The sequence below is a fragment of the Gossypium arboreum genome, chromosome 12 (genome assembly GCF_025698485.1).
Source record: "Gossypium arboreum isolate Shixiya-1 chromosome 12, ASM2569848v2, whole genome shotgun sequence".
In the NCBI taxonomy this organism is placed as follows: Eukaryota; Viridiplantae; Streptophyta; class Magnoliopsida; order Malvales; family Malvaceae; genus Gossypium; species Gossypium arboreum.
Genome location: NC_069081.1, coordinates 10,149,915 through 10,222,003, shown reverse-complemented (window position 1 = coordinate 10,222,003; position 72,089 = coordinate 10,149,915). Strand labels below are relative to the sequence as shown.

Here is a 72,089-nt window from a genome sequence, read left to right as displayed (position 1 = left end):
GCACATAAGTGCCACATATGTAGCCAAGCTACCATGTAACCCGCCCATAAGTGAACTCGGACTCAACTCAACGAGCTCGGGCGTTCAGATCCATAAGTGAACTCGGACTCAACTCAACGAGTTCGGATGCCTAGTTACATCTCACGAACTCGGACTCAACTCAACGAGTTCGGACGCCGCATCCATAAGTGAACTCGGACTCAACTCAACGAGTTCGGATGCTCAACCATCCTAGTGACATGTCACTTGTATCCTAATCTATTCCTAAGGTTCAAACGGGCTTTTTCCTCGATCTCACATCTTTGCCGTCTTCCACGGAATATCGAAATCGATACTTGGTGATAGTTCATACTCATCAAGTAATTCACATAATTACATATTATCAAACAATTATCACAAGTATAATATTTCATAATAATTATCATATCATTTAAAAACATTAAAACATTTAAAATAATAACTATGTTACCAACATTTACATATGAACTTACCTCGTATGCGAAAATGGCTATTTTACCATTTCGTCCACAACTTGGTATTTTCCCATTTTAGCCCAATTTCAGTTTTCCTTGCTCTATCATTTAAAATATAGTCTAATTAGGACTCACATTATTCAAATTGACCCAAAATCATATTTTGGAAAAATTACAATTTTGCCCTAAACTTTTGCATATTTACACTTTTGCCCCAAAGCTCGTAAATTAAAATTCAGCCTATTTTCTTATGTTTTATGACATGCTGATCATTTTCCTTCTATGGCAACATCAAATTCTCACTCTAACATGTACTTATGACTATTAGGTATTTTTACCGATTAAGCCCTTTTGCTCGTTTTCACTTAAAACCGAGTAGCACAAGTTGTCTAACATAATTTAAAACTTCATATTCTATCATAAAACACCAAAATACACAAATTTCACCTATTGGTATTTTTCCAAATATAAACCCTAGGTTAAATTATTGCTAGCATAAGCTAAATCGAGCTACGGACTCCAAAACGTAAAAATCATTAAAAACGAGGCTAGAACGGACTTACAATCGAGCTTGGAAGCTTGAAAACCCTAGCCATGGTTTCTCCTTGCTATATTCGGCCATGGGGTTGAAGATGAGCAAAATTGGCTTTAATTTTGTATTTTAATTCATTTTACCCTAAATGACCAAAATGCCCTTACTACTAAACTTTCCAAAATTCCATCCATGTCCAATTTTGTCCATAGACTTAGAAATTGGTAAAATTACTCTTTAAGGACCTCTAATTAATAATCTAATTCAATTTTATTCAAAATACTTCTAGAACACAAGTTTTGCAATTTATTCAATTTAGTCCCAAATTTCAAATTAAGCACTTTATGCATAAAATTTCTTCACGAAATTTTCACACAATCATGCAATCATATCATAGACCTTAAAATAATCATAAAATAATTATTTCTATCTCAGATTTTGTGGTCACGAAACCACTATTCCAACTAGGCCCAAAATCGGGATATTACAACTCTCCCCCTTCGAGGATTTTCGTCCCCAAAATCTTACCGTAAAAGTGGTCTTCACTTTTAATCTCATATTTGGTGTCAAGAACTTGCACTTAGACTGTAGCTCCAATACATCTCTTCAATTTCTCATATGATCTAAAAGCTTACAGTCTCAACTCTTAACTGTTCTTAAATTTTCAACCCTTCTCAATTTCCCATGATATCATGACATAAAACCCGGATCTCAACTTGATTTAATGGAGACCGGAATTCCAAGAAATCCAACAATCAAAGAGACCTGAAATTCCATGAATCTGATGAGTAGGAATTCATTCAATACAGATGTGATTTATAGATCTCGCCAAACATTTAACAATAGGATACATCACATTTTTCTCTTTCCGCCATAGAAATAATTCTGATATGGCCTCAAGAATAATCCTTCTCATTTCCATCCCAATATCAACATTGACAAGGATAATTTTGATAGATCCCAATGCTCGGCTTTAACCCCTTTAACAACTCCGATTTTATGTAACATCGGATGCTCTAAACTATCACATTACCTCACTGTCTTGAAACACATCACAATTCATACAACAATACATTACTGAAAGTCAGGAAGTCATTGCTCAATGTAGACTAGTCTAGTTCAGACGCTTCGGTTACCAATATTCTCATCTATCCGAACTCTGTCAACATGTAATAAACTTTTCAGCTTTCACAAGATGGAAACCTTATCATTCAGTAGTGACTTAAACTAATATTCAACTCTTTCTATTAAATATAGACTTCTCGTTCAAACTATTTACTCTTTGATCTGTACAAAATGAAATTCTATTATCAAACTTGGGAAAAATAATCCGACATAATTGTCACATGAAATCTTTCAAATAAATAATTTACCATACCGACTAAAACTCGCTTTTATCACCTATGCCTTTCTTGATGTCAAATCTTTACGAAATTAGAAAAATCCCAATACTAAAATCACCACATTACCAAGATCAAATTAGAAGTATAGTCATATTTGACATGATTATCACGAGTGAAGAACGTACTTGAACATGAGTCGTAATTGACAAATTATGGAACAAAGATAACAAGAAAACCGAATAAAGAAATCCAAGATAGAGAAACCGGAATAAAGAAATCCGAATAAAGAGATCCGGGATAAAGAAACCCAAGATACGATACTATGCCGAGAATCGAAAACCAAATTCATAGAGAAAATACAGAATACCACGATAATTCTTCAAAGAAAGAAAGTCCAAAAGAAAACATCATTTAATCCCACTGAAATCAAATATAACAAGATCAATATATCTTCCCATACATATATATCGATGAAGCATCAAGTAGAAGAAAGCAGAATCATAATATCATATGAATTCTCTCATCAATTCTTATCGACGAAATGAAATAGAATACCCGATGAAATAGAGCAATATAAATTATAAACCAATCAGACTACCAATGCTTTCATCCAACACCTAATTAGAAGACATTCCCATATAACAAGAATTTCTTCGAAGATCAATAGCCATAGAAATATTTCGAGAACGGGTGAACACATAGAACATCTCAAAGAGATTGCTAAATCTGTCCGGTCATAACTGTCACACTCGGATAATTCACATTTGAAATATCATTTCCCAACTAGTTCTGCCGTCACAAATTTTATATTAAACCATTCACTAAAAAGGCCAATTCGAATAAATTTCGATTTACACTTTTCTCGATCTTGCACTTGAGTAATTCGATTTACCAAGGAGAATTCCTTTTCTAACTAGGACGATGCATAACTCCAATAATTTTACGTCAATCCGATACTTTCGGCTCGACTTTACTTATCAGCTCATTTTCAATCTCGGATCATACTTATAATTATTCTATCATTGAACTCTTTGGGTTCTCAACCGAAAACTTATTCAATACAAATCTCATGAAATTCCATTATAAGTACCACTTTGGTAAGGGGAGGGTTGTAGGACCTCGACTCAACTTTCTTATACATACACATATGACACAACTTCCATCATCATAGTAACATCATCAAAATCATGTCATTCATTCATGTTGGCTTACACCAATTTTCCTATTGTCCCATTTAGACAATATACTTATGCATACATTCTATGTTTTCTACATGACTTTACTTATCCATTCAATTAATTAAATTAATTCATACTCATGACATTATATAAGGCCAAACAAACATAGATATTTGCATCACAATCACAACTTTCATTTCATGCATCATCATGTACATATCATTACAATCATATAATTCAGTCCAACAATTTAACATAGATAAGTTCATTTCATTATAATCCTTTACCTCATAAAATTATATACCATTAACATTCATCAACATTCGACATCCAATCAAGACAAGGACATTTTCATTCAGATCATAATATTATGACCTTTATTCATACCTCTACTACTTTCTATTTATTCCGTTCATCTTATCAAGTAAGCCACATACACTACATCATATGAGCATTAAGCAAATATGAATATTTATCACAACATGAACTTTCATCTCACATATTATCACATATGTATCATAAACCTTTATTCATACTTTTCTGAACCGAGACTTATCATAATCATAATTTTACTCAAATACCTTTACTTAACATTGAACATGGTTGGCGCAGCTCGGTTGGAGAGTACCTGTCTAAATAAGACGGTACTTATCTGCGTCGGAAGACATCACACTATCACAGATCAGTGGCATGTATAGCTAAACTTTTACACATGCTAGGTTAGTCCGAGAACCGACTAAACTTGCTCTGATACCACTAAATGTAACACCCCATACCCGATACCGTTGCCGGAGTCGAACACGAGGTGTTAACGGACTTAATTCATTAATTAAACAGCTCATACAATTCATTTTAAAATTTCTAGACAAGCTGGCTAACTGCATCACAGTCGCTTTAAAAATCATATCTCGAGTTACGAAACTCGAAATCCAATTTCGTAAATTTTTCCTGAAACTAGACTCATATATATATCTACTAATTTTTTTCTAGAATTTTTGGTTGGGCCAATTAGTACAGTTTATTAGTTAAAGTCTCCCTGTTTCAGGGTTCAACTACTCTGACCTCTGTGTATTACGAATCAGATATCTCCTGTACAGAGCTTCAATGACTATGCCGTTTATCTCTAATAAAACTAGACTCAATAAGGAATCTGTACATATAAAGCATGACTTCTAATTATCTTTGTAAAATTTATGGTGAATTTCCAAAGTCAGAACAGGGGATCCAGAAATCGCTCTGGCCCTGTTTCACAAAAATTTAAACATCTCATAAAATATAGCTCATATACCTGTTTTGCTTATTCCATATGAAAATAGACTCATCAAGCTTCGATTCCATAACTTATTCATTATTTAATTCCATTTCTACTATTTTTAGTGATTTTTCAAACTCACGTCACTGCTGTTGTCTGAATCTATTTTATGGTAAATTTTACCTATTTCATGGTTTCCATGGATTAGCTAGCAATTTGACATACATAATACCAAATATGATCATGATTAGCCATTCCAATGGCTAATCATTACCAAGCATTTCTATCTCCATACCACTCAATAACCATATCATAAGACCATATATACAAAATGATTATAATGCTATACATGCCATACTCAAAATATACAAGCCATTATGCCAAGATGGTATACGGATAGTGTGAGCGTGCCTCCGACCGTTTCCGATTTCCAAGCTGGCTTGTCAACACTACAAGGAATGAAAAGGAGGGAGTAAGCATTAATGCTTAGTAAGCTCACATGCAAATAGCAAGTAACATAACCATATAAGCAAACATAAAACATCATTTGCATAATCATCACCAAGACATTCATATCACCTTTTCATTTATCATCTTACCATATTGTTGTTATATCGAGTTTTCAACCCGAGGGTTAAGTACATACCTGTTCAAATTATCCATTTCACAACACTTACCAATACGTCCCTTTCATCTTGAGTATTCCTCCATTTGAGTAGAACTTTACCCGTTGAACACATCGGAATATAATTCGGATACATGGAAAGTTTGCACATAAGTGCCACATATGTAGCCAAGCTACCATGTAACCCGCCCATAAGTGAACTCGGACTCAACTCAACAAGCTCGGGCGTTCAGATCCATAAGTGAACTCGGGCTCAACTCAACGAGTTCGGATGCCTAGTTACATCTCACGAACTCGGACTCAACTCAACGAGTTCGGACGCTCGCATCCATAAGTGAACTCGGACTCAACTCAACGAGTTCGGATGCTCAACCATCCTAGTGACATGTCACTTGTATCCTAATCTATTCCTAAGGTTCAAACGGGCTTTTTTCCTCGATCTCACATCTTTGCCGTCTTCCACGGAATATCGAAATCGATACTTCAAAGTGATAGTTCATACTCATCAAGTAATTCACATAATTACATATTATCAAACAATTATCACAAGTATAATATTTCATAATAATTATCATATCATTTAAAAACATTAAAACATTTAAAATAATAACTATGTTACCAACATTTACATATGAACTTACCTCGATGCGAAAATGGCTATTTTACCATTTCGTCCACAACTTGGTATTTTCCCCATTTTAGCCCAATTTCAGTTTTCCTTACTCTATCATTTAAAATATAGTCTAATTAGGACTCACATTATTCAAATTGACCCAAAATCATATTTTGGAAAAATTACAATTTTGCCCTAAACTTTTGCATATTTACACTTTTGCCCCAAAGCTCGTAAATTAAAATTCAGCCTATTTTCTTATGTTTTATGACATGCTGATCATTTTCTCTTCTATGGCAACATCAAATTCTCACTCTAACATGTACTTATGACTATTAGGTATTTTTACCGATTAAGCCCTTTTGCTCGTTTTCACTTAAAACCGAGTAGCACAAGTTGTCTAACATAATTTAAAACTTCATATTCTATCATAAAACACCAAAATACACAAATTTCACCTATTGGTATTTTTCCAAATATAAACCCTAGGTTAAATTATTGCTAGCATAAGCTAAATCGAGCTACGGACTCCAAAACGTAAAAATCATTAAAAACGAGGCTAGAACGGACTTACAATCGAGCTTGAAAGCTTGAAAACCCTAGCCATGGTTTCTCCTTGCTATATTCGGCCATGGGGTTGAAGATGAGCAAAATTGGCTTTTAATTTTGTATTTTAATTCATTTTACCCTAAATGACCAAAATGCCCCTACTACTAAACTTTCCAAAATTCCATCCATGTCCAATTTTTGTCCATAGACTTAGAAATTGGTAAAATTACTCTTTAAGGACCTCTAATTAATAATCTAATTCAATTTTATTCAAAATACTTCTAGAACACAAGTTTTGCAATTTATTCAATTTAGTCCCAAATTTCAAATTAAGCACTTTATGCATAAAATTTCTTCACGAAATTTTCACACAATCATGCAATCATATCATAGACCTTAAAATAATCATAAAATAATTATTTCTATCTCGGATTTTGTGGTCACGAAACCACTATTCCGACTAGGCCCAAAATCAGGATATTACATTAATTATAAATCATTTGAGCCCTAATCACATATCTTCAATCGGTCCCTCCTCTAGCTTGTTGAAACCAAAAATAAATTGCATGTTGAATCAAATGAATAGAAATTGATAAAAATGATAAAGTTAAAGAAATAATTTACATTCGAAAATGAATGTGGTTTTTCACTAAGCATGGAAATGAACTGAGAATTAATTTATGGTTTTTCAAATTATAAATTAATTAATTAATTAATTTTGAAAATTAAATTAAATTATTTGGTAATTGTGAATTCATTGAATGTAGAAATTAAATATATTTTCTCATAGATTCTTTTACATTAAAGTTATCATGATTTTAATCAAATTAGAATTAGGTGAGAAAATTATTTATTAGGAAAATTAATTAATTAATTAAAATTAATTTAATAAACAATATCTATTTTGAGAAAATAGATAAACATATACTGGGTTAGATTAAATTACAAAGTGTTGGGTTAGAAGTCTAGGAATAACATATAATTGGACCCAATACAAAAGAGGTCTGAATCCCCATCATAATACATATTAGGGGAGGCACACCCAATTAGTCGCCCCTCTCTCCTAGTTTAACTAGCGGATTACTTTTTTTCTATTAAATAAACATTAAATGTATTCTATTAATTCAACAAGTGTTTCACTTCCTCTCCTTATATATATACGACATCGGTAGGACTAAAAATACAATAAGTTACACAACTTTTGAGATATTGTTATTTGCCTGAAAATAGTGGGAATTTATTTCTAAGTAACAATTACATTTTCTAAGAATAACAATTCTATTGGTTTATATAAGAGAAAGATTTACTTACTTTCCTACTGAAAGTAATAAAATTATTTCTGACTTTGTGTTTGATTCAGAATTGTTCGAGCTCGCACTCAAAGTATTTCATGGTACGAGAATAACAGAGAAGACCGTTTGGTTGAAAGTCGGGAACGTCTAGGATCTGTCTCGCTCAAAGCACAAGTATTATTTCAAAAAAAAAGTTTATTGCTATAAATATAACTAATCAACTTGGTTCTCAAATTTTTATTTTTTTGTTGTTTAAGAAAATCATTATATATTAAACCGGAGTTTTCCAATAATTGGTATTAGAGCCAAGTTGTGCTATGTTTATAGTATAAGCTGATACCAAAAACTTTCTCTCTTCTTCATGTGTAATCAATTTTTTGATAAAATGTGTCATTCTTGTAATTATCAGTATGTTTAGGGATATATATGTGAATGAATGTATGTTATTATTTTATTATTTATATTATAAAGTAAATTTCCCAAAGTTGTTATTCTTAGAAATTTGGATGTAATTATTATTAATTTTGGGTATGTAATTAGATCATGGACTATCTCTTCACACCAAATTTATTTATTTTATTATTTTAGAATAATTTATGTGAGCCTAAAATGTATATAAGACTTATGTAACCAATTTTCAATGAAACTCAGAGAACCAAAAGGTATCCAGACTGATTGAGATAACGCAAACCCGAACCAACCAATGGCAAAAGACCGATGGTGGTTTGACAATAGAGGTTTTCAGTGGTTCGATGGTGGTGGTTGATGGCAGTGGTCGGTGGCTGATGGCGATGACAATGCTGACGTAAACCAGTGTGACAGCGAAAGTCCATGGTGGAAAATTACAAGACCCAAAGTATGCTTTGAAAAGACTTTTCTAATTTTATTTTTTTTTAGGATGGAATCATGGAAACTTTGACTGATCAGGGTCATTTAAATTTCATGCTTTTATTTATGATAACATGATGAAATTTTTTTGACCACAAATGAATGTTCATGCATATATAGGATAAGCATGTCATTTAATTTAAGGAAAGAATGTCACATGTACTTGTCATGCATTTATTAGTTATTCATGATTGAAATCGAGCATTAAAAAATCTTACATGTTTTCAAAAGATTGAATGGGAAAAGGTACTTAAACAAGAATTATGGCCTCCATCAATGATCTCTTATGATGGCATGAAATGAACCTGCCCCAAGGTAGACTTTGTCTTGTGGATTTAATTGAAATATTTCCTAAAAGAAAGAAGATTTATCCTGTAATCGTATGATAGTTGGTCAACCACGTTGTAGGTATTATCATATGATATAACAATAAATTTTTCCTTTAAAGAGGACAACTAGTCAAAACAATTCACTCGGTGAGATTGTCCCAAAGTGACTCATTTATGATACATAATTGGATGTGTGTTGAGTTGATGGTTATACACTTAAGATCATTCAAGTTAAGTAACTTCCCAATGTGAGGCAGTTATTAGTATGTGTAAATGCCAAAGGAATTAGGTTCATGTATTAATTGGATAAGAATCCATGTTCTTACTAATTGGTTAAGATTTCCCTAAGGTGACTTAATTCAATGGGTGTAGGAATTATCACTGCAATAACTTACAAATGTTTTCAAGGTTTAATGTAAGACGCATGCATTATCTTAATGCATATTGTATGTTGCAAAACATTTTCTCAATATTTTTTAAATACAAAGATATTAATGACTGAATATTTTATTTTTTTAGTTCAAAAATGACACATACTTCCTTATTAAATATACTCACCAAGAACAAAATGAATGGAAATAACTATAATGAATGGAAAAGGAACCTCATGATTGTCTTGAGCTGTGAGAAACTCAAAATAGTCATTGATAATAAATGCCTTTTGACCACTCAAGTTGAGGCTACAAAATACTATGAGGCGTATGATGAGATAGCTCATTGCTATATGTTGGCAAGCGTGAACAACACATTTTATCAACAACTGGAGAGCTGTAAGACTGCCAAAGCAATTATAGACAAACTTCTAGACAAACTAGAGAACATGTTCGGAGGCCAAGCTATCTTGGCTCAACAATCTACTATAACTAGTTTGATGAATTCCCAACAAAAGTCCGACACTCCTGTCAAAGACCATATGATTGCTCTTATGGGATACTTTGTCGAGGCTACGGATAATGAGGTCAATTTTGACCAGAACACGCAAATAGAGATGGTGTTCAAAAGCTTATTTAAGGATTTTGCAGGCTTTAGGACTGCATATAATGTAACACCGTGTTGGGAAATGTATTCATATTATAGTAAATATGTAACTATTTTCTATTTATTTGAATGATGAATAAATAAATAAAGTTAATTTCACATTTCACTATTATGTCTTTTGTATTTTCTGTCTTTTATATTTTGTATGCATAGCAAAATTGTGACAAACAAATATTAGCTAGTTGATTGTCTAAAGTTAAAATTAAGATAAGTGGCATTGTAAAAAAGCATTTACTAGCGAGAAAGAAAACTTACTTCATTAGATAATCTAAATGAGTTTGTAATCCCATACAAGAATCAAAGTGAGCATTTGATTCAAATGATGCTGAGAAGGATTATTATGTTGTCTGCAATTCCAACTGGGGAGATAACTAGTCTTGGCTATCAAAGCAGTTGACTCCACGAGTAGAGACATAGATGTATTCATTGACAAAATGATACATTGGACTGGACCCAAGATAAATTAATTCTAAAATCATTTGTGAATTAATTCACTTGTGACTTTCATGGGGTAATTTACCTAAATCTTGAGTTAGTCACTGACCACGCGTATGCAAATCATGTGCTTTGATATAAGTGGAGGCTTATGCTCTAAAGATGATCGAGCCCATAGCCGGTATGTTGGGTACATGTCTTGTGTATGGCATTGTAACACCCTTTAGCTGTATCTGGAGCCGGAACAGGGTTCGAGGCATTACCTGACTTACATCGAATCATTTAGTCACATTTCACAACATAAACTTGCATACAGTTTAAAACTTTTATACATTCATCCCTATTGTCCCTTATAGGTTCTACGATATCTTAAAACATGCTTAAAAGAGGTTCAGGACTAAACCGATAACTCGAGAAAACTTTACAAAACTTAAAAAATTTTCTTCACTGCATGGGTCACACGCCCATGTGAACAGGCCGTGTACCTCACACGGTCTTAGACAAACCCGTGTGACTAAACCGTGGCCAAACAGGGTATACTTACTGACTTGATCACACGGTTAGACCATACGTCCATGTGTCCAGCTGGTGTTCCCTTCACGCACCCGTGTTCAGGCCATGTGCTAGGCCGTGCCAAAATTGGAGAGTATACTAACTTTAATTCGAAGGGCTACCCCAGGGGACACACGGCCGTGTTTCAAGGCCATGTGTCACACACGGACGAGCCACACGCCCATGTGCTCGACCGTATAAAGTGAAAATAGGCTTGGTTAAAGCCACATTTCTCACCTTCAACAAACATACCTAAACACCACACTTCATGCAATTTTAATACACACATAGGCAATCACAACATGCCAAATTCATATACAAATCAAGCCATTATATCACAATCCAAATCACTACTCAAAACTCAACCTTAAATATATTCAAAGCAACATATCATTATCAATAATTTTACCTATATTTCTTATGCATTTTTCTCATCCTTTCATTATCTATTTCATGCCATGAAATATACCAACTCAACCATACCAAAACATGCCAAAACACAAGGCTATATATACATCATACATCATTAACTAAACTTATGCATCAAGCCAACTTAAATGGTTATTACTCAACAACATTTATAAGCCAAATCACATGGCTAAAATCACAACAAAATATACCATGTTAACACCAGCATATACATGCCATAAACCAAGCCCCAAAGTATAAAAATACCATAAATCAATAACTGGATAGTGTGATATGATCTCCGTTGACTTCCAACTCGAGCAAACATCCGAAACATTACAAAACATAGAAAATAACACAAAGTAAGCTTCACAGCTTAATAAGTTCGTATATGAGCCTAAAATGATTATAACATTCATATAATAGTTTCGAATTAGATAAATCTTTAACACTTAAAGCATCAATTCATGAACTAATTTCAAATTATTCATGTCTTCATTCGTAAGTTCTCAATTTTATCTAACTCGATACTTAAGTAATTTCTCATACCTAACTGTACTGATACCCTCTATTTCTCACACATACACTTATCAAACCTTTCTAGTTTATAAGTACTTATGATTCAAATTCATCGATTTTCTGATGCCATAGTCCAACTATGGTCTTGCTCATATATTGCCAAGGCCTTCCGTGGTCTTTCTTTTATGTGCCATAAGTATATTTAGTTAAAGCAACTATAATTCATATATCACATAACGTTCAATACATACATCATTATAGTCAAATAAACATATTTTTACATGAAATATATCTATACACAATTCATTCTTATATAATATACATAATACAATATGAACTCACCAATTTACTTTCATTCAATTCTCACATAGGTTCTGTACGTACCTGCATTGCTTAGTTCATTTACACTTTCTTTCTCGACTTGACTTTTTCCGTTGAACCATTCAGAATCATTAAGGATACTCAGTAATCACATATAGCATGTACAATGCCATATCCTAGATATGGTCTTACATGTTATCACATATCAATGCCACTGTCCCATACAGGGTCTTACACGAAGTCGATTAACGATGCCGATGTCCCACACATGGTCTTACACGTAATCACAATACAATGTCACTGTCCCACAAAGGGTCTTACATGTAATCACATCTCGATAATCTAATGTCATGACATTTGTATCCTATACTATTCTTAAGGTTCGTAGGGGCTTCCGAACGTCGTAACTCTGTTGATTTTTGGCTCGTAATCATGACCATCCAGTAATCAATTCAATTCAATAATAAATAAGCATTTATAACACAATTAAAGTACATTTATTAGCATACAAACTTACCTCATTCGCGGTAACGACGAATTAGATCGACGAATCTGATACTTCGTTTTTCCCTCGATATAGACTCATATGAAGCTTAACTTGATCTAATCAATCAAATTCAACTATTACAATTCATATTCTATTCATTTTAACTCAATTTCATATTTTGGTAAAATTATTATTTTACCCCTAAAGTTTCACATTTTTACAATTTAGTCCTTATCACTTAAAATCACAATTAACTCGTAAATATTAAAATAATAATGAAATAAATTTTTCAATATCAACTTTGTTGTCTCAAAACCACTGTTCCGATTAACCCTAAAAATGGGCTGTTACATGCATGGCTTTACTAGCAATAGTGGAATTCATAGTTCAATTAAAGAGTTAACGATATCCTCTTATTGACTGATAAACCATAAATTATACATATTTTTACCCAATGTTTAATGCATTTTATGGATGATTTCTCATTAGAATTGGTGAATTCGATGCTCCTAATGCTTTAATTTCATGTTTTATATTTAGGAGAGCATAGGAGAGAGAAAAGAGCGAGAAACGGGCTAAAAACGGAGAAAATGGGCCAAAGTACGAAATCAACATGGCCTGGACCTCCTCACACTGGCAGACCACACGGCCGTGTCAATCTGGCAAAATTGGAGTACGACTCACACGAGCATAACACACGTTCGTGCCATTCTAACAGGCTCGAACACAGCCTGAAGAAATCGCACACAAGCGTATCACACGAACGTGTCCCTGCCGAGCCCAAGTTAAGTCCAATTCAGAAAATGCCACTTTTGAGGGCTCCTAGGCATTCCAAAGCCTATAAATACAGCCTAGAAGAGGAGAAAAAGAGAGACGGAGAATAGAGGGTAAGGAATTACTCCAAGGAAGCCGATTGATCCATCTTAGAATTCGGATTAATCATCAAGACTGAAGATCTCTCCTCAATTTCCCTTCAAGAGTTTTGGGTTTTCTTTATGTTTTGTATTCTTTATTCTTCTGAGATGTTTTCTTATTTGGTTATGAACTAAAACCCCTAAATACCTAAGGGGAATGAACCTAAGACGAATCTTGTTATTATTTTCTGAATCGTATGATAAATATTTAACTTGTTCTTAATTATAGGTTCTTAATTCTTGTTTTGATATCTCAGGATACCGATTCAAGATAAGCTCTTATTCAGAGGAGGAATAGACCCTGTCTAAGAGTACATTTGTCATAATTAAGCGGAGTTGATTGCGCGCCTTGAAATACGGTGACAAGATTTTGCTGGATTAGGGTGAAACCTAATAAGGGGATCCATAGATCGAGTTAATGCAACCCTAGAGTGTTAATTAGAGAAAAGTCTCGGTTATTCAATCTAGGGATTAGACGTTATTAGTCTTGAATAGGGATAATAACATAACTTAGGGATCTCTACGGAACAAGTCGAATGAATAAATTGTCCGGTTTGGAGCCAGAATAACAAGTAAAATCTAGGTGGATTTTTCCTTAGGTATTATCTTACGTCAATCGATTTTCCCCAAAAGCAATTCCCCAATTCTTTTCTTTGTGAGTTCGTAGCTTAGATAATTAGTTAATTAAAATAAACACCTTTATTCTCAGGCTAGATAATAAAAAGACAGTCATTACTAGTACTTTTAGTTCCTTTGGGTTCAACAATCCGGTCTTGCTAAAACTATACTACTGTTCGATAGGCACACTTGCCTACATCGCGATAATAGTTAGTTTAAGAACGAGTAATTATAAATATTTAAAACCTATCACGAAACCTCGCGATTATTGACATTGTGTGGATTGATAAATATGGAACGTGGCAACGGGTTGCTTGTTCTCGAACGAGTAATTTATCACAATCATTTGTTGACAGTAATCATATTAATCATTAAGAAGACACAATGGTGACAATGAGATAAAATAAAATTGTATTGAGTGAACAAATTTAACTCAAAGAAATCAAGGATATCATATGAGGGTAACACAAACATGACGAGGTAATTGGACAAAGCAGTTGGATGAATTGCTTTCGTAAAGAGTATACGATAAGGAGTTTTCAATTATGGTGCTTCTTGTGGACTGACTCCATGATTAAGTAATTGCGAATTATTAGAACGATGCTTCCAAGCATAATTGCAATCACTAGAGTCTAATTGGTCCCTCCGATAGCTCAACAAAAGCTCGATCAAACTGCATTTGAATCAGAATAGAATTCTATGACTTTGAGAATAATTTAATTTAGTCGACTTATTCGATGTGGAATTAAATTAGATGGTTGTAAGAATTGTTCAATTTGAGAATTTGATTAAAGAATTTTCTTGAAAAATAAATTTGGAAAATCTAAGTGATTTTTGGAAAAATTAATTTTGATTAAGTAAAATTAAATTAATCAAATCAATTAAAATTAATATGATATTTTTGGAAGTTAATTTTCAAGTTAAACAATTGACCCAATGGGGAATTGAACTTGAAAATTGGACCTGAGACCGTAAATTGAGTCCGGAAGCCCAAAACTGACACCAAGACCCAAAAACTGGTTGAACTGGGCTCGGTATGTGAAATTGGGTCGACGGTCCAACCGGTGGCTAGACCGGATCGATCGGGTCATCATTGACTCAGATAGAACCGACAGCAGCCGCACCAGCTCGGGGTGCCGTAATGATGTTGCACATATATCATTGGACACGATGGTGTTGGTGGCTACAAGGGCGGCGTCCCAGTGGTCGACGTCAGTTGATCATCGATGGTTGAGCAGTGGAAGACTTACACTCCTATTCGAATTCTACTGGAAAATTTGATTTCAGATTAATTATTTCAAAAACAATATTATTTTAATAGTTTAACATTAAATTAAATTTAATATTTATCTTAATAGTATTTTATTAATTTAATATTAAGGTGATTATCTTAATATTAAATTTAATTTAATATTTATCTTGTAGATAAACATTCTATTATTTTAATAAAAGTTAATATTAAAGTGATTAAGTTTAATCATAGTTGAACTTTCTAAATTCTCCCTATATAAAAAGAGTCTTGAGTTATTATTTTACACGCACTTGAATTCGAGAGAAAGTTATAGAGAGAAAATTCTGTGAAGAGATTATTTTAGAAAATTTCGAGAGATTTTTTTATGATTTACAATTTTACCCAAAAGTTTACAAAAATTGCAAAATTTGTGAAATTTTTTTGATTAGAAGCGAGCCCACGCTCGGTAGATGTGAGCTTGAGGATAGCAAAAAAGACTACTCGATCGAAGCGCTTATCCTAGACGAATCGAAAAGGTATAATTTCAATTAAGTTTTTATTATTTTAGATATCACAACCAAGATCTTGTTTTGAAAAAAAAAATTAAAAACTTTGTTATCTTTAAATTTATTTTCCACTGCGTTTTTCAAACCCATTTTTTCCAACACTTAGTGGTTAAGAGTAATTAAGGAGATACTGAAATTTTCTTGGGAACCCAACTTCGATTCCCATCCCTTGCAAAATGTCTAATTTTTGCTAAATTATCTCCCTCTCAGTTTAATGCCGCCGAGGTCTAGTAACCCTAGGTATAAATACAAGTTTTTATTTTATTTTTTAGCTTTTCAGTCATCTCTTCTACCCTAGCCATTTTCATCTCTTCTCTTCTCTTATTCCTTTCTCAATTATATTTTTTCCTTCACTGTGCCGCCCATCAACCCTTCTGCTCTTACCGACCATTCTTCCTTGGAACTACTGCTGTCGTTCCTCAATTATTATTTTTTGAATGTTTTCCTCATCACTATTGCTGTTGTTTTCCATTATTTTTCCATCCTTAGAACTGTCACTTTTATCAATCAAAAATAGCCTCCATTGTAGATTGTGCTAGAAATCTTGGACATGTTTCGTTGGCCTGATGTAGGTGAGTTCCTTCTTACTTCCATGTGTTGTAAATTTCATGTTTATATAATTCATGTAAGGTAAGCAATTCTTCTCTGTAATCGATGAAAGGTGTATATGTGGATAATAGTTATCCAAAGCCATTAGTCTGAGCTCAACCTGTCCGTGACATAAAATAAGTGTCATTCTTCATGCTTAAGTCACTACCATCTGCTTCTGCTATGTATGATATGATCTGATTCTGTGGTGATGAAGAAAAGGATATATGTTTGTGTAGCCTCTAGTAGAATAGCTATATTGCAAACCGGATTGGCAATTCAAGATAAAAACATGTTGTTCTGAATAAAAATGATATAAGGTGTTAAGGGGGTGATTGCATGAAAATGAGAATGTATGATATGCTTCTGATTTTGAATTCTAAATACGTGTCTGGCATGAAGATGGATTGTCTAAGTTAGGTTCAGTTGGCATACAGTATAGACTTCTGTGTTAAGCAAGTTGGCGTACTCAATTTGTTCGTGTTTTGTATACGCCATTGGGCGTACTATGTTCATCATGTGTAAGTTTCCCTGAAAGGTTCGGTTGTGTTGTAAAGTAATTATATGTATGATTTCTTCTTGGTACTCAGTAAGTTCACCTTTTTCCTTCTCAAGCTTGCTGACTGAAGGAAGACTTTATTAGAAAGATTACGCCAGAGTGTTGCTGCTATTGTGAGCTAACTATTTTGTTCTGTATCATACATGAATCTTGGGGGTGGCATATAAATGTATTTTGGAAATGATCTGTATAAAGAAATTATATTTTGACAAGACTCCGTTTCTACAAGATTCCTATTAAGTATCAATGTCTGGATTTGAATTATTACATTTTGTTTAATGAAGTTATTATATTTGAACTTATACACCAAATAACTTGAACGTTATTTCAAACTGTTAATGATTTTATTCAAACTATAGTAAAACCACAACTATCATATGTTTATATGTATAACTTCGTAATAATTTTATAAAGTTTCCGCCAAATTGTTTTAGTATAAGCTAGTCCGACTTTGAGTAGTGACACATCAAACCTGGATCTTATCATAGTGTCAGATTTGGTGTGTTACATAATGAAACAATAGTCTCATCAAGCTGATAAAGTTAAAGTATATTTGATGCTCATATATCTTAGATAACATAAAAAGGAATTTCCTATCTCATAGCATAGTATCTTTATGTTTCATGATATAAAGAAAATGAAATAGCTTAAGAGATTGGTTGTTGTTGAATAAGGGTAATGCTTGAGAAATATTTAAATGTTTTAAAAGTTTAAATGTTCTAAAAGATGAGGGAACTAGATTAAAGTATAAAAATGGTTAAGTGACTATTGGTTAAAGTGTATGGATTGAAATGTCTAAATAGACAGTTTGTTATATGGTAAAAGTGGCATGACTTAAAAAAAAAAAAAGAGGATAACAAAAGTATGGTTAATGGTTGTAGTAAAGGTTTATGGTTAATGGTTGTAGTAAAGGTTTGGTAATTTACTTGATTCAACTGGATTTAACTAGATATTATTAGCTTATTTTATGTAATAATTATATTTAAGTTGTTCATGTGACCACTGTTGAGCTCTTGTAGTTTAGTACATAGTTTATAGTTGAAGATTGATTGGTGGACCCAAGAAGAGTTGTATCACCCTTTCGAGTCACAACGTCCTTTTCGTATTCTGTTGTTTATGCTTTTGTTTTCTTGTTAAAATGGCATGGACATTACTAGATGGATTTGTAATTAGTTAAGTCTTTATGTTGCTATTAACATGGCTTGTAATCTAAGTGTCTACAATATAACACACCCAAAATTTCCAATGTTGTAATTCATACTATATCAGGAATTGGACAAGTTTAAAAAATTCCCAACCATGGGTACTGTAATTATTGTCTTTTATTTGTTTAACAAATATGACACTGGTAAAACATTGGAGTTGAATTGAAAAATGAATAAATGAAATTGAGTTACAAGCCTAATTGTAAAAGAGAACAAATTAGCATGTCAAATGTGAAGAACGTGAAATGAATTAAATGGAGACAAAAAAAGGGGTTGAAAAGGGCTAAAATAACAATTAACCTAAGGACCTTGAAGCTATGGACCATGATGAAATGATATTATTGGACGAGTATGATGGTGAACGTTGATCTCCACTTATCTCTACAAAATGTTATTTCCACCATTTGATGCACTAATAAAGAAGAGATTAGGTTTTAAAACAATACAAATTAAGACTTTCTCATTTGGGTAAGCAAAATATAAAATGAATAACAAAAGAAGATAGAAGATTTATGGTCATTTTTCATTCGGTGATTTGAAAAAGAAAAAAGAAAGAGTTTTTCTTGGCTTTCTCCTCCAAGCCGTGAGCTACCATGAGAATTGATGATATATTCTTCGAGAGTGTGTTATGTGAAGTATTAATGGAGAAATTGAGGTAAGTTCAAATATAAGCTTAGTGTTCCCAACTTCTAGAGTGAATTGTATTATAAATTAAATATGATGATAATTATAAAAAAATTATAATTTCAATTATGGTTGTAATTTAATGATATGGTATTAAGATTGTTTTTAGCTAAATTTGCAAGCAACTTAGTAAATATATTGATTTATTAGATATTAATGAGTTACCGAGATTGAAGTATTAATCATGTCAATAAAATAATAGTTATATGAATATCATATGAATGAAATATAATATGTATTGTTAGAAATTTTATTTGTGCTATCAAAATGTATTAAGTCAATGATATATTTACTTGATTATGATTATGGAATAGTTGTAAATGTCTAACAATGATTGGATTGTGTCGAAAGAATTAAATTATTTTGTTGCCAATTATAGACTATTATATCGGTCCTTGTAGACTCCGTGGAAATTAGCTAAGTATAGTTAGCATGTCATAAGGTACAACATGTTGTTGATGTAATGCCCTCGATTCGATCCGAATCTTGGGTGTTACTAATCTTATGACAGATTCATACTTTGACCAATACGTTAGCATTACATCTCTACTAAACATTTTCTTTCATAACAAATACATATGGAATAAGTTTGATGATTACGTTGGTTACAATGGACTTTACAATTTTTGTGTGGTTACAAGAGAATAATCATGACTTAGTTACATTGTTCTATTCATTTTGCTTCTAAATGGTCACACTGGGTTCATCAACTTATTTTGTACCCTTACAGGGACTTACAAGCTAATTCTTGGACTCATATCATTAATTCCTTTAATGTTGATCATGCCGCCAAACTTTTGCTCTGTATGCATAACAGCCCGTCTCGCCATTCATTCTGGCACAGCCCTAGCATCATCCCTCCTAGCATAGCCCCATCTCATTTTTCCTATGACATAAAAAAATGGAAGTAAGTTCATAAGAACTTAGTGAATAAACCGTCTTTTACCTGGGTCTTATTCGCAATTTCCATTATCATTTGCCTTGTTCCTATCTTTCTTCTGACCTTGGCGGATACAACTCTAAGGTTCCCTTCATTGTGTCATAGGTGTCACGTCTGACTCTGATATTATAACTTGATATCCATATAATAGATGCCAAATTAATGTTATTTCTTTATCTTTTCATGATTATTTAACCATTCCTGTTATAGAGGGCTTTACAGAAAAAATATTCTTGGTTCGCCACTCATGCTGGCATACTCGACCTTCTCTGTTCTTACCTTGATACTATATGGGGTTCGCCTTAACATTTCATATAGAAATTTTCTTTCAGAGTTCTCCATACTTATCATTCTTTCAGAAGACTTCACACGCCATCTTATCAGACTTTTCTATGGGTTCCTTTTTTTTTTCATTCAGAGTTCGCTACTGAGGTGTTTCTTTCAAATGGTTGTCGCAAAGCTCATTCTTTAGATGGTGCCACAAAGGCATTCATTTTTAGGGATAGCCACAAAGGCTTCCATATCCATAAATTGCCACAAAGGTGTCCTTTTCATCAAGTACTCACCACAAAGGTTTTCCTTTTAGAGTCTCACCACAAAGGCGTCCTTTAAGAGGTTCACAACAAAGGATTACCCTTCCAGAGTTTTGCCACAAAGGTTGTCCTTTAACAGGTTTGCCACAAAGGCTTTTCTTCTCCTGGTGATTTGGGTGATAGGGATTTGTCTAGACTCACACTTAGTGAATTTTGCCTTTCATCGTTTTGGGATATACAGAAAACCACATTAGGTAATAACTTTCCTTAAATTTTTCCATATAATGCCATAACCCACCATTTACGGTCTTTTTCCCATATGATGCCATAACCCACTAGTTACAGTTTTACACGATATAGTATTCTTTCAGTGCCATGGCCATGGACTTGTCCTTTTAGATATTCATGTTTTTAATCTTAACAGACCCCTTTGACAACTCCGGAGACAGACACAGACTCATTATACAATAACTTTCTCATTACAGACATATTCATGCTTCTAGACATACATGCACTTCCTATCAGACACGTTCTTATTTTTAGACATAAGCACATAATAGTCATTCAGATTCATAAGTCTTACTTTTCTTATCAGATTTGTCACATCATAATTTACTAGATTCAGTCTCATGCTTTGGCCACTTAGCATAGAAGTTTCTAGAAAGCATGCAATACATGTAAGAGTCAATTTAAAGACTCACTTTACTTCCATCTTTCTCTTCTCTAAAGCTTCAAATGCAGACTTGCACTTAGAATTGATTATATTAAAGAAACTTGCATTACCTAGTGGATAATTTTTTGAAGTTGTGACCTTCTAATTAATTGAATAACTAGGTAAAGTACCATAGAACATGTATTTAAGATTTGGTCTAAGGAATTTAATAGTGTAAATATTAAGTTGTCGATGTTCCTCTGAATTCCTTTAAATGGATTTATTTGTTGTAATTGGAACTAAGATATTGATATGGATTAAAGGTAATGTACATAACATCTCTTGTAAATGAATTAAAAGATAGGTATTACAAATGTAACACCCCTTACTCAGGTTAAATTGATAACTCGAGCAACGAATGTCACATTTGGTACTGAGACACTTAAATACCAAATATATATATTACGTTTAATTTTATTCTTTTAAATCTCAATTTAGACTTCTCAAATCATTTCCAAACATTTACTTATAAATTTAACCCTCAAAATGTATTAAAATTAACATTCAAAATGCCATATTTTCTTTTTCAATATTAAACACCGTGTAATTTCTAGTAATGTTATTTCTAAGTCCAAAATCATATACCAAAAGAGTCTTGAAACTTTGAGAGTCAATGTGATCCCATTAAAGAAGTACTCCTCGTATCTTATATCTACTTCTTTTATCTATGTGTTTAAAACAAACGTGTTAACGTATGTTAATAGCTTAGTAAGTACTCAACAAAATTTATCTTATCATTTATATATATATAATCTAAATAAGTTTAATAATATTTATTCACATAATTTCTTTCACTAATATGCTTAAACTATTAATTCATTTTCCAAACATAAAATCATTTAAATTATCTTTATAACTTTTTCTTCTTTTTTTTTTAAATTTAACACATATAGTCACTAATAGAGCTGATCATGGGCTGGTAGGCCTGGCCTGGCCCAAAGGCCCGCATTAAAAATGAGAGGGTTTGAGTAAAAATATAGGCTCGAAAAATGGGCTTGGGCAAAAAAACGAGGCCCGTTTAGAAAATGGGTCGGGCCTCAGGTAAGATTTTTTTAGCCTGGGCCCAGCCCGAATTATATATTAATATATTTTTATTTTATTTTTAATCATTTTAAATTTTTAATATAACCATTTTTTTATTATATTGTCAATTTGTGTATTGTTTTAAGAATTGTTTTTATGTTTTTAAATATATTTGATTTATTATATTTTTAAATTTTTTTATTTAATGAAATAAGCAAAAAAAAATTAATATGGGTCGGGCCGGGCCGGGCTCGGGCTTAGCAATTTTATTTCGGGCCTGGCTTGGACAAATTTTTAGGCCCATATTTCGGGCCGGGCTCTAGTAGACGAGCCTAAAATTTTGTCTGGGCCCGGCCCGGCCCATGATCACCTCTAGTCATTAATCAACTTTCACATTTGCATATCAAAATCTTCTTCTCATATCACAAACATAACATAAACACTTAATTCATATCCTTCATTAAACAATTAATTCATAAATCTCATTTAACACTTAATTCATATGTATTACTGAAACACATATATCACTATAACACTTTTACTTTCACATATCACTTTTGCAGTCCTTAATGAATTTCACAAGAGTTCAATAAATTCAATACATTGTAGAGATATAAGCCAAACACGAACTCCCAACTTATAACAGAACTCTAATAATATAAACTCTAAAAATATACAAGAACTCTAGTAAACACATCATTTATCCTCTCCTAATCCTCTCCGAACCCCCGCAACACCAGCTCGATTCCTATTTGAACCCCCAGTCCTCTCAACTCCAAAATCATTTCATTACCACATATCATATGTAACACTCCATACTTGACCCCATCGCCGGGTTCGAGTTACGGTATGTCACATTTGTTGCTGGAGCAACTACAATCAGTAACAATTCAAATTAACCATGTATGCGTGCTAATTATTATAATATTCATTCATAATATGATAACAATTTATTTTCGGTCTTATATGAGCTTACGAAAGCTCTTTTGCTAACCTGAAATCAAATTAGAACCAAATTTGTAATAGCTTGTTTTTAGTCGAATCAGAACAGTAGTTTTGGGACCATAAATCTGAGGTTGAATTAATTATTTTATTATTATTCTAATGTTTATAGTATGATTGTATGATTGTGTGAAAATTTCGTTAAGAAATTTTATCGTTTGAGTGTTTAATTTGATAAAAAGGACTAAATCGCTTAAAGTGTAAAACTTGTGTTCTATTAGCTAAAGGTGTCTAATAGCTATGGAACCTTAAATTAGAGGTCCTTATGTGGTAAATATCCCATTAATTAGATAGTGGATGATATTGGTTTGGCATTATGGAAATTTTAATTAAATTTTAAGGTTAATTAAGTAAATTAGGAATTAAGGTTAATTAAAATAGAACAAAAGTGATCATCATCTTCCATTATCTTTTTACAACCAAAAATAGCATGAGAAGAAGCCATATCTAGGGTTCTTCATTTGGCCATCCCCATTTCTTGCAATTAGGTATGGTTTTTGTCTCGTTTTTAATGATTTTTATGTTTTTAATGACTCATTTCATCATTTTTTTGCATTTAAGGTAAGTCCATATGTTAATAAGCATTAATATAATTGTGTTTTAAATGCTTTATTATTGAATTATTTGTGAATAAGACCTTACAGATATGTTTGAGAACGATTCGACTATGAGAAATCCCGGTTGAATCTTAGGAATAGATTAGGATACGAATGGCATGTCATTAGGGGTTATGTGATTTGGGTACTGGTCCGTATGTCCTACTGGTGGCTGAGTTATCCAGCATGTATTGCAGATTCTCGTCAGCTTGTGTGAGTAACACCGTGTAGTTACGTCATGACCGTCATCTTGTGTGAGTAGACCCGTTGATAGCTCGAGAGTGAGCATTAAATGTGATATGAGATTGAAATAGCTTTGGCTATGTATTGGCACTTTGGGTGCGAGATTCACGAGTATCCGATAGTATTCTGAATGGTTCAACGAGTATATCGAAGATATAAAATGGTGATAAATATAAACGTATTAGTACAGGTATGTATGAAAACTATGAAAGTTATGAAATCTTGATTAATTAAGTGATTGAATATGTGTTAGCCTTATAATTATATGATTTTGAAGTATACTATGTTATATTAATTGAATTGTAATTAAATGATAAGTTTTACTTATTAACTATACGAGCTTACTAAGATTTATAGCTTACTTTGTTTACTTTTCCATGTTTTATAGTGAAAATCGAAGCTAGCTCGGATTTGGGAGTCATTGGAGATCTCATCACACTATCAAGCTATCATTTATGTCTTGGTTATATGGCATGTATAGGACTTATGGTCATTTTGGTATATGTTAGTAATAGATTTAGCCAATTGAGTTGGCTTGTAAATGTTAAGTGTTTGGTTTGTATATAACCATAAAAGTTGGCTTAATTTGGTATATTTGGTGATGTTTATATATGTGTAAATGCCCGTGTCTCTGCCTGTGTGGACAAATTGAGATTGGTATGCTTGTGGTTTTAGGTACAATGATGCTTGATTGAAAATGACCATTTGGGTAATTTATGAGTGTGAATTTGGTATGAAAGTGTATGACTTACCTTAACACATGAGTGTCTTATGCTTGATGGTATGGATTTAGCATGAATTAGGATTGGTCATGTTTGGTTTGAATGCCTATTTATGCTTTGTGTTGTGACAATTGGTTTGGTGTAGGTGTATGACAATTGGGTGAACAAAATGGATTAATAAATGGCCTATTTTTGTCCACACGAGCGTGTGTCTCAACTGTGTGTGACACACGATTAGGTGATACGGCCTTGTGTCCCCTGGTGTTTAATTAGAAACCAAGTCAATATGCTCCACATGGCCTAGCACACAAGCGTGTGTCTTGGCGGTGTGGCATAAGTCAGTATACCCTACAGGTTTGACACGGCTTGGCACACGAGCTTGTGAGGCCATTTCGAAAGGCACACGGGCTGGACACATGGGCGTGTGGTTGACCGTGTGACCAGAGTTAGAGAGTTACACTATAACACCTTGAAATATTTATTTCTGTTTCTCTATAATTTTAACACAAATGTGTATCTGCTTTAGTGGAAAATTATTCTGGGAGTGTATGAGAGGTCTTGGGTTCAAGCCCTAGTTTTAGCAAATTTTTCTTCTTTTTGGAATCAAGCCTTATCTTTGATTAGCGGGCTTATATTTAATTGCCTGTAGTTTCATATCAGAATGAGCCTATTGGTTCGACTAGTAAGGGTGTTAGTATGTTCGAATCCCAACGCGAATGTGGGTATTAATTTTTGCTCAGAGTTGTGTTGAGAGTTTCAGTGGAGCTTAACTTCTGAGGTAGTGGTATGTAGTGGGGTTAGTGGGAGAAAATCAAGGGATTTTCAGTCACATCTTGATTTTCTTTTCTTTTTCAAATTTTTCTCTCAACTTTTGGACGTTTGTTCTTTTCTCCTCTTTCTGCTGAAATTTTGTCTCCCTTTTTCTTTTTAGTTTTGATTTTTGTTTCAAATTGTCTCCTTCTTGCGCACCCTCTGATTCCGTTGTTCGGTAAGTGGAGGTAATTTTTTTGTGTAATATTGTTTTCCAATTATCGTTTGAAGACTTATTCTCTGTTTTGGCAGTGGAAAATCGTGAAGTTCGGGGCTCTCCTCTCGCGGATTTGTGATTAAAATCAAACGGAGAGTTGGGGTAAGTGTTGGATGCTCGAGTGACATTGTTGTTGGTTTCATAGTTTTGAATTAATCGTGATTTAAGTCTGATCTCGAGTTTGGTATGTCAATTATAGGTTCTGGTTGTCTCGGGAGTGTACTCGCATCAAAACGATACCAGGTGTGTACCCAAAACGCAAAAAAAATGAGATTTGACGAAAGCCAAAAAACCTCACTGTCAACGCCACACGGCTGTGTGATCGACGAAGGCCAGGCCGTGCGCAAGACACGACCGTGTGATGCTGAAGTGTGGCCGTGTAGGCCACACAAGCTAGACCGAATTGGGCATGTGGGCCCACACGGGCGTGTGGTAACTGGGCCAGGCCGTGTGGTAAGTGGGCCAGGCCGTGTGATCCACACGGGCAAGGCCAATCTGGGCATGTGGGCCTATATTACTGAAATTTTCTTTAGGGTCACACGGGTCATCCTAATCGACCGTGGGCCTACCGTGCGGTCGGTAAAGGCTTACTAAACCCTAAAACGATGTGTTCTGTTAGACGGATGTACTGTTATGAGCATGCTATGTTTGTTTAGCTGTTTATGAAAACATGTTAAACATGATTTATTTGTTAATTCTATATGCATGTTCTGTTACTATAATTGGGGGCGGGATGATATATATTGGAGGAAGTGTTCTGAAAGGTAGATTATGCTTAATATCTAGCAGCGTAGCTGCATTATATCTGACATGTGCCACATCGGCACAACATGGTGTGTAGGGCTAGGTGGGTGTTTTAAACCCCACATGGTGTGTAGGGATGGTCGGAGATGGTGTGTAAAGGATTGGGTAGGACATTTGATTCTGATTCTGGTTACACAAATCTGTATCTGTAATGGGTTTAAGCTCGAATCTGTATCTATTTGATTCTGATTTTTTGTTGTGTGCATGCTTAATTCTGTGGAGTTACACACTAAGTTTACGTAAACTCACCCCTTTCTGTTTAATTTGTACATATAATCCATAGTGTTAAGCAGACCGGTACAGCAGAGGGCTCGACGGTGACCACACATTATCATTGGTTTTATTTGATTTATAGTTTTATTTAAGTTTGGCATTACGATTGAGAGTCTGTATTTTCTAGGACTATATGGACATTTTAACTGTTTGACTTTGGTTTTGGGTTTTTGGATTTAACCTGCTTATTTTTATGATGGTTTCACCTGAAGCATTGTTTTCTAAAAGTATGAATTGTTTTTCTTCACTCGACGTTTTTCTAAGCTTCCACTAAATTGACACATTTTAAGGTAAGTCGACTAATTGAACAGGTATTTTGAAATAAATGAAAGCAATTAAAGGTTTATAAGCTTAAGGTTTTTATCGAGTTAGCTCCGTTTTCAAAATCTCTTCCATGTGACATCGTCAGATTTAGCCATAACGTTTAAGTTATGTTTGGGGTGTTACATACACGAGGTCGGACACGGGTCGAGACACGGCCATGTGATCTCATTTCGAATGTCCACACGGTCTGTGACACGGGCGTGTCTTTGGTCGTGTGAGACACACGACCGAGCCACAGGGGCGTGTGTCCCCTGTATTTTGAAAAATTTTCTAAGATTTCTAAAAATTTCTAGAGTTATCAGTTTAGTCCTAAACCACTTCTAAAGCATGTTTTGGGCTTCGTAGGCTCGTATTAGGGACTTAATGAATGATTATGAATGTCTTACATTTGAAATTGATAATTGTATGAGACATGCATGTTCGATTGTATAATAAGTTTGGTAATGCTCTGTAACCCTATTCTAGCGACGAATACGGGTGAGGGGTGTTATAAAATTGTAAAGATTTTAAACTACCGAATTTAACTTCAACTGCTTGAATTTGGATGAAAACTGACCAAGATGAGTAACTAATAAATGATATAAAAATTAATTTGACCTAAACAAAAAAGAAAAATAAAAAAAACACATATTAGCTTAAAAACCAATCTCTGCGAAATGATTACGAGGAGACAAGATAGAGAAAATAATTGCGGTTGAAATAATTTGTAAAGTTCTAGTAAAAGTATTATGGAGGCTTTTATATTAAGAGTTTGATTATATTTTGTTTTCTCTACAGAAAGATGAGCAAATTAATCCCTAAACATTAAATTAAGGAGCAAACCAGTCATTTCTATTAAAAATATTATCCATTTGTACTATTAAAGACTGGCGTAGTTGACAAAATAACAAAACAATAACACGTGATATGGCACGTATAACTCATGCTGATGTATACGAATAGTTCTCTTGTCTTTTCCTTCTTTTAATACCCATGTTGAGAATAAGTGAATCTAAAGGGACAATGCCCCAAATAAGAAAAAAAAATTGTGTTCAAGTCCCTTTAAGAATTATAAAATTATAAATTAATATGATAATAAATTTTGATTTTTATTCCTAAAGAATTTAAATTTCCACTCTAGCCATCCTAATTTTTTTGTGCCTTGCCGTTGATCTTGAGTTTTTCTCTCAATATATTGATATTTTTAATGAATTTAAATAAAAGTATAATTATGCGTCATTATTTTAATAAAACTTGGTTAACAAAATCTTAAATATCGAATTTGTTTCTTTACGGTAATATATGGATCTTGCATGGCTGCTGTAGTTAAGACCTAAACTTTCTAGAATTATTTGGTGGAAGTTGGAAGACAAATTGAAAGATTTGGGGGTTTCTTGTATAGTGTTTGAAACTAGACCGATGGTGGGTTAAATTGGTTGGATCAGATTAAAATTGTTGGTGTGATTTTTAAAATAATAAAATATTCACTTGTTACTTGGATAATTAAAATAATGATATTGTAATAAACTTAAATTTAATTAAATAATTTTAATTGTGTTAACAGTTGGACTTAAATTTTGAAATTTGACATGTAAAAAGACTAAATTTCTTAAAATAAAAGTATAAGGATTATATATCAACTTTATTATGAGTTAAAGGACTTATGGCACATTTTAACAATATTTTATTTAAGATTTAGAATTTTAAAATTGAAAACTGTATCGAAATTATTTTATGGGTTGGGTTGTAAGTTTTTACGTTTTTAATGCTAGGCTTTTTATATTTTCAAAGGTCGAGAAGCATTTTAGGCTTTACCCACTTTTTATTAAATGGATGAGCCCATAATTTTAATAGTAAAAGCTTGTTTTCAGGTTGGGTTTATAAACTTCCCAAAAGTAATGTGGTACTATGATTCAACTAGTTAAATCGATAATTGATAGTCCGGTTAATCTAACTTTTAGCTTAATAATAAGTGTTTGTGATTTTTCCATTTATTTTTGAAATATTTTTATGTTCTTAATTATATTATTTACACTTATATTTTATTTATTATGAATTTAGGGAATAATTGGAGATAAACGAGCTTAAAGTTTATTTTTGGTAAGTTTTTATATATTGGACTTTTAATACAAGACAACTTCAATATTTTGGTTATAACTTAAGCTATAGACTTCCATTTTGTGCCCATAATTTATCGATTTGAAGGGAATTGAAAAATCTAACCAGAATTATTTTATTGCTTGAGCACAAAACATGTCAAGAAGATACCCAAAAATGGCCTAGAATTTTAATGCAAAAATTACCAAGTTATCTTGAAAATTTATGTTTTATTTAATTAATGGTACTTTTTATTATCTAGTATATTATTTTTACTTTATAAATAAACATTATTAGGTTAAGATTAAATGTAGACTTAGACTTAGTCGTTCACAATCTTATTTTGTTTTCTTTATTTAATGAGTTTTAAACCCTCTTTTCTAGTCAAAAGTTTTATCAAAGTTTGATTTAATAAATTCGTAAGACTTATTTGTACTTTAATTTTTCTTTGTTCTTTGGTGTTCATGTATCTTCTGTTATAATTACAATTACTCAAGGTTATTAAATATGTGACCAATATTTGATAGCTTAGAATGATTACGGAGTCAATTATGATCATTAAACCTATAACAACCTTATTTCAGTGATGCTGGAAACAGTGGTTTCGAGACCACGGCTTCGACAACTGAGTTAATATTTTTAACATTTATTTAAGGTATATGAGATTATGTTACAGTTGTATTAAATTTTCGTTAAGAAATTTTGATGTTTAAATGGTTATTTAGGTAAAAAGGACTAAATTGAAAAATGTACAAAAGTGGAGTTCTATTGGTTAAATGGGTTAAATGGATTTGGAAAGGTAAACTAATGGATCTAGATAGTAATTATACCTTTTTTAAAGTTAGTGGAAAATTATGGGTAGGACCTTGTTATTTTATAAGTTATTAACTTAAAGAGAAAAATGGTAATTAAAAAATATCTAATTAATAAAACCAAATAGTATCATCTTCATTGATTTGCTTCTTCACCAATTTTTAAGACAAGGAAATAGTCATTTCTAAAGCTTTAGGGTTTGACTAATTCAAGGGCTTGCATGTAAGTGATTTTAATTCCGTTTTTAGTAATTGTCATGTTTTTGTTATCATTTTAACTTAATCTACTTAACCTAGGGGTTAATTTGTAAAACTATTAAAGTTTGAAAGATAATCCATGAATGAATTTGATGTTTTAGTGAAGTTATTGATAGGTAATTAAAGTTAGTTGTTAAATAAACTTTTTTTTTGTTAAGTGATTTTTGATGAATTTTGGATTAGGGATTCAGTTGTTGAAAGAATAAAATTAATTGGTTTTAATGTGAATTGTTGGTAATTATGGGCTATTCAAGACCCCTAGTAGAATCGGTTAAAATGGGTTTAGGTTAAAATGGTTAAGTTTCAAGTTACGAGCTTAAGGACTAATTTGTGAAAAAGTTAAATAGGAGGGGTAAATTTTTAATTTCATGATAATATGAATTATAGATTTAATTGAATACTTAAGGTTAATTGAAGTATTTAATTGAATGAAATTATTTATTTAGATCAAGATAAACAACAACCCGATTTAAATCAGGGAAAGGCAAAAGCTTTGGATTAATCTTCAATTCTACTTTTGCGATAATAGTTATCAAAGTAAGTTCGTATGAATTATCATCTTATCAACGATAGTTTGATTGACTATTTGTTATATTATATTAGTTATAAACTGACTTGAATATATAAATATATCGATGTTTTGAATAATTGACGGATAAATAATCTTGTTTGAACCTTAAGAATTCTTAGGATACGAATGGCATGTCATTAGGGATTTTATGTTTTGGGTACTAGTCTTGAATGTCCTACCAATGGTTGAGGTCCTATATTTGTTGTGGATTCTCCACAGCTCGTGTGAGCAGCATCATATAGCTAACATTTCGACCCACAGCTCGTGTAAGCAGGCCCATTTCACAGCTCATGTAAGCACTATTGAAAAGGAAAGGTTACGATTATATGGAAAGGCACACTATGTGTGAGCATTCCCGGGTATCCAATGAAATTCTAGATGGTTCAACGGGTAAGTAAAAGTAATTGGCAAGGCATGTGTTCAAATGGATAATTACTCATAAACTTATGAAAGGTAAATTGTAACACCTCCTACCCATATTCGTTGCCGGAATAGGGTACGAGGCATTACCGGAGTTTACAAATTAAATTTTTTTTTACTCAATATAGCCCCTTTATAGATATCTAACCTTCCCTGCAAATTTTAAACCGAGACCAATCCACATCAACCAATCCAATTCAACATATTTTCAAGATAGATTCATGCATATTTATAAGATAACCTCATCACATGCCAAAACCAAGATTTGTTAGCCATACCAATGGCTGACCTTACATTCATTTCATATTAACATTTACTTTATTAGCTTATACATGCCATTGATTTCCAAAATAAAGTTTCTTTATATATCGAAATCTTGAGGCTGATAGTGTGATGTGTCTCCGACCGAATCTGACCTCCGAGCTCTTAACACTACAAAACAGGGGAAAAGGAAACAGGGTAAGCACTTTGTGCTTAGTAAGCCCATGTAACAAGAATTATACTTACCTAATATTTTCAATACAATGCAATAAACATTCATATATCCATTCAATGCATTATTACCCTAACATGCACAAACTCAACATTCAAGTTAGTACAATAATTTCCATATATCAATAATATATACCATGATTGATGAGCTCAACAATACCATGATTTTCATTCCCTTGTTATTTTTTCATATTTATCCCGTTGAATTTCTCGAAATTTTGATGGATTTTCAGAGGTACACTTTTAGTGTACATTTCCGGGTCCGTCAATTCATATTCATGTGCGCACATTTCCATTTCAGATAGCACACTCCCGCGAACCTCATTCTTACAAATGGGATTACCGGTCGAGCTAAATCCCGCAACGACAATTACTCTAATGAGCTTGGATCGAATTACAGTCAAGGCTAAATTGACCATAATTCGGATTACCCGTCCAGGCTAAATCTATTTTACACATATTCTTCGGGAGGGCTATATCAAGATAGGATCACCCGTCCGGGCTAGATCCTTTTTACCTTCAATCTCTTTTCAGAGATCCATCGAATTTTCATTTCATTCAACCGGGATTTCTTCCCTTTTTTTATCAAATTTATCAATGTTTTATCAATTTTCATACAATGAACATTCAAATTATATTCACATCAATAACATACATTTCAAACATTTAAGAATATAATTCAAGTTACATGAACTTTCCTCAATACTTGTTCGTATACAAAAATCTACTAATCCCGAACTTTTTCTTTTCCTCAATTTAGCTTCAGATTTGAATCTTCTAGATCTAAATAAATAAATTTAATTATCAATTCAATACATTTCATGTTCATATGCAACATTCTCTATAATTTCATTATTATTTATAGTTCATTCAAATTTGTCTACTTGAGTCATAGTCACTAAATTATTTGTATATTGAGCTACAAAACTCCAAATTAGGATACACTAATTTTTCCTGAAACTAGACTCAATATCTTCTTACCATAAAATTTTAATAATTTTTTGGTTTAGCCAATAAGTATAGCTTATTCTTTAAAGTCACCCCTATTCTGCTGTCTAACAGTTCTGACCCTTATTCACTAAAAATTAATTATCTCTTCATACAGGATTCGGATGATGTTCCCGTTTATTTCTATTGAAAATATACTCATAAAGAATTCTAAAAATATAAATTTAAGCCCCTAATTATTTTTCTTCAATTTTTTATGATTTTTCAAATTCAGAATATGGGAACCCGAATTCATTCTAACCTTGTCTCACAAAATTCATTATATCTCATGATTTACAAATCCATTGTTTACACCGTTTCTTCTATGAGAAACAAGACTCAATAAGATTTAATTTCATATTTTTTTTCATCTTCTAATTCGATTTATACAATTTATGGTGATTTTTCAAATTTATTGTACTGCTGTTGTTCAAAATTATTTTAGTGCAAGCTGTTTATTATCATTTTTCCCCTAAGCTTTTAATAAATAATAATTTTGTCCCTATTTAATTAGCCTCTCAATTGAGCTGATTATTCTCAATTAACACTTTATTCTATCACTTTAAACTACTTTATAACCTTTAGGAATCAAAATTTCAGCAATAGACTTTAATGCCAAACATTTTCACAATTAGGTTCTAAAAATCAATTTCTATTGAAATTACCTAATAAAATCATCTAATAAACAAATTAAAACTTCAATTTCATTCTATTTCATCATAAAATTACAGCACTCAACCATGGTGACTTTCAATTTCATCCATGAAATCAAAAACTAATGAATTTAATAGTAGGACCTAGTTATAAAAGTCTTAGAAACACAAAAATTACAAGAAATAGACAAGGATTAAGTCACTTGGTGAAAAAATTATGAAATACCAGCTTAGAAAGCCCTCCTATGGTGTTTTTGGCTGATGAGAATGAACAAAAATGAAGAGATTTCTAGATATTTCAAATTAGTCCTACTTTTATTTACTAAATTTTGTTATTTTCCCATTTTGCCCTTATTTCAATAATTCTCCTGATTTTTCTCAGCTTATGCCGCCCAAAATATTTCCTTTGGGCTTATTTGCTCTTTAGGTCCCTCTTCATTTGACAATTGAGCTATTTAATCATTTAGTAACTTTTACACCCTTGTCAATGTAGTCCTTTTCATTTAATAACCTACCCAAACGTTAAAATTTTCTAACGAAATTTTAATATCACATTACTAACATTTTATAAATATTTATAAAAATATTTCCTACTCAGTTTTACGAGATCAAGGTCTCGATACCTTGTTTTTACCCAATTCCTTCAATAATTCATTTTTCTAACTAACCATTAAATCGGTAAAATTTTTCTATCGATATTTTAATACGATTTTCCTATCATATAAATATTCATGCAAAAATATTAAAATAAATTTCTCTTTAAATCGAATTTGTGGTTACAAAACCACTGTTCCGATAACCTTGAATTTAGGCCATTACATAAATTTGGATGAATACAAATGAATTGAAGGGAACTAAATGATTATGTGATGAATGTTATGTTCATGAAGATTCATTTTTGAAATGGTTGAATTTGAATGTTATGTTCATGAAGATTCATTTTTGAAATGGTTGAATTTCTATATGCATTATACACGAGCTTACTAATTTGTGAGTTTGGTGATGCCTATAGGATTGTATTAAGCTTATGAGTATGGTAAAGATGTTATACACATTTTATAAATTGAGCTTAAGAATGGTAAGTTATGTTTGAGTTTATACGAGCTTACTAAGCACTAGTTGCTTATATAGTTATTTTCCTTTACTTCATAGATTATCAGAAGCTCGATAGATTAGAAGCTTGTGGTGATCTATCACATTATCCAACAATCATTTCGGTAGTTTTAGAGTTATTTAGGCCAAGGTTATAAATGGCATGTATAGGACCTTTTTATAATAAATGTCTTTGAGTTTGTTAATGAACATTTTGGTATGAGTATGTATTTTATGTATTCACTTTGTTTGTGTGGACTTATAATGTTTTAGCAAAGTTTATGCCATTGAGTTAAGTTTTAGGTATTTTGTAATATATGGTGTGGTTGGTTGTTTATATATTAAAGCCATATGATTATGGTCATTTTAGTATATTTTAATGAAAGGTGAATGGTTTGAAAATTGATGTTATTAGGTACCTTATTTGACTATGTTTTTGTGTTTGAGATGTGGCATTATAGCCTTGTTTTGATTGAAGTTGTTTTTGTACAAATGTGGTGCTTTTGAATGGCATCTTGGTTAAGTGAAATAGGTTAATTGAATTGGTATGTTTAGGTGTATTTGAAAGGTGTTTTGGTCTATTGAATGTATGCATATATGGAGTGGATGATTGGGTAAATTTTGGTCTTAAAATGGAGCATACGTCCTGGGACACGGGATGTCACACAGTCGTATGACACACATGGCAAGGCTACGCGGCCGTGTGTCACTTATTATTTCAAGTCAGTGAGTTACACGGTAGCACACGGCTTGCGATACAGCCGTGTGTCACAAGTCAGAGAGTTACATGGTCTGGCACACGATGTAACGACCCGATAGTTATGAGTGTTGGAAGTACATTCTCGGGATTCCATTCTCGTAAATTGGACTCGTAAATATTTATTAAAAACATTTACGATGTTATTTGTATAGTTAATTAGGTTTCTGTTATTAAGTATAAGGACTAAACCGTGTATAGGGTGAAAGTTGAATTATAGATTAAAATTTAACTAAAGGATTTAAATAGCAAATATACCTTTAATCTTAGTAGTGGACGGCATTAATGGTTCATATTGTTTATTTTATATGTTAATCTAATATATATGTATATATATATGTATTATAAATATGTATTCATTAAATTAATCTTTATATATGTATTAAAGTAACTTAATAATAATTATTATTATAATAAAATAAAGTATAATAAAACAAATAGGTGATAAAAGGAATTGAAACCCTTCCAAACTAAGAAAAAAAAAGAAAGAAAAAGAAAGAAATGGGAAAAGGGTTAAAGCACTGTCTAAGGTCTTTTAGGTTTCAAACTTCAATTAGTTAGTTAATTTAGTCATTTTTTTGTAATTTTTATATTTTTGGAATCCCGGTATTTAGTACTACCCGACCCATGTTGTAATTTTGGCATTGATTAATATTTTAAATGTTGTTATTATTAAATAGTTTTAGTATTAGGGATTAAATTGATAGATTTTTAAGCTAAAAATGAAAAATAATTAAATTGTAGAACAAATTGTAAATTTTGTGTATTAGGGACTAAATTGTGAAAAATTTAAAATTTAGGGGTTTAATAAAAAATAAAGAGTTAAATTTAGTTTAAAGTGAAAAATTTTAAACTTTTTCTCAAAATTTTCAAATATTCCCAATTTAGTCCCAAATCGTTTCTAAAGTGTTTTTAGGCCCTCAAAGGCTTGAATAAGGGACTCTATGCATGTTTAAGGATGAATTATATTATGATTATTGTAATGTTTCGAAACCAATGAATTAGATTATGTTTATTCGGTAATGCTCTGAAACCTTATTTCGATGACGGATACGAGTTAGGATTGTTACATTAGTGGTATTAGAGCTTGCAGGTTTAGCTGATTCTCGGACTAAATCGAGCTTAGAAAGTCTAGAGGTACATGTCATAGTTGAGTCGAATTGAGTCGAGATTGGGATGCTGATACTTTTTTTTATGGTTGAAAATGTCAAATGATTATAATAATGATGTTGATTAAAAGATGTATACCGGAGATGATGTATCCAATGAGTTAGATGGAACTGAGTCAGTAACACCAAGTGTTAATCCAGTTAGTACTTAACAACCTAACGTTGAGCGATGTAATACTGATGGAGGAGGTGACTAGCAGTTACTTCGAGCTATAGCTGATGCTCTTTAGCATGATGCGGGAACTACATCTGTTGCGGCATCTGCACCTCCTGTTTGTCGAGCTCTGATTAAAAAGTTGCGTAGATACGGTGCGACTGAATTCTTAGGATTGAAATGAGTTGGTCCTTCTACAGTTGAAGTTTGGATTGAATCCACTAAGTGTATCTTGCAACAACTTGAATGTAACCTGCGTGAAAGCTTAAAATCTAAATATTAAATAATTTTCTCACCTTAATTTTACCCAAGTAAAATTTTGATGATTTTATCCCTGATAAAATTTCGAGAAAATTCATCCAATATATCACAACTCAACATGTTCACTATGACCGAATGATTTATTTTCATTTCTGGGATTCAAAATAGTTCAAAAACATAAAATTATTCTTTAATCATTTTTAAGTAATCTTGTATAAGGTTGCAAATTTTCATTTCCATTTTTGTAAACCTAATTTTCATTTCCATTTTTGTAAACCTACATTTATTTCGAAATTATTTCACTTCTCTATTTTAGAGAAAACCATAATCATTATTGAATGTTTCTTACTTCTCATTTTCTATTCATTCCATTCATTTTTATTCAAACACGCAATATGTTTCTGGTTTCAACGAGATAGCAGAGCGACCAATTAGATATATGTAGTTAAGGCTCAAATAATTTATAATTAAGTTCCAACTTTTCACTTATTAATTATAAATTCATTTAGTCACAAAGTCATTCCACTATAATGTCGTGACTGAGCTCTCCTCAACGACATACCATTACGAAAGTAACTATTCATTGCTCGTACAATTTCCTTGCCATTAATGTATTACCCTCATAGGATATCATTGATCTCTTTGGGATAATATCTGTTCTCCTAATATGATCTTATTTTATCTCATGGTAACCATTACATCTTCCTTCATGAAAAGTCAATCACTATCAAATAGTGATCAAGTAATCCATCACAAAGATAGATGATTATGGTCACGTTTACTTTTCATCAACCATGTAATGCCAACGAGAGGATATCATTTACCCATGTTTTGGGCTATGAATTCCACTGTTGTGAATGACACTACATACCATAGAAGTCGTATACCTAACGCACGAGCTTTCAGTTCATTATTTATTTGAACTTAGGCTTTCATTTACACCAAAGTGCACAAGTCACACATACGTAGTTTGCTATCCACTCAAAATTTAGGTATGTCACGCTATGAATGTCACAAGTGGATAAATCCATAAATGGGCTCAGGATCTATTCTGCTTGGGTCTTACTCGATGTATTGACAATCTAGTCAGTCACATCTATGTCTCTATCTCCAATACCCAAGACAAGGCATCTCCCCAATTGGACATGATAAATGACATATTAGTCTTTCAATCGGTTTGTTCATTTCCGATTAGACTAAGGACATGTTTAGATTCGTTTACTAATACAAGTTATCTTTCTATATTACGATCTGATCACATAATATCGCTTAATATTAGTTAAACATTTAAACAACCAATGAGCAACATTTGCTTTTATTTTACTTTGCATGCAAAAATCATGCGAGGACAATTATACAAAGTATATTAATGTAATCAATGAATTTATTTTATTAACCAATCTGTTAAAAAAAATTACAAGTGTATATTAACAAAAATAGTACACTTAGGGTACGAAATCTAACAATCCTTGCGTTGATGATCGAAATTATAAATCAAACGAAGATTTCACCTTTGACTAGAGTTTTTCCCATTAATTTTTTTTATTTTACAATAACTTTTTACTTTATTTTAATTTTAAACCTCCTTATTATATTATTATTATTTTATATATTTAATAAAAAAAATAAATTTATCACCGGTCTCTGTAAATACGACTCAAACTTATCACTTTCTATTAGTTCATATTTTCAAATAGATTTTATTTTCGTAAGTTTGGAGATTATAATACCCAATTCTAAAAGAAATGGTTTTTTGGGGGCCACTTTTGCAGCAATGCATGTGCTGTGAATGTCACTGGTTGCTCTGTCTTTTCGCATGGATGCACTAAACAACATTTCCGGTTTCTATCTAACTAGTTTTCTTCCATACATACGTGGATACATGTTTTTGTTCTAAAGTAAAATAATAAAATAAATAACATATAACATACTTATCCACTTTTGACAAAGTAATAATTTGGAGTTGCCATTAAACTATAAAATTAATTATAATTGTAACTATTATCGTAATTAAAGTATCACAAAGTAAAATTGAGAATTAATAAATATACCTTTGTAAACTGAAGCTTTCACATTAAACAATATAACGATAGAGTTTTCATCAAAATTTTTCATTCTTCATCATATCTCCCCACAACATTAATAACATATAAAATATCTTATAATTAAAATTAAAAAAAAAAACAAACTAAAATCTTAAGAATAATATCAATTACAATGCAACATTCTAATAAAAATAGATAATCTAAACATATTAATTAAAAGAGTAATTTCCTAATAATTTCTCTTGAAATTAAAATTATTCCTATTTGCTTATCCATATCATCAAGAAAAACAAAATCATAAAACAAAATATTTTTGTTAATTGCATAAGTTGTTTCTTTAGCAATGATATAAAAAGTGAATGACAATTTTAATTTTATCCATATTTTAATAAACTTATCAGAAGATATTTTAATTTTTAATTTTAATTATCTGAAATAATTTAAATAAAAATAAAATCAATATCCATATAAATATCTAACTAAAAAATAATTCAACATTGAAATAACACATAATACTAATAAAATTATAATATTAAATTGAAATAATAATAAAATTTACGCATAATATTATATTACCCGTCATCAATTTTTTTTAAAAAATTCTAATATTTTTTAATGCTATTGTTGTTCTAATATGATTCAATTTTGCTTCTTTTAAAAATCATTGCTTTAATGCTTCATTCTTTTTAATTAATTTTAACTTATTAGTGTTAACAATCTTCGTTATTTTATGAATAAATTTTGTTAAATGATACTTAATTGAATATACCTAACTACTAGATACTATTTATAGATTTAAACTTAAATTTAATTCAGCATATCACTCTAATATTAATTAAATAAAAACTTTTACTTTCTCCCCAAAGGTTTTACGTATCCCAAACCCTCAAACTATTTATCTTTTACTTTTTCCCAAAACTTTTACTTCCCCTCAAAAATTTTACTTCCCGCAAATCCCAAAACTTTTTCCCTTTCACTTTCTCCCTATAAAAGTTTACTTCTATCAAACCTCCAAAAAAGTTTCCTTTGCTTTTCCTCAAAACTTTGACTTCCTCAAACCCTAATTTTTTTTCAATTTATATCTACTATTTATATTATTGAATTGCTTAATTATATTGAGTCTTTATCAATTTTTGTTAAAATTAAATTAATTGATGATACCATCAAATATTCGTGTTAAAATTTTCTATTTGTATCAATTTCACATTTTATCTATTTGTATCAATTTCACATTTTATCTTTAAAATAAATTTTATTAATAAATCACATTTTTACATTTAATATATAATTTTTAATTTCAAAATACATGGTGATAAGAATCAGAAGATAATTGAAGCAACTAAGCAAGCAAAGAAGCTAACCCATATATAAAATATTAATAAATAAATTATCAAAGGATTAAAGTTAATAACAAATTAGATTACGGTAGGCAAATTTGATTACGGTAGGTAGTAGTGGCTACTAGGACCCAAAGCTATTTTTTTTAATTTAACTCGAACAAATAAATTTGATTCAAATTCCATCTCACTCGACTCGATTCGAGAAAATTTTAAATCTAGTTAAGATGATAAAATAGAATTCATTAACCCGAAATGTTTCCATTCAATTCAATTCAATCAAACTCTCACTTCTAATTTTAATATTAATTAAATAATAATTAATAGATTTTTTCTTTATTTTACATTTAAAATTCTATTCAAATTAAAACTTAAATTTACACCAATCTTTTTCTTTTTAAATTTAGCTACAACATAATGCGTAACTAATAAATCTAACACAACCTAAATGAAACTTGAATTGTTCACTCTCGTAACAGAAATTTAACCTATTAAGGACTTGTTAAGTAGTGCTTAAAAAAAAACACTTTTGGAAGAAAAAGTTGTGCTAAACAAACTATTTTTGGCTGAAATTTTTAGCTTTCCAAAAACACTTTTGAGAAACACTTTTGAAAAACATTTTTGAAAAGAAAAAGCTAAAATTTTAGCTTTTCCTCCCTTTCAACACTTTTGATACTTAGTTACTTTTTCACCCTCCAATAATATAGTACTTTCTTTTTTTTTCTTTAATGCTTAATTACAAAAGTGTTAAAATCATTAATTAAAAATAAAAAAATATTTTTAGAATAATACAAATGTGTTAATATCTAATTACAAATATTTAATGGTTATATTTAAATATTTAAAATATAATTTATTTATTCGATTAAATTTTATAAATAATTAATATTTATTGTTTAAAAATATTTAAAATTTATATTTCATATATTAAAATATTAATAACAAGTTATAATATTTTTTATGTTCTTAATAAAATATAATAATATTAACTAATTTGAACATTATTTAAATACATATTTATTATTTGATAATAACATATTTAAAATGGACATTTTATTTCTCAAAAGTACTTTTTTAAAGAATGCTAAATACTCACATTGTGTTTGGATATTAAAATTATATCCAATAAAAATATTAAAATTTCACATTTATTTAACCATAGAATAAATAATTCTCAGCAAATTATAAAATTCTAATGAATAGTAAAATCAATTTATTTCTATTCATTACTTGAAAAATAAGAGAAAATAAAATTAATTTTTGAAAGATGCATATATATATATATATATATATATATATAAATATTTTATTTTCTCTCCTTTTATTTTTCAAATTTGGCATGATCTTTTTGTATTATGATGAAAAATAATTCTCTTTCTTATTTTCTTTCCTACATTAAAATTTATGGCTTAATGACAAATTTGGCTACTAAACTTTATTTTTGAGCTTTTTTTGTCATCAACCTTTATTTTTTTTCAAATTGCTTTTTTAATGATTTGATGAAATTACCATTAAAAAGTTGACGGATGATGTGGAATTTCATATGTGGAATATTTTAATGAGATATAATTTATTAATTAGATAACCCAATAAAATAATTACATGTGGAAAATAATAAAATAAATAATTCATGAAATTAAAAAATAACTCTTAACTTAAAGAAAATAAACATAATTATCTAAAAAATTTCAAAATGAATGCACACATTCAGTATTTTAGGTTTGATTTATTAATTATCTTTTAAAATATCTTAGTAAACAAATGTATGTATTCATTTTGAAACTTTTTTAGATAATTACGTTTATTTTCTTTAAATTAATAGTTGTTTTTTAATTTTATATATGATTTATTTATTTTATTATTTTCACATGTAATTATCTTATTGGGCTATTAAGTAATAAATTACATTTCATTAAAAATATTTCACATCACCCGCTAATTTTTTAACTATACTTTTCATTAAATCATTAGAAAAAATGGTTTCACAAAAAGAAAAAGAAAAATAAAGGTTGATGGCAAAAAAAGCTCAAAAATACAATTAGGATCATTTTAACAAAACATCTAAACGTTAGTGGCCAATTTTGTCATTAAACTAAATTTTTTTTCTACTTTTTCCATTTTATCCTTCTACCTTTACACATTTCCACTTAGTTTATATAACAACTTATGGAATAATTATTCATAAATTTTTTTACTTTAACAATTTCATTAATAATAAAATTATAGATGCATTAGATTAGAATGAGCAATAGGTCATGCCTCATCAATCTTCTCAAAATAGTAAGTTAATTTGAATCACTTATTAGAAACAATTATAAATTTATTAATTGAAAATTTATATATCTTTTAATTAGACTATTTTCATAGGTATATAAAGTTACATACGTGAATTTAGAGTTGATCATTAAATTTAATAAATAATATTATAATAAATTGATTTTTTGTTGCATAAACTCTAAGCATAGAGGCTATAATTTTATTATTAATTTTATGTATATTCTTATTTTTAATATTTATCAACTTTTAACTCAGTACGTTGATTAAGTAACTAAATAAACGGATGTAATTTAACTTGTAGGAAAGTCATGCTTTATCCAACTTGATGAAAGGAAGCCAATAGAAATTTGTGAAGTTGATCGAAAAAGAAACGTGCTTTTCCCATGATTTGAAGGGCATTAAACAAAAAGGGAAGACAGTGGATTATAAGTAAGCATAAGCATATGCCATTCCCCCATTCCTCAATCTTTATCTGATGTATCCCAACTCCGTACCATCTCATTTAACCAGCACCATATATATGATGATCCTCATTGATCTTTGGCCTCATCTTCCTCTTGCTGTTTGTACCATGTGTCCCTTCCTCTCTATTCTTTCAATCTCTATCTGCTTAGACTTGACATCTGTTTTCTGTTTATCTCTCCATGGCCCAAACTTCACCATCTCCCTCGGCTGATACTCCCACATCAAGCATCCCCTGTCAAGAGACGCAAGAACCCACTGTAGACTTGAACCTCATGATCATCGTGGCAGCCATGTTGTGTGCCTTGGTTTGTGCCTTGGGTCTTCACCCCATGCTACAATGCGTGTTACAATGCACTCATCGTGTCGTGACCGAGCCGAGGGAATGGGTGGCCGCCCGTAGACTGAACTCGGGTCTTAAGAAGAAAGAAATGGTAGCTTTACCAACTACAACTTATGCCAATTCAGGCTCATCATCATCATCATCATCATCAGGTTGTGCAATTTGCCTCGTGGATTTCTCGGAAGGTGACAAAATACGGATGCTTCCCAAATGTAACCATCGCTTCCATGTTGCTTGCATCGATAAATGGCTGCTCTCTCGCTCTTCCTGTCCTACTTGCCGGCAGAGGCGCAACTCCAATGGCGACCAATTTGTTACAGATTTTTAAAGTTATAGCACAATAGAGTTACTGTTTTTAGTAGCTTATTCTCATCATGCATGGCTGATGTATCTATAACTAGTTTTGTCTCTAGACAACTTTTTAGCAATCAGTGTAGCTTTATTAGCTAAATTCTATATCTTTAAATTTTGCAACCTTGATGAGCCTATCCAACATAGGCCCCAAATTGCGTATGTACACCTATATGTTTAATTAGCTGGTCTGGTCATATTCAACGGATCGTTCAAACGTCCGCCGAGGAAGCAACTTGAAGCTGTAAAATAGGGTACCAAAATCTTTTAACGAAAATGGTGGAGAGGCTCAGAATGAAAATTGATTATTAACACATTGGAATACAAGATTTGGTAACAATTTAAAGATAAAATTAACAATTTTTTTTTTATTTTTTACTTAAAAAAATGCCATTAAACCTGTTTCATAAAACCAATTTCGACATGACATCCACTTTCTAAGATAAAACCAATCAATAAAGCAACATCGTACCAACCTTTAGTAAACAGCGATTATCCACTTCGAGAGTTGGCCCAAATATAGGCGCCGCTTGACATCCAAAAGAGCAGCGAATGATCCCAACCCAAATTATTGGTTTTTACCCAGCCCAATAAAAAAAACCTAAAAACCAATAGCCTTCTGTAACTCTAACGACGCCTAGAAACTCCTCTCTGCACCGCCACCGGCATCCAGGTTTTTTTTTCTTTTAATCTTCTTCTTCGTTCTTCCTTTCATCGTCTGAAATTTCAATATTATTTTTTTTGGTAGTTGGGCTTATAAATTCCTCGTTAAATTTTTACGTTCAAAAATTTCAGAATCATCTTGATTTTCTACTTTCTGGATATTCCGCAAACTTGCCTATTTTTGCAATTGTGCTGAATTTGCAGACTTTTTAGCTTGAGTTTTTCAGGGGTTTCTTTTCGATAGGTTTTGGTTTTTGACGGCGCTGCCAATGCTGCCACTCTTCTGTTGGTGGCGTTAATAAGTTTCCGTTCTCATCACTTCATTTATTGGTTGTTTCTATGATAGGTGAAGCTTTGAGGTATCAAAGCAACGCATCAATGTCCAGCAAGAGGGTTTGGGCTCTGACCTTCAACTATCTCACCGCTTTATCTAGGGTACGTTCGGCACGACGTTTCCCTCGTTCTGTCACACATTTCAATAAGTTTCTCAGCACTGCTCCTGAAAGGTGGGATTTTCGTAGCCCTAGTAGGACCTCTCAGTTTGAGAATTCTCCTTATGATACCCCAACTTCACTAGTTTATGAGCAGAAACAAAATGGACAGGCCTTAAACCCAAACCAGGGTTTTGAGGTATGCCCTACGGATGATAATACGAGGAGTTCAGGTTGGGACAACCGTAATAGCTATTATGGTGGTTTGCAGCCAACGGGAAATCAGATGGGTTCCGTGGGTCAAACTGGAAACTTCGGTTGGTATCACCATAGCAATGAGGCAACTAATGGGAACTTAGGGACAAATCCGAATGGAATATATGAAAATGGTTCTTGGAAGGGCGCTGAGCAAGGGTGTCATCAGAATCATGATGGAATGCACTGGGAAAACAACAGATATGAACTGCAGAATAACTCAGTTTACAGAAAAGGAAACTTTAGAGGATGCGAGACTAATGCTCAAAATACTTCCAATATGCAGAATCAAGTAGGTTCATATTGGGAAGGGCCTCCAGAGATTAGACAGAATCAATTGGACCTTAATTTACAAAGGTTTCCAGAATCCCAAGGAAGCCAAATGGATTTGCAATGCACAAATTTCAGCCAGTACCGGGAGAATCCACAAAATATTTATAATTTTAATTCTTATGGTCAAGTAACAAGTAACTTTAATTTTTATGGTCAAGCATCTGCTACTTCTAATCCCAATGAAGGCTTAACTGAGGTTTCTGAATCTAGCACTAATAATGCTACGGTAGAGAAGCTGGAGGAATTTTGCAATAAAGGAAATGTTAAAGAAGCTGTAGAAGTTTTGGTGTTGATGAAACAGCAAGGTATTCCTGTGGATTTAGCCCAAATTTTGCAGTTAATGAAGGCATGTGGGGAAGTGAAAGCTTTACAAGAAGCGAAAACTTTTCATGAACACCTCATAGGATCATTTTCACCTCTCAAAATAAGCATCTATAACAGGATTTTAGAGATGTACTTAAAGTGTGGTTCTACAGATGATGCATTTGATGTGTTTGAAAAGATGCCTAGGCGCAATCTGACATCTTGGGATACTATGATAACAGGGCTTGCTAGGAATGGGCTAGGGGAGGATGCCCTTGATCTGTTCTCTCAGTTTAAGCAGGCAGGCTTGAAACCAGATGCCAAAATGTTCCTTGGAGTGTTTTACTCTTGTGGTGTTGTTGGTGATATTAATGAAGGAATGCTTCACTTTTTGTCGATGAGCAGTGATTATGGTATTATCCCATCCATGGAGCATTATGTGGGTGTTGTTGACATGCTGGGGAGTACAGGGCATTTGGATGAAGCATTGGAATTCATCGAAAATATGCCATCTGAAGCCAGTGTTGATGTCTGGGAAACTTTAATGAATCTCTGCAGAATTCATGGGCACTTGGAACTTGGGGATCTTTGTGCTGAGCTGGTGAATCAGCTAGATGCCTCTCGTTTGAATGACCAATCTAAAGCAGGTCTCATTCCTTTGAAAGATTCAGACCTTAAAAAGAATGAGAAGAAGAAATTGGCAAGTCAAAGTCCTCTTGAAGTCAGTAGCAGGGTCAACGAGTATCGGGCAGGAGATACATCACATCCTGAGAATGATAGAATCTATGCTCTGCTTAGACGTTTGAAAGAACACATGAAAGAAGCTGGTTATGTTCCCGAAACAAGATTTTGTTTGCACGATATAGATCAGGAAAGTAAGGAAGAAGCTCTTCTTGCTCATAGTGAGAGACTTGCTCTTGCTAATGGTCTCCTCACCAGTCCAGCTCGTGGACAGATTCGTATTATCAAGAACCTTCGTGTTTGTGGTGATTGTCATGCTGCATTTAAGATCATGTCAAAGATTGTTGGCAGAGAGATCATAATGCGAGATGCTAAGAGGTTTCATCATTTCAATGAAGGGTTGTGTTCTTGTCGAGATTTTTGGTGACAAAATAGAACTTGAGGTATCATTTATCTTGACATTCTGTTTTACTTCCTTCAATGAAAAAGTGAAATTTAGAAGCATCTGAAGTGAGTAATTTATAAGATAGTGACTTTATAGAGAAGATATAAATAACTTATCTAGTTATAACCCTTGACTACTTGTTTATGATATTTACCTGCAGTTAGTTATAGTTTAATTGAGATTTAAGCAAACCCTGTTTGGTGCAGAACATCCGAGTACCTGGGAATCAAATATGGAACCAGCCAAATTTACTTTTCTGGCCTGTGTCTCCCCAGAGAGGGAAAGCTGCTATCGGTTAACCTGCTTCTTCCACAAACGAGATGTGAAAGCTTCAATTACTTCTGAACATGGGTGTTAGGAAAGGCAGTACGAAATTTATTGGAAGGGCTGTTTGGTTGATGATGAATGTTCTTTTATGCTAGAGACCAATTTTAGTGCATTCGTCCGGGGTAACCTGACTGAAAAAGCTTAACTTAGCTGCGTAGCAACCAAACCACCAGCGAATGAACATGATGGTCAATTCCTTGGGGAGCTGTATTTAATGAACATAGTTCCTCTTCCTCTCCCATTTGACTTCCTAAACTGCTAACCAATAGTCATCTGAATATACAATATTTATTCGGAGTGACTGATATTTTTGATAGCTCAGATAATAAGATTATCTCCGATATATTTTATCGATTGAAGAAAATACAAGTGTTTTGAACATGGCGATGATATTTCTCAACAAACTTGTAGTAGTATTTGTTATTATTGTTTAGTGCATGTGAGATTAAGCAGTAGTATTTGTTAACAAACAGTGATCTGGGTTTCACAAGTAGCAGCTGCTGTTACTTGTGCCGACCAGTGGTTAAAAAGAAGGGCATGAAAACTTGAATGTTGATTTAACAGCTTTTGTGTGTGTTTTGTATGATATAATGTGCATGGCTGTACGTAGTTTAAATTATTTTGGTGGTGGAAAAAGCTATAAAATTACCCTTCATTTCAGGTGGTTTACTGACGCATAATTAGGCATTCAATCCCTCCTCTCGTGAAGATCTTTTTATCTATTTTTATTATATTTTTAAAAAAATTAATTACACTTTGAGAGTCCATTAGTAAGTACTTAAATTCATGCGAAGTTGGATCCTTTTTTTATAGTAGTTGGTACTTTTCATACATTTTATTCCAATCATATATAAATTTGAAAACAATGGTGTATTTTTGGTGAGATATGTCTGAGATGAATTGGTTGGTTCAAGTGTGAAAATTTTGTCAGGGATATAGTCAATTAATACTATCACTAATTGCCATCATTCTTCTTTTTCTTTTTTTCTGTCAAGCTAAATTGTTTGTTTTTGTACAAACAAGTCTGATTGAACTCTTAAAATTTTGATGGTATTGATATAATTCATGTAGTATTTTACGTATATTTCTCTGTTAAATTGATAATTTTTTATTAATATTTTTGAATTTTTATGAATTATACGTAAACTGTCATACGACTAGTCACATCATTTTAACAGTTTAGTTAGTGTTTTCATCCAAAAGCAAGTAATTTGATTAAATTTTTGAAGTTGAGGGCTAAAATGACCCAAAAATAGAATAAGGTCTAAAATGATAAAATAAGTAAATATTAGGGGTTAAATTTATTATTATGCCTTGTCATTTTTGCTCCTTGCTTTTAGAAGTTTATTGAGCATATCTTCCTTACATGTGATTTTTTTAGAACTAGGGGCGAAGCCAGAATAATTTTTTAAGGTAGCGGAATGAAATTTTAATTTTTTATAGTCTATATATTTAGAATTTTTAAAGGATTAAGTCAAATTTATATAATTTTAAGGGGGTTAAAATATAATTCTATTTTTACTAATTTAAAATTTTAAAAAAATTTAAATGCTTAAATAATAACTTTACATTTTAGGGGAGGAGTCCCATGCCAGCCCCGCTCTAGATTTGTTATTGTTTAGAACTGTCTAGTTTGGTGATCAACTTTCTCTAAAATTTCAAGAATTCAAATTTAGTAATGTTTTGGATTGGATTTCAAAATGGGGCATGTTGGGAGTTTAAAACAAGAGAGATCTATACCCTCTTCACCTATACCTTTTGAGGAATTTGGAAGACTAGAAATGATGCCCTCCTTAGAGGAGTTGAACCCAATCAACGAGTACCCTTTACTTCATCAAGAGCTACTACTATTTTATCTTGGAAGGGTTCACGAAAGAGGATATGAGGAAAGGAGATGGTAGATATGGTATCCTTAAAAGTTTAACAAAGCTGAGGGAAGATGATTATAATAGCATCCAATGGAAATTGTTTCTGGCTATTAAAAAAAATAAAAAAAAGAAAAGGAAAACAATGTAGTAGATTTGGAGGTGCTACTATGGTGAAGAACAAAAACAATCATATGATTTCCTATTGTGAAAGATTTTACACAAAGTCTCGACTAAAAGTGAGAATTCTTTTTTATTTTTTTAAAATTGTAAATGTATTATTAAGGGATTAATAAATGCCGAGTAACTATAATGAATGGAATAATATTATCTTGAGAAAATCAAGAGTAAACTAAAAGTTAATCTCTCCTACTAATAATATCGAGAAACTAATAAAGAATATTGAGTTCATTAAAATAAAAGAAAAACAAATCAAAATTTGTTGAAAGACGATTAATATGAATATTTCATCTATCTGACCGATTTGAACATTTGAAAGGTTAAATTTTTTTTAATATTGTCAGAAACTATTTCTCACAAATAATTTTAAAAAACCTAATTTAATATCAAAAGTAAAAAAAATATAAATACGAATAGAAAAATACCTTAATGTCGAGAGAAAAAATTGTACGAAATAATCTCGCCAGATCAATACTCTTTTCCTTAATTTTAGTATATTCAAGATAAGAGTACTTACTTGCGACAAAACTATTAGAATTTCGGTAGTGCCCGGAGACCAAAAGGCAGTAGAACTAGAAATATGGGTTAACAAACATGTCTGTCTTCTTACCCAAACAAACAAAAGGGCAAAGAAGCGGGGGGATCATATCTGTAATTCATGAACTAGTAAGTGAAAGTCCTAAGTTCGGGGTCGGTTGGCCGAGGGATTCAAAGGCTAATAACATCATCATCATCATCATCATCATCATCATCATCATATAGGTGTGTGTTGGTCTTGACGACGAATCTGCAGTTATCGTGTCTACCTTATTTCTGTTCACCAACCGTTCGTCTAAATGCTTAGTCCCTTGCTTCCTCTTCTTCTCACTGCATCCCCTCTGTTTTATTTATTTATTTATTTATTTTTTACTTTCAGGTAGTACTGGAGCTGATTACCGCATTTTGCCATGGACAAAATATCGGCTGCTTGTGCCATGGAATGGAGCATCCAGCTCGACAAGGCTCTTCGCTCCAGTAACCCAGGTTTCATCTGCTTCTTTTTCCTTTTCACAAATTTTAATGCCAACCCATTTCATCATCTTCTTCAGCACCATGGGACTAAATTAGTTTCTCCTTATCCAGCTCTAGCAGTTGAGACCATTTTACAGACTGGCCCAAGACTGGAGCAGTGGGGTCAAGAACCAGAAGCAACTAAAGCACTATGCTCCATCTTCGGTTTAGTCCCTGGCGAGGATAGGCTGTTTGCCAACACTATACTTTTAAGGCTTGCAGACGCATTTCGCTTCGGTGATAAAAAAATCAGGTTATCTGTTGTCAGAATTTTCTTGACAAGTATCAGGTGTAATAGAAGCAAAAAACTTAGGAAGCAAAAGAGACGAACTTTTCTAAATAGCAGAGTGTATAACCATGAAGAACTTTTGAGGAGAGTGAAGGTTGTTTTTGACACAGGTGATGTTGAGTCGAGAGCGATGGCTTTAGTTCTTTTTGGTTGTTGGGCTGATTTTGCAAAAGATAGTGCTGAGATACGATACTTGGTACTCTCCAGTATGGTCTCTTCTAATATTTTGGAGGTGAGTCTGGTGTATCAACATCAGTATTTCTGCTGCAGAAAATCATTTTTTCTTTTTGTTTTTAGGAGAATATTTTTTCTAATCTGTTTCTTTACCTTTTTTTTAAAGAATGCTTATTACTTGAACATGTTTGAGCCTAAGAAAAAGTGTTTAACTTAAATTAGAATCCTCAAACAATGTTTAGACATTATAAAACTCTCAATCACACACATCTGCAGATACTTATTTAGCCCCTTAGATTAGCAATCTGCCTTCCCAAACAATGAAGAAACAGAAGATAAGAAACATTCTTATTGCTCTGTCATTATTTACATCCCCCTTACAATAACTTATTTTTAGAAAATGAGAAAGACTTATTTTCTGCCTTTGCATGATTTCTATAGGTGAAAGCATCATTGTTTGCTGCCAGTAGGTTTTGTGAGTTAACAGATGACTTTGCATCTGTTGTCTTGGAGATGCTGGTGAATATGATGGCTTCACCAGAAACACTGCCAGCTGTAAGGTTGGGAGGGGCAAGTGTTTTTACTAGAATGGTTTGCTCATATTCAGTTTCAAAAAGAGCTTACAAGGTTTTGTGCTCCACTCTCCTCTCTCCTCTCTCCCATTCACTCATATCCTGAAACGTGCATATTCCAATTTGAATGTCTAAATACATCTTGCTAATAGTCGTGCAAATTATGACCAGGCCTCCAAAGGACAATTTTTTCTAGAACCATATCATGGAATGGTACATGTTGTTTCTAGGCATTTTTGACATGTTATTTTGAAGAGAATGCATTTATTGTTAAATTAGCTATTGTCTGTTGTGTCTGTTTTAAAGAATCGAATCTTACACATAAAGTCATACACACATATGCATTCAAAATTTTCAAACATAGGATACTCCAATTTGGCACAAAAGTGTGACCATTGTTGCTATGAAAGCATGAAAACCTGTGCTTGTGAGGTACTATTGGTTATAAACCTTCCTTTTTCTTGTGCTTTAAACCAAAAATTAGAGAAGGCATGTTTCGCTTAGCACAAAGTTGGGAATCAAGGAAATTGTCCTGGTCTACTGGTCAAATATGTGATGCAATGATAGGAAGATTTCAGTGACAAGTAGAAGTCAGTATGCTATTCAAATAATTAACTTTTTTTAATGGAACTCTCTGTTTTCAATCTTTTTATCTTTGCTCATATAAATCACTACTTTCTTGCAGACAGGTATTAAGCTGGTGTTAGATTCTTCAGAAGAGAATTTCATCATTGCCATGCTGGTTTCACTCTCAAAACTTGTTTCCAAGTCAACAAGTCTTATTTCTGAACAGGTATTTCTTCCAGCCCTAGTTGATGTAGTTGGGGCCAGCCTGGTGTAACACTGGTTCTCAATCTCTCTTTCTTGCAATATATTCCACGTGAGATGGTTTTCTTAATATGTTTGTCTTTCAATTTCGATACAGGTGGATGTGCTTTTGCCATATCTTAGCCAGGAAAATAGTTGGCAGATGAGAGAAACAGCATTAAAGTGCTTACATCTTCTTTTTGTAAAAGAAGGGTGTTGCACTCCTGTTAATATGCATGTGATTAAAGCAGTATTCAGCATACTACATGAACTGGAACTTCCATCAGTCATGCATTGTGGAGCTCTTCAGATTTTACATAAGGTTCTCTTTAAGCAAAACATAAGTTAGTTGTTTAGTATTTTTAGATTTATACTTTGTTGATGCATTTTGGGCAATTTGCAGATCTTTTTGTTAACACTACCTAATCTCCCTTCTTTCGAGAAGCTTGAATTTGATCATCTATTAGCCATTCTAGAAAATGCTGCCCAGTCCCCAATCATGTCGAAGTGCCTTGCAGCTCTTCGAATTCTTACAGATATATCAAGCAAACTTTGGGCAAGAAAAAATAGTGAATCTTTTGCTGTTTATTCCTCACCTCTGCCATTGCGGGTCATCTCTTTAGTTATGGCACAGCTCAGATCACTGGTGAAGCCATTACCTGATCCTTGCCAGACTAGTTCCAGAATATTTCATGAAATTAAAAGCCTGCTCAAGCTTATTCTTCAGCTTGTTGGGGAACATCCAGATTTGGGCGCAACAGTGCTGGGTGAAATCAGTTCGTTTATCAAATATTTTGGAACTCCAAATGAAAATTTTCTGGCTAGTAAACACATTGCTTCATCTGAGGTCCTTGACTTTGAGGGAGATATGTACCAAGCCTTCAGGTCCAAGCTTTTATCTCACATACACAGATTCGTGGCTGCCTGTCTTCAAATTCTCAATGAAGCTGGTGCAATCACTACCAATGTCTTTGACAAAGTACAACTTCTGGTGGAGCAGTTACATCATGGCAGGATATTTGATTGCTATACACGGACTGTTTACTCTTTACTATTGCATTCTTATCTTGTTGGAATTCTTATTGAACACCCATTTAAGCAGGAACTTGCCACTCTTGAGCATGCCTGCAAGATGTTGTCAGAGAGGGATAACTGGCATTCCTATAAAGCAGGAATATATGCAACAAATCAGGGAGCATGGATTACAGCAACTTTTATTTTTGCAAAGCTAATGTCAAGAGTTCAGTCTGATTCCTGTTATTGCTGGTTTAAATCATTAGTTCAGTTTTCCCATTCTGAGGCAAAACTCTGGCTTAGTCCTTTGGCAAAGCAAGGGTCTTTCTTAGTAGGTTCAGTGGGCACAAATGAACTCCTTGCTTTTTTGAAAGATAATTTTGGAGAACTGGGACAAGATGCTGCAGGGAATAACGATGTGCCTAATTATAGGGATGTACTAGTTGGGGCATATAAAAATGCATGTTCTTCAATAGAAACATTAGAAAGAGTTATCATATCCAGAAAAGCATTCTGTTTTCAGAGATGGTTTTTTTCTCTCAGGGCAAAGTTACTTGGGGCTGTAGGGGAGATCCTTGAAGTGTTGGATACATCTAAGCAGGAAACTTTTAGCATCATAATTGAAGTTCAGAACAGTGCATTGACTAACATGAAATGTCTGGAAAAATTCACTCAGTTTTCTTGCCGATTGAACAGATTAGCCAAGGAATTCAATCTGATAAACTCCTCTTTCATCGGTATGGACTGTGAGAGTTTGAAAATCATTGCAAGACTTGCACTTAGTTGTTCATTATTGGCCTTTAGTGCTGGATTCCCTCATTTCTTTCCCAATCTTCCTGCTTATAAATATTTAAGAACTTGTGAACGAGAGCACTCACAGCAGAGTAATTTAAGTTCAATGTTACTGCAAGATTTGCTTGGCCGTTTATTGCACATTGACCAGGAGGTCAGCATGGATCTCTGTAAACTTTTAGATAATGGAGGATGTCCCAGAAAATGTTCGCACCTGCAGTCCGGAAATTATATATTAAAAAGTGGACATGAGGTAAAGGGTATACTAGATATAATAAGGTATGCAGTTTCCACTGTGATGCATTTGCAAATTGAGACAAACAGGATACAGAATGAGGCAATCATATCCCATGTTACAAAGAATGGGGTAGAACTTCTATTGGAAATTATTAGGAAATGGCTTCAAATTCCATTCCAGATGCCAAAGCAGTTTTTTAATACAAGGTATGTCTTGCAAACTATTTTGACTAGTTAGCTTGGTTTCGACTAGAAAAACCTATTAGTTAAGCTGTTGAAGATAATATCAATACCTATTGCTCCTATTTTGCATAGTGATCCCTTCTAGTGGTACAATACCTATTGCTTCTATTTTGCATAGTGATCCCTTCTAGTGGTACATACTTTTTTTTTTTTTGTTAAAATTGAATGTTTTCCTAAAGTTATTGTGGAACCGATTGTGATATCTTTGCAACTTTTTGATATTCTTGTTTCTGAAATATTGTAAAATCTCAGGCCTATAATTGGTTCAGAGCTCTTTGTCTACAGTACAGATAGCAGAAATCAAAGTCAGATTACTGTTTCATCAGGCCTTCACCTCTCATTAAATCTCTGTCTTCAACTGAGAAATGCCTCACCTGAATTGTCACTTGGATTGACTAAATTGTACTGCGTTCTTCATAGCAGAGTGTCTTTTCAGAAGCAGTGCCACAGGGAAAGAAACGATGAAGAAATGGAATGGCAGTGTCAACCTTGGGAAAGTGAGGAGATAGTAGAAATGAATGAGAAGTTATTTCAGTATGTAACAGAGTGTGCAAAGAAGACGACTAGTTATGGTAAGCTTTTCAGGGATGACGATATGAATGATGATCAGATGGTGTATGAATTTGTGTGTTTTGAACCAAATGCTAAAGGGCAAGGATTCTCAAGTTGTGTACTTGATGTATCTCATTTTCCTATCGGTTGTTATAGAATAGAATGGTATAGCTGTTGTATTGACAATGAAGGATCTTACTGGAGTCTTCTGCCGTTGAACTCTAGACCTGTATTTACAGTGCAGGAATCTCTCTTTGTTTGATCTTGTAGTGAGTCGATTCATTGCTTCATTTTTGATTTAGACAGTACCTGTGAAACCATGAATTCCCAATTCCCTAAATGCTCCAAAATGCAGTTCGTTAAACCTTGCAACAACCTGCCATTTCATGGCAAACTTATTATCCTTGCCATTGAATTTCTATTGAATAAAAGGATAACAGCAACAGAAAGAACAGAGAATCTAAGTGCTCTCTCCATTTCCACCTGCCAATTAGCAATGTTCATTAAACTTTATCCCTCTACAAATACAAGCTTTATATCTCCTTCCAATAATTAGGCGTTGTTTTGGCCGAAGCATAGGCTCTTTACAAAGACAATTCTCGTTCCCTTCCACTATAACAGTTGGATGTTGCTTTATCAATGGGTTGGGTCGCCTCCCCTCCCTTTCCATTTCCTTCATTCACATATTTCTCTCACCTCTGTGCTTTCTCTACTTTCACTAATTTTCTTTCTTAGCTTATAAATCCACCTCCATCCCTCCCATTTTATATTTTTTTTCTTTGAAAATTCTCAAAATTAATTTCTTGTATATTCAATGCTTTTGGGGTCTAATGTAAATGTCGACCACCATGATGAACACACATTTGCAGTCAAGATAAAACGTTACAAAAACGTTACAAAACCCCTTGGGATAGTTCGTTTCTTTGTTTTTAACAAAAATCGGTCTGGCATAGTTTTGATTAATGTTTTTAGAGTTTGACCATGATCGAATTAGTCAGATTATCAACTCCTAGTTTGATCAATTTAATTGAATAAATTATCTAAAATACAATAAAGAATTATAATGGAGAAAATTAATTCAATTATCGGTTCAATCAATTTTTTAGCTCAGTCCAACCGATCGATTAAATTAATTTGTAGGTCAATTAATCTAACCTCTTATTTCGAATTGGTACCCAACAGATCAATTTGGTTCAAAAAATGGTAGTTTTGATATAGAGAAACATAGACTAAAACTAATATTTTTGGAACTAGATTGGTGGTGGAACCAATTTGACCAGTCCGAATGGTTCGCGGGTTAATCAGTTTTATACCTCCTAGTACTTTGATCGTTTCCTAGTTTGATCAACCAATTCGGTTCAATTCGACAATACTAATTAAAATTAGATTTTATTGCACCTACAAAAAAATAATATTAAATTATATTTATAAAAAAATTTAATAATTGAATCATAGGCGAGTGGTAAAATACTGTAAATAATTATTATTTAAGCATGGTTTGATCCTTAGACCTTACATTTTTAGTTGTTTTATTTAAATATTTATATAGAAATAGTAAAAGATAACAAAATTATTATTTTATATTCAATCCTTTTTGAAAAGGACTTTGAAAAGGACTTTTAAATAATTTTACCAACCAGACTTGTAACACCAATTAAGTGTGTGTATAGAAGTATGAACTTCAAAACTATTATTTGAGCAAAAGAACACTTCAAAATTACTAACTGTCGGTTATTTAATTTTGAAAATTTATATTTAGATAATTTAACTTGAAAATATTTACATTTTGATTGCTAAAATTTGTAAAATGATTAATATTTTACTTAACACAAATAAAATTTATATTTTGGTTAGAATTTTTATTCACTCATGTAGTTTATAATAATTAATAAGTATTTAAATTTATTTGGATGGAATGGTATCAAATACTTTAATAAATTTTAATAGGTTTGATAATTGAATTTATTTATCCTAACTTTAAATTTAAAAATATAATTATAATAAGGTAAAAGGTAAAATATCTTTTTATTATAAAATAATATAATAAGTTTTAACATATTTCCATATAAATAATAAAAGTAACAAATTAACTAATTATATTTGTTATACCTCCTTCGAGTTGGGACACATAGCACCATGACAAGCGACTAAAGAGACAACCACGGATGACCCTTCGCTTTCTATCAATCGGGTCACCAGGTTACCAATGTCTGAGAAAGCCTATTTGTACCCAACCTCCTAATTTCTCTGGAAATATATTGGTTGCTCATCCTTGCGAATGATCTGCTCCTTTCGGAATGGTCCTATCTACCCACCTCTATGAACAAGCTACCCCTGTTCCTTAGGGCATCTGCTCCTTTCTTGAGAATATGAATTTTAGGCTACCAAACCCTACTCGAATGTAATAAGCTTATATTACCATTCATAGGGAATAGCAGAATGGGCCCATTACATACATCTCTCATGTGCTCCACAATGATGGCAATATCTTTGAGCACGGAACCTCTATTAAATATGTTAAGTATTTGATTTGATACCAATTGATAGTTTATCTAACTAGATTGTGAGATAAGTTGTTGGCACAACAAAAAACACAATGGAAGGTAAATAATATACACAAGAGATGATTACATAGTTCGAACTTAATCTACATCTACAAAACATGGCTCAATAAACCAATTTGCTAATAATCTCGTTGTACTAAAAACAATGATTTAAGCTCAACAATTATCTCTGAAATTGCAACCTCACCTTTGTACAATCTAGTGTTGATTCTAATACCTTACTCTATCAATCACTTAACAACAACTATCTAAAAATGATTTCAACATAATACTCCCATTCATGCAACATTCCAACTAATGGCCAAAAGTCTTACTTGATGTATAGGAGTTGTACATATTGTTAATTCTTTAACAAATATATTTATAAAAATTATTGGTATTTTGGTTATAATGGTGAAGTTATTTGGGTTCAAATTTTATTATACTCAAATTTCTATTGATTTATTATATAAAAGATAAAAATACCCTTACAAAATATAATTTAATTTGAATATAAGAGTACATTTTATTATTTTCATAAGTTGATGAAACACCAACTGAATAAAATACTCAAAATAAATGTGTATATATATAATTAGCGCCATTATTATCGTATAGTTTAATGACCAAAATATATAGTTTAATATTTTTTTATCAAATATGATAACTTTGTATTTATGTGAAAATGTGATTTATTTTCTAATATAGTAAATCTAAATCAAAGTTATAATTGCTATCTTCAAAAATAATTTATAAATATATCTTTGTAATATAATTAAATTTAAAGTCTACAATCCACATAACAATTTTAAACTACAAATCATAAGGGCTTAAAATTAGTAGGAAATTAGATTAGATTTTAAAAAAAGCGTACAGGTATATAAGGGTGAGTATTCGTTCAATCGAATGAAAACTTCGAGTTAATTGAATTTACTGAGTCCTATTTTATCATCCTAACTTAATTTAAATTTTTTAAATTGAGTCGAGTCGAATCGAATCAAGTGAATTTGTTCAAGTTAAATTAAAAAAGTAAACATGTCAAATAAAAATATTATTATAATATAACTAATTTCATGCTAAATCACGTAAATTTGAAATAATATATATTTGAAAAACTTTTTCAAAGTAAAAAAAAAAGATACTTGAGTATCATAAATTTGAATATTAATTGGGTCACAAAATTTTTAAATTTTAACTTATATATATATATATATATATATATATATATAGAATTTTTACAATATAAATTTTGAATTTTTATAAATATTTTAAATTTAAAAATATATTTTAAATTTTTTGTAATTTTGTTAAGAGAAAGATTAATTTGCTTATCTTCAAAGTTGATAATGACCAAAAAGATATTCACACTGATCTAATATTCAAATTATTCAAGTTATTCGAATTGTGCAAATTCAAATCGAATTGAACTCAAAACTTAAATCAAATTATCTAAATTTTGATTAACTTAAAGTTTAAATATTTTTTAATTTTTTTAATCAAATAAATTTTGCTCGACTTACAAGTACATGCTGAACGTCAATTATTGCGGTCTGCAACCTCAACTATCCGCATTAATGCCAATATTAACCATTGTTGTTCATATTTATGTTCACTTTTTCCTAGTAAACTAACAAATGTCCTAACCAGTCTTGACTCTTGCTTTACTATTAAAACAATATAATAGTGGATTTTGGTATATTAATATTTGATTACATTGAAAAAGAAACATTGCTGCCGGGCATCCTAATATTTGCGCCACGCTTCTCCTCTTGGTTGGTTGGTGCAGGTGATGGATAAAAGATTGAAATTAAATTATATATTTTTATAATAGTGAAAATATAATTTTATTATTTTAATAATTTATATTTTTATAATTTTTAAAAGATTAAAATTAATTTTTATTTTTTTGAAAGGACGAAAATATAATTTTACTATTACTAATTTAAAATTTTATAAATTATAAAAATTTAATTTAAAATTTTACCATTTTCTCGTATGTCTATATGTTCATCAAGAACATGATTACATTATTTGTATCTCTTTTTAATAGTTTAATGTCATATTAATATTTTTATTTTGACAAAATTAAAATCAAATCCAAATAGAAATATTAAAATTTAAAATAAAATTATTAATACCATGTTAAACTAGTACTATCACATGAGACAGGAATGGAACTTTACTAACAAGTTACAAAATTTTTTAAGTCTAAAAGTTTATTTTCCTTGGACTGTTTTGTGATTGGACAGGCTCAACACCGTCCATCCATACTGGTTATAATTAATTCCTTGCAAAACATTTGATCAGAGTGGACCCAAGTATGTTTTAAAGGAAATTAAGGGCATTCACAGTTCAAATAATTTAATTTTACTTTGATTTTCTTTCCTAGTTAACACAACCCTTTTAGGTATGGAAGTAGGAGTAGTAGTGCACCTAAAATACTGACCAAAGGGCAAATGCCATGACATAAGTTAAGTCCCCCCCAAGCCAAAACCGAACCTGCTCCATTCCCGCGTTGCAAAAAGTAACAGTTTCTTTCCTTCATAACCCCCTTCTCCCTTCCTCTCTCTCTCTCTGATTCTGAGTGAATTAAAAAAACCCAGTACAAATGACTAAGAAACCCTACTCAGCAGCATCCTTCTACCTAATCATGTTGTTGCTGTTGCAGGAAACTAGTTGTTCCACCGGCATCAGGCAAGACAAGTTATTTGAACTTGGATCAAAGTTACAAGAGCTGGCATCGCCACCTTCTGTTCCTCTCCATCTCCACTCCTTAGACTCAGTCACCAAAAATGTAAGACTTAGAAACTCCCTACATTTTTTATCTTGTATGCAAATAACATTTGAGGTGTGGGCTTAATTTGTTGAATTGTGCCCGGGGTTGGGGGGGGGGGGTTAGAATGGAAGAGTGTTCTACCCAATTGCGTACGGGGCAGACCCTACTGGGGTGCAAGAGAGCAGTGACGCCATTTCGCAAGCGCTGAATGACGCTTTCCAGGTCCAAACCACTCTCCAAATGCTGCCTGGCTTGAAGGACTTGGGTGGTGTCGTCATTGATTTGCTCGGCGGAAGCTACAAAATCAGCAATCCTATAAGGTTTCCTTCTTCTGGGGGAGCCAATATTGTGGTTAGTTTATACCCATCTCATCTATACAGACATACATACATACATATGAATTTTTTACATATATACTTAAATTTGGTGAGCCAGATGGAATATTTTTAAATATAAGTAATTGGTTTTTTCCCAAATAGATATTTACAAGATTTTAAATATCTAATTTATTTCTCTGAAGTATGTGACTTTCAAGCCATGTGTTGTGCCTAACGTAGTTTAGTGGTTAAACTTTCTAGAATTTATTTGGTATAAGTTTGAACTTTCAAGACAAGCAAGCTGAAAAGACTTTGGAGGCTTATGGGCTCGCTTTTGCAGCAATGCATGTGCTGTCTATGCCACGTTGCCTCTACACACTGGTTGGTCCGCCTTTCCAAATGGAATGCAAGTGAAATATTTCCATCCAATGAAGAATCTCCCTTTCAAAAGTGAAATATTTCCGACCATTTACTTTTTCTTTTCCCTCCAAAATTTTATGAAACGTCGCAACTCAAATTCATTGCACATAACTACATTCATGTCCGTATTTATTTACCATTCCCTTTTATTAAGTTCTGCATTTGGTATTTAGTTGGATCACTTAGTTTGAATGTGCAGCTTTTAACTCGGATATTAATGTCTCATAATGTAACCGGTTACGTAGGTGAAAGGAGGGTCGTTGCGGGCTTCAGACACATTCCCTGGTGACCGGCATCTCATAGAAGTATGGTCTCCGAATTCTCAACCATCAACCCCTACCGGTTTCAACGATTCGAAAGATGAGAATGTAGGAATCTACTACGAGGACGTCACCTTCCGGGACATTCTTTTCGATTCGAGCTTCCGAGGCGGAGGGATCTTTGTAATTGATTCCGCCAGAATCCGCATAGATAATTGCTTCTTCCTTCACTTCTCAACCCAAGGAATTCTAGTCCAAAAAGGTCACGAGACTTTCATATCCAACTGTTTCCTAGGGCAGGTTTCCACTGTTGGTGGAGACAAACGTGAGAGAGGCTTTTCGGGCACCGCCATTCAACTTTCAAGTAACGATAACGCGATAACCGATATTGCCATCTTCTCAGCGGCCATTGGCATTTTATTGATCGGCCAAGCTAATATTGTCACAGGGGTTCATTGTTATAACAAAGCAACAGCTTTTGGTGGCGTAGGAATTTTAGTAAAATCCACCGCTGCACTAACTAGAATTGACAATTGTTACTTAGATTTCACAGCTATAGTGATGGAAGACCCTGTTCAAGTTCATGTTACCAATGGGCTTTTCTTAGGAGATGCTAATGTAGTGTTGAAGCCGATTAAGGGACAAATATCAGGGCTGAATATAGTTAACAACATGTTTAATGGTAATCCTGGAAAAATGGTTCCAAACATCCAATTAGACGGGACGTTTAGTACCGTAGATCAAGTGGTGATCCAGCACAACAATGTGAATGGCATGAGCCTGAAATCAACGGTTGGGGAAATGACGGTGGCCGGGAATGGAACAAAGTGGGTTGCTGATTTTTCATCACTGTTAGTATTTCCAGACCGGATAAATCATTTCCAATACTCATTTCATATTCAAAAGGAGGTGTCTGCAGGATTCCCTGTACATGCAGTTACCAATACGTCCAATAATATTGTAGTCGTAGAGAGTGACAATGCAGTCAATGGGGTGGTTTCCGTGGCAGTTGATCAGTTCAATCGCATCGGAGAGACTAGTAGTCTAAAGGTTTAGATTGGATGCTCCCAAGTTACAATTATTTGTTTATTTGGGTATGGTTAATATTTTAGAACCAATAAGGAACATTTCCCTAGAGTGCAAGAATGAGATTTTATTCATGTTCGAAATCTTTGTTCAAGGTTCCATCAGATTCGAGAATAAAGCTATTTCATTATTCTAATGTTAAAAAATTATTCCCCACACTAGTAGTGCTTTCAACAAGTAATCATCTTCTAAAAAGTAATACCTAGAAAGTAGAATGCAATTTACATGTTTTGGGCACATGAAAGCAATATACTTTAACAAAAAACTCACTTGGAATTTACCTTTCAATTTATGGGACTTGATGTAAGCCAAAGGGCATATCTGGACAGCTTGTAAAGTAACTTCCCTTGTTCAAAAAAAAAAAAACAAAGGGAAAAAAGAACTTCTAAAGTGAGGAGCAGAATTGCTTTGCCTATGCTTTTTCATTGTCTTTTTTTGCTCAAACATGATAAACTAGATTAAATAAAATTAACCAATAATTTGGTACAAAATATCCCATAAGCATCAGACTTCAAAAGAGGGGAAAGGTCATAAAGCGGTGCCAAACAGATAATGAGAAGTGAGATAATTGCTTCCTAGACGGGGCAAGTGCATTTGTGCATCCATTATGCTCTCTAAAGATGTGCTTATGAGTCATGCCTTCCAACTTTGATAAAAGAGTCCTGCAGTCAGTGACAAGTGTAGAAAGCGACATATTATTATTTGAAGCATTATGAATAAGGCTTATGACAATAGCATCAACTTCAATTCCAAATTCCACAGGTTAAGTCTCTCAACTAATTATAAGCCATCCTTGAGTTCCCAAAGTTTAGCTTCTAAGCTACTAGCATGTGGTATATGATGATAAGATCCAAAAAGCCATGTCTCATTCTTGTCTCGGATAATTGTTCCAGTGCTCGACAGACCAGGACTCAAAACTACCAAACCGTTCGAGTGTAATTTAGCCCAACCAGTAGGAGTCCCCAATGTAAGCCACCCAGCTCACTGACGTCCGCTGGCTTGTCTTGGTTGTAAGGGCATGAAAGGTACTCACAGATTCCAAAGTATGCCTAATAACAAGAGTGTTGGTGGGTAACGAAAGAAACACCACATTATTACAAAAATTATAGATTTCCCAAAAGAAGCAAATAAAAACTAAATTCCAAGGGAGAGAGGGTTGAAAAAACTAACTCTTAGAGTGCAAGTTTTCAAGTAGGTAATTATTCTAGTCCCTATCGCTTGCAGCAATGATTTGCTCTTCATGACAAAGTTTATTCCACCAAATTTCACTAAATGGGCAGTTGCGTAGTAAATGAGCGATGTCTTCCTCATCATTATTACATAAGAGCCAAGTGAGATCGTCGAAACCATTTTCAAATCGAGTTTTGGAAAATGGGAATCGATTTTAAAAAACGAAAACGGGAGTCGCTACCAATCTTTTTAGGTGTGATTGGATCACCTTTAAAACATTTTGTTTTAAAATCATTAGTTTTGGTCCACGAAATAAAAGAATGGGTTCGGGAGTCGGTTACGTACGAAGAAGGATTAGCACCCTCGTAACGCCCAAAAATTGGTACCTAATTGATTATCAAATGTCTTTAATGTCGGAAATTTAAAAAATTTTAAGATATAATCCTCTTTAAAATACTTTGATTTTGAAAATTTGGGTTCACTCAGATCAAAACATTGACACTAAGTTAACCTTTTGAAATCCCTATCTCGAAACGACAAATCGCCACATCCAATAAGTTAGGACACAACGCTTTGAAATTCCAAGACAGTTGCTCGTATTTTGAAAATCTTAAAAACTTAGAAGGGTACTTGACTATTCGAACTCAACGAGAAAAGTTGCAACCCAATAAGTTAGGCACTACTTTTCTCAAGCTTTCAAATACTAAGCATTGCCTTTTTTATTTTTATAAAACTTTTAAATATTGTTTTAAATGACCTTTTAGAGTGACAATTCTATATTATGAAACATAGATATTCAAATAGCGTATATTATAAAATATTATAACACTTTATATAAATGCAATCACTATATAGAGGTAAAATAGAATAATACAAATAATCATGCTAAGCAAATAAGAATATACCAAAAAGAAAACATAATAAATGCACTAATTATATACAATATATCATAAATAAAACATTAAATAATATAAAAACATGGTAAATATTAATGTGTAAAATATGTATGAGTAAAATAGATGACATGCATAGCAAATGGATAAATAGAATCTACATAAAATATAAAATCCAATAATTTAATGTACACATGAATGGATTAATAAATAAAATGATGCATATAATACAATATATCAATGTACATATATAAAAATATGCATTTGAAAGTAAATTATAAAAATCTAAGATATTACATAACATATGAAATACATAACATAACAATAATACATTAATGCTAAAGTAAAACAAATATTGTATAATAATAAAAACATAAGTTTTAAAATATATGTATAATATAAACAATTGATAAATAGAATGAGCATATAAAAAATGTAATATTTAATAATAAATTTAAAATATAATATATAATAAAAATATATTTATAAGAATAATAATTATATAAAAATATAAAATATATTGGTTTAGAAAAATAATGTATAAAATATCAAATATGTAAAATAATTTATATTTATAATGAAATGATTATATAATATATATACATGCATAGAAAATATATATTTGAAAATAAACTATATAAAAGGTTAAATATTATGATATATAAAATACATAATCAAATGTATAAAAGATAGGAAAAATATACATATTTGAAAAATGAAGAAATTAAAAATAAAAAGAGTTGAAAAACTAAGATAGACGAAGAATAAAATAAGAACAAACCACGAGAGTAAGAACGCAAGAGGAGAGAAATTTGAGTGAATGCTCTTCAAGAATTCTTATTGCTTCCCAAAACTCAAGTCTTTTACAATGAAGGAGAGGCATCTATTTATAGTTGAGCCTCCCCAAATCCAACGATGAGATCAATTACATCAACGGTTAAGATCAAAGGATATCTACAAATTAAATTTCCAAGATTACAAAATCATATCTTCTAAGATTGTATATCATATCTAAGATTGCAATCATATCTAAGATTGCAATCATATCTAAGATTGTATCATATCTAAGATTGCAATCATATTTAAGATTGTATCATATCTAAGATTACATATCATTGAAGATTATATTTCCATATGAGTCAAGCTTGTAGATGGACCTTAAATCTTTTCAAGTAATGGGCCATTCTGATCGGGCCAAATTATATTTGTAATTCTGGACTGAACTTGGACTTCGTTTTTTTTTTTGGGGTTTATTATTTTAAATACTGAAATGGGCCGGGCAAAATTGAGTGTCTACAGCTACCCCTCTTTGCTCATTGCTATGTAATAGGAATTGAGCAAAGACCATAAAGGACCAAATTTGCCCGGCCTAGCCCAATCTTTGCGATATTTTCCTCGAATGGTCTTCTACCTTCTCCCTACGACCTCAAGAATGCTATGTTGATATCTTTGATCTGTTTTCTGCCAAACACAGAGACACTGAGTCTGCTTCTTCGATTTGTAAGGATGTCAAATCATCTTGAGTCTATTTGAGAACATTTGAGAATCATATCTGTAAGGTCCTTGACTTGTTCCTTGTAAGCACCAGGATGCCTAAACCATCTTGAGTCTGTTTGAGAACATTTGAGAGTCATATCTACAATGTCCTCGATTTGTTCCTTGTAAGCACAAGGACGCCAAACCATCTTGAGTCTGTTTAAGAAAACATTTGAGAGTCATATCTGCAATGTCCTCGATTTGTTCCTTGTAAGCACAAGGATGCCAAACCATCTTGAGTCTGTTTGAGAACATTTGAGAGTCATATCTGCAATGTCCTCGATCTGTTCCTTGTAAGCACAAGGATGCCAAACCATCTTGGATCTGCTTCAGTATAAACATCTGAAGGTTAGATCTGCTATATTTGAGAACGTCTGAGAGTCAAATCTGCTATGTCCTCGATTTGTTTCTTGTAAACACAAGAATACCAAATCATCTTGGATCTGCTTCAGTATAAACATCTGAAGGTTAGATCTATTATATTTGAGAACGTATGAGAGTCAAATCTGCTATGTCCTCGATTTGTTCCATGTAAACACAAGAATACCAAATCATCTTGGATCTACTTCAGTATAAACATCTGAAGGTTAGATCTGCTATATTTGAGAACGTCTGAGAGTCAAATCTACTATGTCCTCGATTTGTTCCTTGTAAACACAAGAATGCCAAATCATCTTGGATCTGCTTCAGTATAAACATCTGAAGGTTAGATCTGCTATCTTTGAGAACGTCTGAGAGTCAAATCTACTATGTCCTCAATTTGTTCCTTGTAAACACAAGAATGCCAAATCATCTTAGATCTGCTTCAGTATAAACATCTGAAGGTTAGATCTGCTATTTTCGATCTATTCCCTATAAACACAGGGATGCCAAATCTGCTATCTTCAACTTGTTCCCTATAAACACAGGGATGCCATGCTGAAATCTTCAATCTGCTTCACTGTAAGCACAAGAATGTCAAATCTACTATCTTCGATCTGTTCCCTATAAACATAGAGATGCCAAATCTTATTTCTTTGATCTATATTGTCCCATAAAAGACATAACCTGTAGAATGCGTATGAGTTTATGCCTATGATCGAAGTGAGTCAAATTCTCCTAATTAGACATGTTATAATGCAAAATGTTATGAATATGACCCTTATTTCGGGCGTCATCACTCATTCTCTCATCGAAATTTTAGCTTTATACTTCTTGATGTATCAATCATACTCTGCTTGTATGCTTTGAATCAACTTAGTCCTATTGTGCTATTCTCCAAATGTTGTGACCCGCTGGAGATGTTTATGAAATGATCCTTTCTTAAGATCAATTTAAAATGTCCCACCACCTTTTGGACTGAAGAAGAAATTTCCCAGAGTACATCCGACTCTCAAATTTGGAAATTCTTTAAACAATTGTCTTGTTTCAGTTTCTTGTATTATCTAGAAATTTCCAGAGTAATATGCAAAACTTCGTTTGTAAAGATATTTAGTTCATCAATCATTATTTCTATGCAACACACTTTATGAATAATGGGAAGAATAAATTGATCTTGAGGATAATGATTTATCAAAAAGACAAAGGAGGTTAATCTAGGAATTTATCTTTGAGAAGAAAGAGAATCCAAAGATAGTAAACAGGACAAAAAATCAGATGCCCCAGATATCGCCGCTTGAGCGTCTATACACCAGCTCCATGAAGACTTTCTTGAGTTCAACATGTGTTTAAAAGATCCAAAGTAATTCGTTGATGCCTCGATATGTAACATACTTCACTTCTCGTCGAATCCAAGATAGCAAGGTCAATGCATGACTTTCCAAATTTGAGTCGCCCTTTCGGGTTTTCAACTCAAAACCCTTTGGTCTCAAGGTGCCCTTTATGGTTTTCACCTTGGCCTCCCATTTTTCTTTTTTCTCTTTTTCTTTTCTTTTTTTTTTTTTCTTTTGAAATAGAAGTCCCAAAGTGCCCTTTGGGTTTTCACCTTGGCTTCCTTCTCCTTCGACAAAGTACTCTTTGATCGAGTCCAATTCACCGGATCGATAAATTCTTCCTATCCATTTCTTGTCAAAATCAATGCACCTCTAGAGAAAGCCCTCTTCGTAACATATGGCCTTCCCAATTCGGCATCCTTTTGCAAGGTTTCCTTTATGAGATTCTTTTGGACGAACCTTCTTTGTCATAAGTCTGTGTCATCCATTCTTGGTACATTTGCTTAGGATGAATATTTTCAAGTTAAGTTTACTAGGGGTATTCAATTCTTGATGTAGCACCCCAAACCCGCCCAGGTTATGGCGGATCCGCATGCCACATCAAAACGTAAAAAAATTTCCATTCTAAGTCCGTAAAATCGTACTTGATGTTCAAAAGATTAATTCATTAAGGGTTAAAGTGAAAGGAAGTCATGCACCGTAGGAAACCGGAAAAGAGGTGGTGAGTCCATCTGATCGCTAATACCAAGCTCCTTCGGATCCAATCCTAGACATGCATACCGCCATTGTCACACCTTAACGTCATGGATATTTCTAGGAAACCGATTTGATTAAGTCATTTTAGGAAAAGTGATTAATTTTGGAAAATATTTTCATTATGGAAGCTTTGCTTGTTGTCGTGTTATTTTGAAATCAATCGTTGTTTTTGAAAACGCGCCTAAAGCTATCTAATTTCACAGTTAAAATAAGTATTACCTATCTTAGTAATACATATTAAAAACCATCAAAAATAAATAAGCGGCCTTATTACATTTAAAACCCAAAACTTCAAACGTAAATAAAAGGATGTCCAGTTCACGGAAGAAAATCAAACTTTCGAATGGTGGCCATTCCAATTCCCTCACGACTCCAAGCCCACTATGGTTGGGGATTTCTGCGTGGATGAAAATAAAAGGGTGAGTTTGGGGAAACTCAGTGTGTAAGGAAAACCCATTCAAAGTCCAAGTCAGCTCAAGGCCATTGGGCCTAAGCCTATTCAGGTAACAGTGGTACTGGGCCAGAGCCCTTTTCAGATTACAATAAACTGGGCCTTAGCTCCTTATTCAGATAACAAGATGGCTCATAGGCCCATTTCAAAATACATGCAACATCAAGAACATATGCAAGCCCATTTGGGGAGACTACTCAACCCACCAACCACTACACTCCACCGTACCAGCCATACACTCCATGTGGGAATAGCTCAACCCACCCAAATAACACTCCACGATTCTTGACCTTTGTCGCTCGATTATCAAAGAATTGAGGCAGAGCCTCCAAGACGTGGACAAGCCACTTTCAGTACTTCCTCGTCAATATCCCAATCCCATGCATCGATAATAACAACATGGCATGCAATAAATAACAACAATCAAACATGCATTTAGGTCAATTTAACCCTAGGGGTATTTTTAATTTATCTACTAAGGGTAAAGCGTAAATTTTTCACTTTTAAAGGTATTTCAGAATTTATCTATTTTAGGGTTTTTCATGCATATTCTTACTTTTCACGTACTAACAGTAATCACGCATCAAGGGTTCTTACCGAATTGGGCAGATTGGCCCATCATTCCAATTTTGGCCCATTAAGCCCAAAAATATCGAGGCACGTAAATCATGCACTTTGCGGTCCAAACATTGCAGCTTACCAAAAACATTAATCGATTTACCTTACGAGCATTCGCACACTCGCAAATCTACAAAATACCGGTTTTCGACATTTCGCTTTTCGACTTTTGCCGATCTAGACTAAGAAAGAGGTGTTAGTTACACACATTTGCATTGACGATATCGATTGACGAGATCCACACACGAACCGCCTACAATTGGATTACTAACACGTTAATCTAACTATTCAAATACAAACTACGATTAACCCCTTACAATATTCAGCCAACCACACCTACAGATCATAGTAAGCTTATAAGAAATCAATAAACAACTCATTAACAAATTTTTGTCAATGTTTACCACATAATCATAATTTCACTGCAAGCTGTCTTCCTGAGCAACAGTCACTAAATTATTTATAACTGGAGCTACGAAACTCCAAATCAAGTGTCGTTAATTTTTCCTGAAAATAGACTCATATATCTTCTATCCATAAAATTTTCAGAATTTTTGGTTTAGCCAATCAATACCAGAATTTCCTCAAAGTTTCCCATGTTTCACTGTTTAACTAATCTGACCACTCTTTATTATGAATCAATTTCTCATTGTACAGAATTCAAAATATGTTCTCGTTTATTTCATTTGAAACTAGACTCAACAAGCTTTAATTAAATAATTTATGCAGCTTCTAACTCATCTCCCACAATTTATGGTGATTTTCCAAAGTCACGTTACTGCTGCTGTCCCAAGCAGATTTATCACCAAATCACTCTTTCACACCTAACTTGCATGCTTGTTATTTAAACATGTATATCACCAATCAATCATCACATATCTATGATTTTACTTAAGTATAATCTCCATTTCATCATTTTAAAGCACAACATGTTAGTTGATTTTTCCCTTTAACATCTAAGGCACATGCATGCTCATTTGTTTGGCTCAACTTCACATATCTTCCATTTTTCATCAAAAGAACATGAAACAACAACCATTTCCTTCATTTTAATTCATGACTAAATGCTCACAACACAACTAAAAATCAAAATATACTTCAAGAGTTAAGGTAGAATCAAGAAGAACTCATGAACCTCAAAATAGAAGCAAGGTACCAAGAACTTACCTTCAATTTTCCTCCTCCTAATGACCGAATACTCAAGAGCTTTCTCCTCTCCTTTCTCTTCTCTAACTTTCAGCTATGATGAACAAAGATGGACAAAACTTTGTTCTTTTCACCCCTTTTCTTTTAATAAAACTTCATATTTCATCCATTTAATTCTTTAATACAAAAGACATGATATTCTTATCATGAAACATTTACCTAACCCATTATCATGAAACATTTACCTAACCCATTATCATGGAACATTTACCTAACCTATTATCATGAAACATTTACGTAACCCATTATCATGGAACATTTACCTAACCTATTATCAATTTGTATCAATTTGTACCATAAATTATGGATATCAAGTGTACATTTTGTCTACAACAACATGATGGTTGGCCACTTCATGTAAAATGAGAGGTTTGTCATGCAAATCCTCCTATTTTGCACTCCTATTTATTTGGCCACTTCAATTTAGCCTATAGCATTTTCAAACATTTTCACATAGGTTCTATTTCATAATTTCACCCCATTTTTCTTATGGAACAAAAATTAACTAAAATTGTCGGGTTCTATCTTAAGTTTGGGCTTTCTAGAGGCCCACTAACATAATTAAACCTATGCCAACATTCACAGAATTCCCGAAAATTGGGGCGTTACACTTGACTCCATCAAAGCTTGGAGGAAAAATCTTGATTCATAAACCCATGAGAAATGGATTACCCAAAGAATTGGCCCCGGCCGTTGTTTGTCAAACCCTACAAAAGATGGTTCAATGATTCTCAGCAGACAAGAATGAAATTGTCGACTTTATCCTTCAACCGGAAAGTCGAGGTACAGAGATTACTCCTAGAGCATACATCCCACCATGACTCGATGATGTTTCTGAAGCATCCCTAATCTTCATAAATTGCCCCCAACTGTGAAGCTGCCAAATGAGCGTAGCAAATAGGAGGCACAAAAAATATGGCTGTAGTGCTTCTTTGATACATGTAGGATAGAGAATGAACAAACTCTTACAGATCATCAGCCGAAAACCCAGCCTGGTCTAAGAGAACATGATAGTGGGTCTGCCTCGTGACTCCAATAATTCCAACATGGGTACCAAGGTAAAAATCATTGTTCTTTGGATGGCATACTTTGTTGTCAATGACAGTACCATGTAGCACATTGTCAGGAGATCCCTGCTGAAAAAAAAACTTGGTATGATGGTTTTTCGTACAATAATAACCACAATACTTAGGGTTCCACTTCTCGCCAAGGAACTTGCAAGCCTCAATAACTTAATC

The 72,089-nt window shown here is 32.6% G+C and overlaps 4 protein-coding genes across 5 annotated transcripts; all 4 read left to right on the top strand.

Moving 5' to 3' along the window:
* Window positions 1-43,312: 43,312 nt before the first annotated feature.
* On the top strand, window positions 43,313-44,030 carry LOC108477610 (RING-H2 finger protein ATL73-like). Its single transcript, XM_017780131.2, has one exon. The coding sequence runs from the start codon at window positions 43,404-43,406 to the stop codon at window positions 43,890-43,892; it is 489 nt and encodes a 162-aa protein (XP_017635620.1). The 5' UTR covers window positions 43,313-43,403; the 3' UTR covers window positions 43,893-44,030.
* A 404-nt stretch (window positions 44,031-44,434) lies between these two features.
* Window positions 44,435-47,914, top strand: LOC108480020 (pentatricopeptide repeat-containing protein At4g32450, mitochondrial-like). Its single transcript, XM_017782917.2, has 3 exons — window positions 44,435-44,588; window positions 44,925-47,024; window positions 47,233-47,914. Exon 2 carries the CDS (start codon window positions 44,957-44,959, stop codon window positions 47,006-47,008), a length of 2,052 nt encoding a protein of 683 aa, XP_017638406.1. The 5' UTR covers window positions 44,435-44,588; window positions 44,925-44,956; the 3' UTR covers window positions 47,009-47,024; window positions 47,233-47,914.
* Window positions 47,915-49,648: 1,734 nt separating this feature from the next.
* Window positions 49,649-55,492, top strand: LOC108476634 (uncharacterized). 2 transcript variants are annotated; one of them, XM_017778905.2, is made up of 8 exons: window positions 49,649-50,224; window positions 50,315-50,421; window positions 50,521-50,969; window positions 51,353-51,538; window positions 52,169-52,276; window positions 52,409-52,612; window positions 52,694-54,540; window positions 54,829-55,492. In XM_017778905.2, the coding sequence occupies exons 2-8, from the start codon at window positions 50,346-50,348 to the stop codon at window positions 55,388-55,390; spliced, it is 3,432 nt and encodes a 1,143-aa protein (XP_017634394.1). In that variant the 5' UTR covers window positions 49,649-50,224; window positions 50,315-50,345; the 3' UTR covers window positions 55,391-55,492. The 2 variants fall into 2 exon arrangements, with proteins under 2 accessions (XP_017634394.1, XP_017634393.1); XM_017778904.2 differs by having other exon boundaries at window positions 49,651-50,160.
* A 4,484-nt stretch (window positions 55,493-59,976) lies between these two features.
* LOC108477397 (polygalacturonase QRT3) lies at window positions 59,977-62,676 on the top strand. The gene is made up of 3 exons (XM_017779931.2): window positions 59,977-60,465; window positions 60,571-60,798; window positions 61,430-62,676. The coding sequence occupies exons 1-3, from the start codon at window positions 60,280-60,282 to the stop codon at window positions 62,498-62,500; spliced, it is 1,485 nt and encodes a 494-aa protein (XP_017635420.1). The 5' UTR covers window positions 59,977-60,279; the 3' UTR covers window positions 62,501-62,676.
* Window positions 62,677-72,089: the final 9,413 nt, after the last annotated feature.

Bases quoted from the DNA above. Each gene is read 5' to 3' on its own strand.
- LOC108480020 (XM_017782917.2), top strand. From the start codon at position 44,957: ATGTCCAGCAAGAGGGTTTGGGCTCTGACCTTCAACTATCTCACCGCT.
- LOC108477397 (XM_017779931.2), top strand. From the start codon at position 60,280: ATGACTAAGAAACCCTACTCAGCAGCATCCTTCTACCTAATCATGTTG. The intron at 60,466-60,570 runs GTAAGACTTAGA...GGGGGGGGTTAG, and splicing joins TAGACTCAGTCACCAAAAAT to AATGGAAGAGTGTTCTACCC. The intron at 60,799-61,429 runs GTTAGTTTATAC...CCGGTTACGTAG, and splicing joins CTGGGGGAGCCAATATTGTG to GTGAAAGGAGGGTCGTTGCG.
- LOC108476634 (XM_017778905.2), top strand. From the start codon at position 50,346: ATGGACAAAATATCGGCTGCTTGTGCCATGGAATGGAGCATCCAGCTC. The intron at 50,422-50,520 runs GTTTCATCTGCT...CTCCTTATCCAG, and splicing joins TCTTCGCTCCAGTAACCCAG to CTCTAGCAGTTGAGACCATT. The intron at 52,613-52,693 runs GTTCTCTTTAAG...GGCAATTTGCAG, and splicing joins CTCTTCAGATTTTACATAAG to ATCTTTTTGTTAACACTACC.
- LOC108477610 (XM_017780131.2), top strand. From the start codon at position 43,404: ATGGCCCAAACTTCACCATCTCCCTCGGCTGATACTCCCACATCAAGC.